Genomic DNA, 72,089 nt, shown 5'->3' with positions numbered 1-72,089 from the left:
AATTACATAAAGTCATAATCTATTAAGAATAAGGACCTTAGCATCGAGTCTAAGCCTATCACGTCAAAGGCTAACAAACCTCAAGCGACCCACCTCCAATAGCATTAATTAAGGTCTCATTGAACATAGCAAGATCGAGTCACTAGCCATTTACAGCAAAAGTCTCCAAATTTAACATAGCACTCAAATCATCACCAAAGAAGTAAGCTGTTAGAGGGTGGGATGAGCTAACGCCCAATAAGTAGCATAATTAATGGGGGTGGGGGAAAATACAAGTTTCATTTTCAATAATAATAATATAACAAGAATGATTAAATAATGAAACACAAAGTTTCTCAAAGTAAATACCTTAAAACTATATACTATAATTTGTGAGCACCGACAATATAATTTCTAAAGCCATAATATCTAACATAAGGTAAATTATCACAAATATACCACATTATCACATAGATCGGTTAGGGGATCAACCTACTTATAATTGCATGATATTTTCCTTTCTGGTATGCAGACTCTTGACCCTATGGGCAGCAACCTCACCCATACCCTCAAGGTTTTTCTCTCCCCCCATGGGTAACAGAGAGAGCACATCAAATAGGACTTCTTTTGCATGTGGTCTTTTGGCCCCATGGGCAGTAGCTTCACCCACACACAATCAAGGGACCTCTTCCCCTCATGAGCAGCAGGGAAGAACGCGTTATCCAAAGTGAAAGGGCCCTGACCTAGCTTTGATTTTGCTGTCACAAAGACTACGAAAACTAAATCGAGTGATCACCGAGAAATCATACATGGCATGGTGTTAAAACTACATAAACACAAGTTACATATACTTTGAAACACATAGTTTATATCTAGGTAATTTTAGAAAAACCTTAAATAATTTAACTTCCACAAAGTTTGTAAGGTTTTCAACTGCATTCTTGTGAAGAGATTTTCTATCAATTTCCCACATAACAAGACAATATAAGCATCTTTAAATTTTCTAATATACCATAAAATCCATGAATTCCTTATCAAAGATTAAATAGAAGATGCTCATATTTTTCATGTCAACAATTCATGCATTTCCCCAAATGTAATATTAAATATGATGCACTTTTTGTACATAATAATATATAATAGGGTCACAAAACAACATTTTTTAAGAAAACATATATCCATATATAATTTTTCAAAATGTGTTTGACCCAAAAACAACATTTATGAAACATGGTTATTTTCCAAAAATCCCATTAAAAAGTTACTTACCTCGCAACTTGCCAAAAGCTTGATTCTCCAACCTCCCAAGGAGATTAGCTAGAACCTAAATTATATCAAGGAACTCTATCACAATAAGCATAGAGCTTGAAATTGTATTTAGCTACAATTTAGGAATTACCAAATAAGCACTTGATTAGGCAAGCCTAGTATTTAACCTCATCAATAATATATTCTACTTCTAAAGTTTCTCAACAAATTAATTACTAGGCATAGACTCCAACTTATTCTCATAAATCATCCAAGGTATTATTTCTAACATCAACACCTCAACAATTTGTAAGAAATTTCCACAAGATTTATGCAATATCAACAAGAGACCCATGACACCAGAATTATAATATTCCCAAGACAAACAATTTGAATCTTTATCTAACTCCAAATAATTAATAAAAATTATATCCACCATTTATTCCACATTAACAAGCCAAAACCCCCAAATCTCCACCACTTAAATAGCCACCATTGTAAAAACTATAAACACACTCATCAAATAATTCCAACAATTCAAAACTCATACATATAAACACATAAATATCACTTCTAATGCCCATAAACCACATAGGTATCATTATTAAAGCTTAAAAAAAAAAACCTCAAGCAAAATATAAAACTTACCAAAAGGATTAGAAATTTTAACCTCAAATAAAAGATGTAAAGGTGCTTAGAGGTTCTTAAGGATTTTTCGGTGATCTTGCTGGAAAAATGATGGTGGGGAAGGAGGTACACTGGTGCCTGGTGGTAGAGGATGAGAGAGTGTGAGATGAGTGTTTGTATTTGTGAGAAGATGAAAAAGAAAACAAGAGTAGAGGACCCGGCCAAAAGAGAGCGAAGAGATAGTGTGAAAATGAGTGGTGGAGAATGGTGGGTAGGTGGGAGCACGTGGGACACTTAAAATATCTGACCCCCCGCCCCCCTTTTTTTGTTTTTAGAGCCTTGGCGTTACATAAATAGTAGGTCTCACCATGAATTTAATTAATGGGACTCATCATTTTTGTAAGAGGAAGGAGTACGCATTTATAATACTCCGGAAGTACACAATAATTTTTCTAACAAATGACAGGTATAGTACATGTACTATTAAATGGGTTAATTTTGTCACATTCATTAGTAATTACAATTTTTCAGTAGTTTTTTTTTTCATATTAAACTGTGACAGGATTTTTTTCTTCCCCCCCCCCCCCCCCCCCCCCCAAAAAAAAAAAAAACTTGTGATAGGATTGCCGCATCACATGATAAGGGTTTTTTTTTTTTGGGGTCATCTACTCATCTTAGACCGTACAATTTAATCACATCACCTTGAACACTACAGTACCCTGAAAACGTAGGTATCGTCAAAGGACTCATAGTAACACAAAATTCTGAGACTTGACAATTCTCATCCCCCTCGCACCATTCGGATAGTGTTTCACAATTCTCATGCAACATCAAGACTCATATAATTGCTTGCAAGCTGAGTTTTCTTCAGTGGCATATTCTTATCAAGAGGAAGGGCATATTCTTCAGCTCATGTCTTTGTTAGAAGAGCAGTTTTATACATAGATTTTAACATTTGGTTGGAAGAATTGCCAACGGACTTAGAGGCTGTATTCCAAAAAGATTTCAATAATTAATAGTAGAGTCTGCCTGCTTTTTTCTTAATAATATATATTAGAAGTGGTAGTAAATAAATCTAATTGATAATTATTATTAATTATTACAGTACGATCTAGTGTGTTGAGTTTCCTAAAGTAGCCAATGTATAATTCCTCTCACAGGAGAGAGAGAGAGGCAAATATAAGGTTACATCATGACTCATTATTAAACTACTATAAAAAAAAATGCCTTAAATAAGAATTTGGAGGAGGCGTGTTGGTAGATTCAGGCACTGTCAAATGATGCATTAATCTTGGCAAATTGTTGTGCGGGTTGTTGTTTTTGTTGGATTCTTGGATAAAAAAAGAGATGTTAATTCTGTAAGTCATGAAATAAGCAGGTATGTTTTGTACTCATCTTAATATCTTATATTTTTGTAATTGTGTATCCCTTCCTCATGTTGTCATGGAGGCTTGGGAAAGAGATGTATGATGTATCTCTCTCTTTCAATAATATATTCACATTAAAAAATAATAATAATAAAAGACAGTTATAAGAAAATTTCCTTCAAATAAAAAAGAGAGATGCTACGTTTACAACATTTTCACAATAAATCATAAGTGATTAGTTGTTATGGGTTCAAATTTGAACTTAACACTAAAATTACTTTTTTGTTTTAACAATAACAACTAGTAACAAACTACCATTTAGGATTTGTTGTAAAAATATTTTAAAAATGTTTGGACATATCATTTCTTAATAATAAAAAATGCCTTATTTGACTGGATTTTATAATTGGATCAATCTAAATATTTTATTGAATTTGTATTTTTAAAGATAAGATAGAATTTTATAACTGTTAATTTGATAAAATCACTATCATATTAGATAAATTATTTCTGATAATCAAATAAGACTTTTGAGAATGATAATCAAATAAGACTTGAAAATATCATATCAAACAAATGGGCCAATAGACATGGTAGTGGTTAACGAAGAAAAGTCCAATCAAAAGAAACTAACAGCCAACTTTCAAGGCTATTTAATCTGCACAACTTGCTTGTTTTTTTGGTCAAGATGATCATTTCTTCGAAATATAAACGCCAACCATATTTTCAAAGATACAACCTAGGAAGGCATAATATGATTCGAAGTTATTAGTGAAACCCTTAGAAGTGTTTCTAAGTACTCTACCTTTGTGTAAGTTTCCACTCCACAAAACAAAAACTCAAAGAAATTTCAAATCTTTGGGATCGAAAACCGTGTCATCATAGTTTGTTTTCACCAGAAAAATTAGCTGAAAATGTCGGTATCATCAACAGAGAATGATGAACACTTGCTCGCTAAGGGAAACACCAGCACCAGCAGCCCAACTGAGATGGATATGGAGGAAGAGACTCCAAGTGAACTGTTCGAGATAAACCAAGATGTACTCAGGGCGTCTATGGTGGAAGAGCGTGATCATGAGCATGAGGGTAGTTTGTTCTCTTTTGATTTTCAAAACTGGAATGATAGAGTGTTTGTAGCTGTGGGGGCGGCAGAAGAGTCAAGCTCAAGCATGGATGCACTGGAGTGGACTCTGAGACACGTTGTTACTCCCTCAACTATGGTCCTTCTCATACATGTTTTCCCTGTCTTACGCTTCATTCCAAGTCCATGTAAGTTCTCTCTCTATCTCTCTCAGATGTTTGTCTTGGTCAAAGCCGTGACATGGAAAACCTGTAATTAAAGTGTGAAACTTATGTTTTAACAACCCTGCTATCAGTATTATTCTGTTCATTCAGGGAAAAAAAATAGTATAATTCCGTTCATATTTCAGTGCTTTTGGGGAGAAAATACTAGGTATTTCTAATGCATGCATCTTCTCACTCACATGAAGGTGTGTTTCATACTTGTGGAGCCCATCCTAATGTGAATGTGAAGATGCATGCATCTGAAACACTTATGTGGCGTTTGGTACGGGAAATCTACATTACTCCTGGCATCTAGATTCCCAGGAATGTGATTCCTTTCTTAGGAATGTAGCTATTCCTATGTTTGGTTTCATTGGGAGATTCCTAGGAACGTGAGATGATAATGTTTGGTGTATTCCCAGGAATCTTAAATGAATTATTTGTTTTTCCCATTTTGTCCTTAGATTTGAATGTGAAGTACCAAGCCCATTAAAAAAAAAGCTTCCTTTAAATAAATAATGAAAAAAAATATATAAACTATTAATTAGTTCTTTAAAAAAATATCTTACTCTAAATAGATAGATAAAAAATATTATATAAACTATCAATTAGCAACACATTCATTAAAACTGTGATCTAACATTTCAAAATGACAAGAATAATACAAAAATAACTATTAGCAGAGTTATTTATCCTGTTTATGTTGTTTTGGCGGGAAAAGATAAAGATAAGAGAGAAGATATTGATAATTTGTTTTATAGTTTATCTAAATTGCTTAAATGATAAGGAAAAAGGGTTAAAATTGTCAATTTATAAAAAATACAATTTCTTTTAAGTTTGGGAATCTGGATTCCCACCTGTTTTAAAGAGAATCCACATTCCTACTGAGAGGGGTTTAAGGATTCCCCTGGCATGTAATTTGCAACCAAACATGAGAATCTTTAAACATTCCTGGGAATCCTAAAACATTACCCCATACCAAACGCCACCTTAATATTACCTCGCTTTTGGGAAATATCATATAAACCGTATTGGTTTGGTACATCCAATTTTTTTTATAGGTTTTTGTTAACAATCACCAGTGCTCCAAGGCACAAATTAAAGCGTATGTAATGTTCTATCAAGTAACATTTATGTATATATATATTTTAAAAATAAAGTCAATGCACAAATATATATATATATATATATATATAGAAAAGTATGTGGCGATGATTGCTTGAAAAATTGTATTAAAAAAATATGTACATTGTAAAAATGTGATTTGAAATGGCATTACCAAAGGGTACTAGGCTGCAATCACAATAGCTAGTAGCTACAATTACAAATTCAATAATAATTTACAACCAATGTTTCCGGGCTCCTTTGCTCGGTTGATGGATTAGATGGTGTTTATGTTTGGCCTGAAGAATTGTTGATGCGATGAGCCAGTTATTGGCTGTTTGATAAAGAGTTCATTAGCAATCTTACTCTTGTTTGGGGCAACAGAATGTGTGATAAAGTTAACATGTCATGTGATGATAGTAGGAATGATTCCAAGAAATCAAGTGAAACCGGAGATGGTGCAGGAATATGTGACCCAAGAAAGAGCCAAGAAGAAGAAGCTCCTTCAAGAGTTTCTTAACAAATGCTCTGCCTCCAAGGTACAAATCTTTGAACAATCAATTTAATGCAACTTAGGGTCTGTTTGGTAAGAGTATTTAAATATAGTTTTTTGTTTTGCAATTTATAAAATGATGGGTCTCGCACTTGAATTTATTATTTGGCTAATATATTTTCTAAGTATAATTTTCAAAAAACTATATCCTATTTTCCTGATTTAAAACAGGATTTTGAAAACAAATAAGTGGTGTTTTCGTAGGAAAATGTTTTTAATGATATAGTTGTAAATAAATTGAAAACAGTGAACTCCACATATTTCCCTAAACTCTTTTCTCTCTTAAATTAAGGAACTTATCTTTATTACAAAAAGAATTCTCATACTTCAATTGAAACTTATCATTAAAAAACAAACATGATGAGCTCTATTTCTTATCCTTATCCAAAAAAAGAAGAAGAAGTAATCTATACTTTTTGTAAATATATATATATATATATATATATTTTTTTTTAAATCTCAAAAATAGCAATAGTCTCCCAAATAATTATTTTTATTTGTTTTTAGTATTTTGAAAATTGTTTTTAAAAGTGAGAGCCAAACACGTAAAATAGAAAAAATTATTATAAAAAAACTAGTTTTAAGTTCAATTTTTTTGAATATTGATTTTACACTGTTTTGAAAACAAAAACAAAAATTCTCCTACAAATCGGACCCTTATATGGCTTACATGCAAAGATAAATAATTTTTTTATAAATAATGAAACAGGTGAAGGTAGATGTTGTGCTCATTGAAAGTAGTAGCATTGCTAAGGCTATTGTGGAGATTATTCCTATTCTCAAAATAAGAAAGCTAGTGATTGGAACCACACAATCAAGTTTAAGGTACTAGTATCTAAGGATACAACAATAACAACGTTTAAGAAATTTTGAATTTCCAAAGCACATTTCTTATTAGTAGCTATTCTGTTATTCAAATTTGAAAGGAAACTGCCGCCAAGGAGAGGAAGCGGAAGCGGGGTTGCTGAGAGGAGAGGGAGAGGAAGCGGGATTGCTTATTGGATCTTTCAGAATGCACTGGATACCTGCGATGTTAAGATCATCTGTGAAGGGAAGGAAGTTATTGACCAGATGATTGAATGGTCACATCGAAGTAGCAATGGAAATAGTTTCAGGTCCACTCAAGAAGAAGAAAAACCCAATGGAAAACCCAACGGTTCCTTCTGGCTCAAGTGCTTTATATTTTAGAAACAAGTATATATAAGCTACATGTAAAGACAGTACTTCACTAATTAATTGAGGTACATGGGCTCATTAATGGCAGAGATATCTCTCCTCCGAGCATTAGATTAGAGCTATCGGGGTTGCATTTTGATCTGAAAATATATCTGTATTTGTTCACGTTTGTATTTAGAGTGCAGAGTTATATGCTTAGTTTTATTTTGATACCCTTTTATTTCATTGTCTGTTTCTTTCAATCTTTGACACCATGATTAATTGAAGCTTGGGGACCACAAGAAGTAGGCAAATCCAAGCTACTGTTACCCTCAACTTTGGAACTCAGCACCTTGTAATGTGAAAAATCTTGTGCTTGCGACTAAGAAAAGAAAGAATCGCAGTTTAAATGCTAAAACTTAATATGCATATTATGTTTTTCAGTCTATATAAATAGTTTTCTGAGAGAAATTACATTTTAAATGCTGAAGTGTCCACTGTCCAGACTGATGTATGTTCTCTACAAGCTTAATGAAGATGGCTCAAAGAACCATGTTTTTTGGTATTTTTATACTCAATGAACCAAACCTGATGTATTTAGATTGATGTATGCTGATTTATATGACAGAGAGCATTGATGCAGTTATGCAAATCATTTGAAACTGTTAATGGCAAGACCAAACATACATTTCCTCATTAACTTTCAATAAAATAACTTCATAATCACCACTATCAATCCCTGAAATGTTGTTCAAAACAGTTCTCTGCCAACAGAAACCGTTTAATACTGATCATCACTAAAAGAAATCAAACTCAAGATAATTATCAGAACCTTTCTGATTGGGAGCAGGCATAGTGGGAGCAGCCTTTTCACTCGTTGACGCTGTTGGGGCAGGTATTCTCTCCACCTCAATGGGCTTTGGGATCTCAGGTGGAGTAGCACAGCGTATCAATGCCCAATTCACACCTTCAAAGAAGGGATGTTGCTTGATCTCAGTTGCCCCTCGTTTATAAGCCAATCTATGCTGTGGTTCCTTTATAAGCAAACCCTTTATAAGATCCCTTGCTGCAAAACTGACAACTGGTGATTCTGGAAAACGAAGAGGCTGACCTACAACATTGAACAACGTAGCCCGATTTCCTGATCCCTTAAAAGGAGTTTTACCAAACAATAGCTCATACAGAAAAATTCCAAAAGTCCACCAATCTACTGCACTTCCATGACCTTCACCCTTAATAATCTCAGGTGCCAAGTACTCATGGGTCCCAACAAATGACATAGACCGTGCATCAGTTGGTTCTGCCATGAGCTCAGGTAATGGGCTGACTTGGTTTCCTATCTCATTTTTAGGTTTCCGGTCCTTCTTTGACTTGCTTGAAAAGAGGCGTGGTGAGAAGCATGTTGTAGGGACTACACAGGATGGCTGAATGCATGAAGGCTCAATGCAAGCTGGCTGGACACAATACACAGTGTTCTTTCGTAATGGATCAGACTCCATAAATGAGGTTTTCACAAGAGTTGGACTAACAGCACAACGGAGGGAGAGGTCAAAGTCAGAGAGCATTATATGTCCATCTTCCCTCACAAGGACGTTTTCTGGCTTAAGGTCACGGTAGACAATCCCAAGCATGTGGAGGTATTCCAGAGATAGCAGGACCTCTGCTACATAAAATCTGCAAGTTTAATGAAATAAAAAATTGTCACTTTCAAGTGCCATATGGAGCCTCTTTCTTCCTCCATAGTTAGTAAGATTATTTAAGATCAGGGTAATAAAGAAATTTTGTATCAGGTACAAAGGAGGGAAATTGTTCCAGAAAACAAGACAAACATAACTCCAGTTTTGGATGCTGAATTATTTGAATACAGTATCAACCTTCAGAATAATTACAACCTTCTAGATGGATCACAAGACAGTAAAATAGACACTGATTCATGATTCAACTGTTCTTTTTTGTTTTATGATAGATACAATGGGGTAGGGAGACTCGAACCCTGGAAGTCTCTGTTGGAAGTGCCAGGAGGTGCCAGTTGAGCTACAAAGCTCTTGGCAATTCATGATTCAACCATTCACCACCTTAACTCTTCATTTTCGAAAATAGTTTATCATTTGGCAGTGGTTATGGTTTACCATGAGGCAGTTCTTGAGGTTTAATAAGTTTTGGAACTGAAACCCATAAAAGCATCTGGCAAACAGATAATTGTTGAAGACATGCAATTAAACTTCATTCAAGGCTATGGAGGACGCGCCTTGGCACCATGTCAAGAACATTCTGATAAAGATATGAATTCCAGGTTTCATTGGTAATAGGGAGTTTTGAGGATACAGCCTAAGAAATTTGTCTATAAAAGTCAAGTTTCAGACCCGAGTCCAACTCAACATGGATGGGAACTATTTAGCCAGATGGTCCCCATTGGGGGACTGACAAGAAAACTAACTCAACGTACTGAAGTAAAGCTTCTTAGGAGGAGAACAAAAGGCAAAGGCCAAAGCATAGAAATAATACAACATACACAGGATACAGTTAATGCTTATAAAAAAGCAGCATGTATAACATATTCCTGAAAGCAATAAAATAAATTTGTCCCTTCAAGGATAGGATAGGTTTAACCATCTAAGGCTTAAGGTATAAACAGATAATATTAGATAAGCTGAAAGTGAACAAGCATGTCAACTAAAAAAAAGGGAAGAAAATAGAATGGTTAAGCTTGCTTAACATACTTGACTGCCTGCTCAGGAAAATGCTTGCCTGGTTGCCTCTGCCTAAGAGTGTGCAAGTCTCCTCCAGGACAGAACTCCATTACCAAGCATGAGAACTTATCTGTCTCAAAGTGGGTGTACAATGTGGGAAGGAAGGGGTGATCCAGAGATTGCAGTATCTCTCTTTCTGTCTGAGCACGAAGCAGCTTCTTACGAGTTGCAAGAGAACCTTTGTCCATAACCTTCATTGCAAAATAACATTTAGTTCCACTTAACTCTGACAGATAGACACTGCCAATATCACCACAACCCAGCCTTTTCAGAAGTCTGAAATGGCCCAAACCCAAGACCCCATCTCTTGTTCGAACAGCTTGGATGGCTTCCCATCTCAAGTCATTTGCTTTGTGAGGCTTGCTAATACTACTACTAAAGCTGCTACAGGTGCTCTCATCGCTTACATCACTGCTTGTACTTCCTCTACACATACTGCTCTTGCCACTCTCAACAAAATCAACACGATCACTAATCTTGGCACTTCCACTGGTCTTGGCAAGACTACTGTTCCCATCACTAACTTTAGCACTCCCATACTCCGATGTCTTCTTTTCTTGATCAACAGAACTTCCCAGTGAGCCTCTTCTCTCATTTACAGTAGAATCTATCCCTGTTGATGCTTGCTCAAGACCCTGTGCAGAAGAACTTGAATAAAATTTATTATTCAAAGAATCAGACAACCCCTTTTGACTAGAATTTGGTGACTCCTTATTTTCAGCAGCTTCACCCTTAACCTGCTTTGATTTGTTCTCAACAGGTTTTGGTGATTGTTCAGGAGGAACCAGCTCAGGTTTGCTTGCTTTAGAAACCTGCAGAGGTGAAGGCCTGCGATCATTTGCCTCAACCGTTTGAACAACAGCTGTTTTCTGTCTCTGTTTCGTGGAAGCTCTTACATCAGTTTTTGAGGCCATCATAGGTAATAAAGAGTATTAGAATATATCAGATTGAAGAAATCCATAGCTCAGCATCCATTATCAAAAGACCATATCTTGCACTAGCAGCCAACATATTTCTCCTAATCTGCCAAACCAACATTTCATCAATTATAGGCATCACAGCTAAATTATTGGAGAACCATTACAAAGTGAACTAAGCATTTATTTTAGACGACTTTTTACATCCTAATCTACACAGAGAGAGAGAGTAGCCGGGGACGTATATGATAAAGTCCATTAATAAGAAAAAATAAGACTGCATAAATCTATTGGAAACATTTAAGCAAAATCCGATTCATACCAAACCAGTTCACTTTTCAATTTTCACATGAGCCGAAAAGATCACAAAATTAGCTGATAGAGCATAAAGAGAACTTATAGTTAAGCTTCAAATTAGTAAAATTGTAAACTCACTTTGTGCAAACAGTAAAACCTAGAACCCAACTACAAAATTAAATCAAATTCTTCCCAGAATGAAAATAATTCAAGCACAAAGCTGCATGCAGACCTTGATCATATCTAACTCAATATGCAATCTTTCCTCCACCAAAATAAAGGTATATAAACTAAAACCAATAACAAAAAAAAAAAAAAGGACAAAAGTAAAAAAAAGCAGAACAACTAAAAAAGATTCAAGGACCACAAAAAAAGCAAAGAATCAGTCTTGCTTGTTAGCCAATTAGAAAAAAAAAATGCAAATTCTAAACAGACTTTAACCAATCTCACATATATGAAAATAAAATCAGTAAATTAACTATAAACCCAAGTACATAATTATGAAGAGGGGTTCCAATTACAGTAAAAACCAGATCTTTATCTCACAAAACCATAGCTTTGGGTAGAAACCTAACACAGATCCAACAGCAGAAAACGACCCAGGTGAAAAATACAAGAGTAGAAGGTAAAGTAATGCAAAACCCATGAAGAAAAACTAAGGAGGCTAAAAGGGTAAGAGAGAGTTGGCCCAGAAAAAGTACCTAAATCCAAGGATCACAACAACAACAACACTTGACTTGAGACAGGTTTTGCTTTGCTTTGCTTTGTGCAGTTTCAAAAGAAAAGCACTGTAGAAAGGTAGTTCCCTCCTGAGACCTGAAAATACCTGTTAAGACTTGAGACTAGAAAGAGAGAGAGAGAGTACGAAATCAAAATGGAACTAGGCCTCCGGTTCTGGTGGGTGGATATTAGGCACACAGAGAGAGAGAGAGAGTCAAACACAAATGTAAAGTAAGTAAAGCTCTTTTTTTATGGTTGAGTAAAATTCTATTGGTTGGATTATCTCGTCCCGGAACTAAAGGGGTCCGAATCACCAACAGGTCTATGTTTTGTGGTCTTGCACCTGTCTGTCATGCCTTTACCCACATCCTTCAATCTCTCCTCTTCTCTTTCTCACATGCCTAATTATCATTTTGCCCTTCTTTTTTTTTTTTTTTCCTCTCTTCCTATTTCCAATTCCTATCTTTTTATTGAAGTAATATCCCATTCTTGTCTAATCTATTTGTTTCTTGGTAAAATATTTTTACTATATGTTTCATTGTCAAATTTAGGTCAAACTTAAAAAAAAAAAATTTGTTATTCAAGAAATGTGTGTATAAAAATTGTAGGAAACTGCAGCTTATTGTTTTTTTTTTTGCAGCTTTATGTTATATTTTTTTTTGCAGCTTTTAGGCTATGGGGCTAGCTTTATAAAAAAAATATATTAAAATAAAGTTTAAGGCCAGTTTTATTTCTTTTTCTTCTATTTATTTAATTTTTTATTAAATGAGATCCACATTAATACAACCTTAACAAGCACGGGTGCTTGTTAACATTTGCCAAAATGGTAAAACATTTTAAAACTTTTTATAAAACGTTTTCTAGAATGAAAACCAGGTAATTTCTCTCTCCTTACACGATACCATATAAAATTATTGATTGTCCCAAAAAATTTTATATGTTGGGCCTCACCTATTAAAAATGTACTTTTGGCACATTCGTGAGAGAGAGTATTAGAAGTATGTGGTTAAATGATTAAATTTATCATATTTCAATAGTTTAAACTTTTAAGACAATCGATAATTTAACATGTTGAGAGGTAGCGCATAGGCTTGCAAGTTTGCATCAGCGCAAAGGCTATGCAAATTGCTAGCATTTTATGACTAGGGTTATGGTGATATGGTGGTAATGTACATTAATTCGGTGGTTAGGTGCACTGATCGGGTCAAGGTTGCACCAATTGAGTGGTTGTAAGCGGATTCATTCAAATTTGTGCATATTTGATTGTTTTGTGGGTGGATTTGATTGGAGGTTTTCATTAATCTGATAGGTTATGTGTGGTAGAGAATCATTTGTAAAATAGAATTTAAAGTAATTTCAATTGGGTTTAAACAAATAAAATAGTCAAATTAAACTATTAATTTTGTTAATGTTACATAACTTAATAATTTTGTATTTTTTAAGAATATGTTGGCCCCATATACCCCCTGCACCACTCTTGCAACATATAATTAATACTATCTCAATTATAAAATATTTAAAGTTCAACTCTTGTATTTAAAATTATATTCAAAATACAAGTTTATATATGGATTGGATATTCCTTTTTTTTTTTTTTTTTTTTTTGAGAAACATGGATTGGATATTCAATATGTTAATAAAAATATTATAAGTGAATTAACACTACCAAGTATGACATCAAGATTAAGGTAACTTGATTCTAATCCTAGATAAATTATATATAAAATAAGATTAATTCAACAATTACTTTATTTTATTTCTTATTTTGTTCAGTTACAAATGAATCAAATTTTGTAATCATTCACACACACACATAATCTTTATGTTGATGACCCCTTAAAAAAAATCTTTAAAAAAAAAGTTCTAAAGAGTGAAGACCCTTGGAAACATTGGTTAGTTCATGTGCAAGAGAGATAAATACTGTTTAAAAATAATTTGCACTGATTTTATGTATACGGTCCTCACTAAAAATAAAATAAAAAAATTTATAAAACGTTCTTATGGTTGGACTGTTATATATATATATATATATATATATATATATATATATATATATATATATATATATATATATATATATATATATATCAATATATTTGGAGAGTTTGTAAAACCTTGATGAAATTGAATTTAGTGAACCATAGATTTCCTAATTCCTATTATGTGAAATTGTGAATAATGATGTCTGATATATATACAAGTTTGAAATAGTTGAGTTAATGATGAAAGAAACACTAAGAACTTGCCTTTTATATCTATCTTTACCATGAAAAAATCGGTGAGAACTAGAATTTAAAAAGGGGCATGATGAAGGGTTCAACTTCATGATTTTTATTGGAACATAAGTAAAATTTTAATAGAAAAATAGCACGGATATTCAAAATTGCAGCTACAAAATTTACATAATATGAATTACGACTTAATTGGATTTATCATATGACCATAATTAGCCGTTCTAAAACTACTTTCCCATAAAAAAGACTAATAGAATACATTGTTGTTTAATTGCTCCATTGCTTTCTCCTGGTGATTCGAAAATACTTGGTAGCTTTTAAAATGATTAGAAGAATGAAATATAAAGAGAGTGCTAGTTTTTTATTTTTTAGCCTAATTTAAGTGTATATACGTGTGAAGCTTCTTTTTAAAACCTTAACCTTCAGCCTTTGCCCCCCACCCAACAAGAAATTATAGTTGTAGAACGACGAACTAGAACTGGGCAATTGAGCTACTCTTATAGACAATTACTGTCAATATTAATGCATATAGCCATTAGCCTCATGATACGAATACAGTAACTTCATTGTTTGTACCGACATGGTTACACACATTTGGCACCTACTTTTCTATTACAGTTGATACTACTAAAGGCAATGGCTGATGAGAATGTTGTTGGGTGATTGAGTGGATAATAGAACTGCATGACCAAATTAACTGAAGGTGTGGTGGTCCATTTAACGAATTGGAATGGTATTGAAGTCCTTTGAAGTTATAGTTATCCATTTAAGACTGTCAATGGAGAACCAGCTTTTTCTTATAATGCCCAATTTGCTTGGGAAATTGCTTTCATTACTAAATGTGTTGTTGCAACACAAGCCAATTGCAGGGCCCAAGCTCTAAAATGCTATGGCTTCTGATGGGACATGGCATCACATTTGGATCACTCAGTCTCCAAAACCATGTGTGTGTGTGAAAGAGAGATTTTGTGTTGTATAAACAAATGAATCTGTATGAGATTGTCACTCCATCTTAGGTTAAAAATCCCTGAAAATCTCATGAAGTGGGTGGAAGGGTAGTGTGTGTATAGGTTTTTTTATGGAACATAAAGGGTTCTACACAACTGTACGAGGTCCCAAGTAATCATACATCACATTGATTAATAAATGACCAAAGTAGCTAGTTGGAACTCAGCCATTTCAATATTAGCAATATTGTACTAATATGTGTGATACTTTTAGATAATTTAAAAGCATCGCCATCTTTCCAGAAGAGATCACAAGTCTCTCCATCTGGCAAACAGAGAGATGTGCAATAAAGCAAATCTTCATTTGCTAGGTGACATAAAATTCATATATTATATGACCTAAAAAACAAAGTTTACAACAAAAAATCATACTCACTTTGTTTCAACAACCAGCGTGAAAGATCTCTTTTAAGGTTTAACCACCATATTTTTGTATTGTTATTGACTTAGCCACAAGTATGAAACTTGTTCCTTCGAAAAGTTGGAGAACACAAAATTCCTCTAATTAAAATCAATCAAACATATTATCAATAGAAAAAAAAAAAAAAAAACAGCATTCTAACATAATATCTCTTCGACATTACTAATTAACGCTTCAAAGACTTTTTTTTACTATCTTTTTTATTTTTATTTTTAAAAAAAAATATATAATAGGTATGCAAATGGGAAACATAAATACCAAATTCGTCATCAAGTGACATAAAACGACAACTAATCAACTTTGGGCTGTGACTTTCATGTGGCATTTTTTTTGTTAGGTTTATCTTGTTGTCTCAAGGACAGCTTTGTATTAGTTTAAGTCATAATCCATGTCGCCCACCCACAGCCACATGATACTTGTGCAGTGCCGGCTCAAGGCCAAGGCAACTTAGGCCTAGGCCTAAGGCCCCACAACCAAAAAAAATATTCCCTACTAAAAAAAGGCCTCATCTCCATTTGTAAAGGCCCAAAATTTTATAAAAATATAATATTTTTTAAATAATTGGTACTTTTTTTTTAAAGTGATGTTAAAGATACCACAAATTTTACTATAGGTTTAAGTTTAGATTTAACTAACATGTCACCAATCACATAAAAAATCAATTCAAACACAAATAAATTAAGTTGTTGAATTTTATCAATTACAGTTATTATCACATTATATTGTAAACATTTTGCAGTATCTGTAGTATTTTTCTTTTTCATTTCTAACAAGGCTTCCAAAATAGGAGACCAATAGAAATTAAAACCAATTGAAACCCTAAAATTTTTAAAAAAAAAATGCTGCAAATTTGATAAATGATCAATGATGACTAATCTCCTCTAATAGTTTGAGATCTTAATTTTTGTAAATTAATATCCTACAAAGCCACGCACCAAATAATATTTATTTATCTTTTTCTCTTAAAAAGAATATATAAATTAAAATTTAGGTTACAACTGTACTTAACTATGCATAGTTATATATCCAAGTTAAAGTAAATTTCTTTTTTTTTAAAATAATATTTTTTCTATTTCTTTTTGTTTAAATGTATGGTTCAACTATGATACTCAATTCTCTGTATGAAATTAACCTTAGTTTAATTATTATCATTCATCAATTTCTGTATTTACATCAAATTAATCTTAATTTGATTATTATTATGTAAATTTATTTAATTAATGTTTATATATAAAAAGGCCTCATATAAAATTTCCGTCTTAGGCCTCAAATTTTGTTGGGTTGGCCCTGTACTTGTGTGTTAATTAATTAGTGTTAGTGGTTTTCGAATTGACTTGATTATGTTAGGAGTTTGATTTAGAATGAAAATCAGTGCTCCCTACACTTTGGTTTTGGTTTTGCCAATCTACAACCTAGTTTATATATAACTCAAGGTGATAGATACTTCAGGACCTCTTTTTTTTTTTTTTGATAATTTGATAGACAACAATGGAGATAAAGGGATTTAAACTTTAAATATCTTTGTTAGAAATACCAAGAGGTGCCAATTGACCTACAAACTCTTGTCAGTTCAAAACTTTTAGGGCACGTTTGGTACACTGAATAGAAATTACAACAGAAATTGTGATGTTTATTATTAGAAATAAGAAGCGTTGTAATAAAATAACTAAACATATTCATAATTAAGTTTGGTTGTGAGCTGTAATATTAAAATAAAACTTAAAATCTATTTTATGAAATATCTTACTCATTCAATTATATTTCATAGAAAATAATATTTTTAAAAAAAAAATTGAGAGAGAAATGAGTTATTCTTTTATTATTTTTTATTTCCATAATTGATACATGAATATGGAAAGTTTGTTTATTTAAAAATATATTAATGTTAGAAATTATTTCAATTACTAAGGAATAGCTATTACAATCATTTTAGAAATGAATAGTTATTCCCTATTTTAAAGAATAATTATTCATAAGGAATAACTATTACTTGTAATAAAAACAAAACCAAATTACTAAATAAATAAAACATAGGAATAACTAGCTATTACATTATACTGTCTGTTGCATTCTATCAAATGTGGTCATGTGTCAAATACTTACCATATGTCCACATCATATTAGATCTAGTGCACAAGACACATTAAACCCAAACCTGTATGCGTAAATCACATGCTTAGAAATCACAATGATAACTTCACTACAATATAAATAAAATAAACTGATGAGTCATGAATTAGAAACAACATAAATATTTGGTATCAACTTTTTAAATCAAAAGTTTAACAAATCAAAGTGGAATGAAGAAAACATGAGGGTAAAATGTGTATAATTTCCCTATTTAATTGAAAATTTTCCCTAGTAATTTAGTGCATATATATGCAGATGGAAAAACTATAGTCTATAAATATTTGTAGATTATTCTGTTTAAAGCATCTTAAACATGATACACCTTCTCAACCAAAAAAAAAAAAGAATCTACTTCTCAAAAAAAGGAAAAAAAAAACATTATCCAGAAAATTTTCACTTTATAATTACTAATAATAGAGCACATGCTTTGCTCATGAAGAATTTTCAAATATAATTGATCGTTTTTATCATGTTTTATAAATAAAAAGTATAATCCAGTCAACTAATAATTTGTTACAATATGCATAAATTAAAAAAAAAAAATTTGTTTCGTGGAATATTATATATTAATTGAGTATAATATATTTAAATCTACTATTTTGATAGGCTCAACTGTGATTAGATCCAGTTAGATTTTATTTATTAGATTAAAACAATTCTCCCAACAAGGATCATTCACAACATAACCCAAAAAAAAAAAATCGCAACCACTTACCCATAACCCATGACCCTCAAAGCTGATCCAATTTCAAATTTTTTTTTTTCTTTTATTTGATGAGTATGCGCTCTCCCTCTAATCTGTTTGTGATTGGAAACTTTTATAGATTCTTTTATTTTGGAAAAAAAAATTATTGTTAGTTTTTTTTTTTCACTCCTAAATTCATTCTCTTTGTGCACGCACATTTTATTTTTTTCTCTTCTTCAGAGGAATTAAAATTTTTATTGTGTAAGGACAAATAAATTGGGAAATTATATATTATTAGTGATTTTTTTATTTTTTTTCCTGTAATCGGAAGTCGTCAAATCCATTGAATTTTTTTTTGGTTTAATATTTCCATTTTTTTTAATAGTTATAGTCATACCCTATTTAAAAATTTAACTCTTTTAAAAACGTAATCTTTGTTATTTTGCAATTTGGACCTGCTTGTATAGTGGCCTATGGATGTGTATGGATGGGTAGCTTCTCCCTCAATACTGTCTGAATTTTATTATATATTAGTATCATCAATAAAGTTCTACCTTCTAGTCAAAAAAGAAAAAAAGAATAGTCTATATTTCAGATTGTCAAAAAAATAAAAAGAGTTTACATTTAGACATTAAGAAGTTTGTATTTTTAGATAATCCAAAGCAAGAAGAATTGAGCAACTTCGTGGAAGCACGAATTTACAAAGTATATATCACATAGCTTTTTCTTCGAAACCACACAACCCAGATGCATGGAAGGACGCTAAGGATAGAATCATATAGATGAGTATCTAATAAGAATATATATGATTTATTTTGATAAATGTGTTTCATTAATATAAAAAAACCGACGAATTATAGAGGAACATGATCTAAGAGACTGACACAAAATTTTAGTAATACTACTACTTTTAAAGATTTTAATATTTGTGATTGATACCTTTACCTTGGAGTTGTTTTTCAAACCCTTCTCTTCTACTCTTTCCCAGACAATATTACTTTAATACTTTGGCTATGCACCAATCAAAACCTAAACTCTGCAGATGATTCCGTTATACATATTCCTTTTCTAAAAAAGTTTCACTTCGCAGTTAAATCATATATGGTTCTTATGGTAAATTAAAAAGCAAATTACATATTAAAAAAGGAGATTAAAAAAAAGGGCCTGTCCACAAAGCTCCATGCATAGAGGTACGAGCTAATCACACACCATACCACATGCATCCTATTTCTTTAGGAAATTGAACTTGCAGTTTCGTGCAGTGGTCCTCTAAATTATTATTACTATTATTATTATTATTATTATTATTATTATTAACATTGAGAGCCACATATACAAGATAATGGGATGTGGCATGCATGTGAGGTTTTTGTTCACGTGATGATGGAATGTTCTGTGGATATTAGGACGAAAATGCTACCTCCATCAAAGGTGAATTCAAGTTTGAAATCCTCCCTTCATCCCCCCAGAAAAGTGTTAAATATTAGTTATAACATATTCCATGTTCAACATGCTTGAATAGATGCAGAAGAGTGAAATATAAAATAAGAACACAAGAACATGAAAATTATGTGATTTAGCCTTACAGAAAAAACCTTTATGTGGTGTTTGGAACGGAGTAATGTTTTAGAATTTTCAAGAATGTTTAAAGATTCTCATGTTTGATTGCAAATCACGGTAGAAAATTAAATGCCAGGGGAATCTAGATTCCCCCTTTAAACCCCTCTCAGTAGGAATGTGGATTCGTTTTAAAACAGGTGGGTATCCAAATTCCCAAATTTAACAGAAATTGTATTTTTTATAAATTGACAATTTTAACCATTTTTTCTTATCATTTAAGTAATTAAAATAAAACGTAAAACAAATTATCAACATTTTTTCCCTTGTCTTTATCTTTTTTTGCCAAAATAACATAAATAGATAGACATAATTAATAGTTTATATTTTGTTTTTCATTATTTATTTAGAGGAAGATGTTTTTTAAGGAATTGGTAGTTCACATTCAAATATAAAGATAGAATGGAAAAAATAAATAATTCATTTAAGATTCCTGGAAATAAACCACATGTTGTCATCTTGCATACTTAGGAATCTTAATAGATTCTCAATGAAACCAAATATAAGAATAGTTACTGTAAGCGCACAATTGCACCTGGACCCAAAGACAACTACGGGCTCAGGCCCAATGAGCCTTAAATAATAAAATTTGTAGAGTGTGGGCTTGGAACCTAGGTTTGAAGTACTGAGAACTTGATAACAAGTGAAGAAGTTACAACACGTAAATAACAAAAGATAATTGTAAATAGGCCTCCTCGGACGTAAGCCAGGGACCACTTCCGTGTTATTTCTATTTCTTACTTAAAAGTTACAATTCTTAGTTTCTTTCTTTCGTTGCGGCACATCCACTTTTCTCTTTGGCCTTCACCCTTAAATACTTCCTTCCACGATATTTTTGGACGGTGACTAGAAGTTTCGGCCTTCGTTCGTGGGTCACTTCCCCATTAATGCGGCCAGGAAGGTAGGTGCAGAGCCTTTAATGCGGAGGTGGCAGCCTTTGCTCTTGATATTTTCTCTAACACTGGTGCATCTAGAAGGTTCAGGGTGTCCCCCTTTAACCATTAGTCTTTCCAGAGTTGTGCCTTGACTTTCATAATGAAGTTTTGAATTCTCTTGGATCTGTCCGAGAAGAAGCTCGCCCTCGGCTGTATCCTCGGAATCTCGGCGTATGGGCCAATTCGTAGAGTTTAATTCTGGAGCAGGTCGGCCCTCCATGCTACAGTCCAAAGGCCCATATGCCCATTTGGGTCCTTTTACCCCCCACAATAGCCCCTAAAAACTCTATTTTTCATCGTCCGAGGAGAAAAAATAGGGTTTTGATTCAACGAGGACTTACCCCACACGTTTTGTAATTAACTGCATGTGTGGAAACCGTTTCGCGTTCCAGAGAATGCCACTTGGCGGTTTTATTTTCAAAAACGCGCGCATTTATTACCGTAAGTTACACCTTGTCCCCCACGTTCAACGGTGAGATGAGCATCCAACGGCCCTTGTTACTCCGTGAAAATTTGGGCGGGACAAATGCAATTTCGAGGCCGTTTCCCGCACGTCGTGACGCTTCGGGAACCTGCGCCCCCATTTATTTCCCCAGAGGCTAATCCCATCAAAACATCAGTAATCACCTTTTGTCTGCAGAAATCCGTGGAAATTCGCACAACTTGAAATTTGTAAGTTCTTATTCCTTTTCCTTAACCCTTTCTCCTCGGATCCTGTCCTCGGCCCCCCTTTTAACTGTTCCCTCTCTTAGAACTTAGTCTTTCGTTTCTTTCTAATGGGAAAGTTTAAGTGTCTAGTAGATACCGCTGCTGGGATGGAGGGATTTAGAGCTAAATACCTTATTCCCAGCGATGTAGGTTTAAGATACTGCCCGGCGGAAGCCGTGGCCGGTTCTAGGAAAGCCGGAGAGGTCATCATCCCAATGGTTGCCTTCGTAGAAGGTGGGATGACCCTCCCAATGAAACCCGTTACCAGGGAGTATCTTCGCAACCACCGATTGTACCCCGATCAGTGCGCTCCCAACATTTTTAGGGTCTTAGGAAGCGTTGATGCTCTAAACGAGCAAATGGGTCTGAACCTCACGTGGCATGATGTCGTCTTTATGTACGAATGCCACAAACTCACTGGAGTAGGTTATTACATCAAATCCCGCTCCAACGTAGTTAGGTTGATCTCCTGTTTGCCCAAGTCTAATAAAGGCATGAAGGATGACTACCTCATCGTCTCTGGCAACTGGCACGACGGCCCCCACTGCCCAGTTGAGTGGGGAGATCCAAGTGCGACACCTTAGGATTTAACTTCCCCCTCCATAACTCCCTAAATCATCTAGGCATATGTATTCGCATTTACTTGAGCGTCTAACTTTAATTTATTATATGTTCTACAAATCTGACCATGTTTGTTTATTTGGATGTTTTTCTTTGCAGATAAGCAAAACGTGCGCCCACGCTTAAGCCACTGCAACATTGCAGATTTGAATAGAGTGCTACGCTCTGAGGTGTTCGTCAGCGGAGACTTACAACTTAGGGCGGCCCACTTGATTCTGGGGTACGATCCCATCTCCTCGGACTTCCAGGAGATCGAGAACGCAATAATCGCGGGTGACCGAAGGCGTAGGAAAATTAACGTAGCCAGACCCCACTTTTTGGCCGACCACGACATCCCTAACGCCCCAAACACAGTGTTGCACACACAACCCATAGCGGCAGTTCCCTTCGCTGTGCACTCTCAGGCAATTGCTGTCCCAGAGGAGCGAGTGTCTTCTTCGAACAAGTTGGACGAGGAGATAGAACAATTTCAGTTCGAGGACTCCCCACGACCTCGCGAAAACCCGTTCGTTGTTCTTTCCAACGAGGAAGAAGAAGCAGCCGAAGCCTCTGGGATAGAAGGTCTAGTGATAGCGCGTCCAGACGACAGCTCCATTGAAAAAGAGATGGACGAGCTAAAGGGCCTTATGACCGCAAGAGGCGCACGAGTGGCGAAGAAGGGGACAAGGGGGTCCCAGGTTCCCCCGGCTTTACCACCACCTCCTCCTCCTCCAGCCGACCCCAAGCCTCCAGCCGAAGATCCCAAGAAGAAAAGGAAAGCGGAGGCCGAGGGGGCTGGAGGTGAAAAACAAAAGAAAATGAAACAGCCCGCGCCGGCCCAGCAGTAGAAATTGGACAAGGGCAAAGGGCGCGCCCGCTTAGTTGAAAGTGGGGAGATTAGAGACGTGGCCGAGGTGCGCCGAGCACCAGCTACCTGGTCTCCTGACTTGAGACTGGATGGCGCACCCATTCCCTGTCACTCCAGCATTAAGGCAGTCCAACAAGGCCACGCCCATCATTTGGCCGAAGTGTTGGAGCGTCATCTTCTGCTGCCCAAGGACATGGAAACCTTGGAGAAGATGGGCCAGCCGCAGTTGTTCCTCTCATTAAAAAGGGGTTTAGCTCTGGTAAGTTCTACCTCGCACTCGTACTTTATATTTATTTGTAAACACTTTACCGTATTTAACCTCCTGGCATTTTTGCAGTCCATCCAAGAAGTTTTCGCGGCCGAGAAGTTCGTGGAGGATTCTCGGAAGCGCGCTGGGATGGAGCAAGAGCTAAGGCAAGAGGCGAAGGTCCCTAGGCCGAGGCCCCTAGCAGAGAACGGGAAGATCACGCCACGGTGGCCGACTTGAAAAGAGAGAGAGATGGTGACAAGGCCAGCTTGAAGACGATGGAGGGCCAAGTGGAGGGGCAGCGTAAGCTTCTCCGCCAAAAGGATGACGAGCTTGCCCAAGTCCAACAGGCACGCTCTGACTTGGAAAAGGAGCTTACACGGGCGAAGGAGGAGGCTCGCGCCCACAAGCACGCACTGGAGGCCGCGAAGAAGGCCAGCTATCAGGAGGGGGTGACCAGAACGCAAGAACAGCTGACAGAGGCTTTTGCGGCCTTGTGCCGAGAGTAAGGGTGGCAAAATTTGACACGACCCGCGAACCCGACACGACACGACACGAAATTAGCAGGTTATGGGTTGAGGCTTAACGGGTTCGTGTCATATTCGAGTTGACACGGCTAACCCGTTTAATAAACGGGTTGGGTTAGTGTTGAACACATAGAACCCGTTTGACCCGTTTAATTAAATGACATTTTACCAATATACCCTTCAAACTCTAGGTATATAAACTTATTAGTTATTGTGATTTATTTTCTTTGACATATTGTGATTGATTATTTGTGATCTTGGGATATGCTTTAGTTTTGAATGATTATTTTTTATGCAGTTACTCGTTAGCTTTAAATTTTATATTAAAAATATTTATTTGTTTGTTTTTTCATTAATTTTTATTTTTCATTTTAATAAAATCTGATAAACAGGTCGACACGACTGACCCGTTTAATAAATGGGTCGTGTTAGGGTTGAGAAATCTTGACCCGTTTAATAAACATGTCGGGTTAGTGTTGACCTATGCAGTCGAATACTCATGACTTGACACGACACGAACTCGACACGCGAACACGAATTGCCACCCCTAGCCGAGAGTACTGTCAACAGGTCTAGGGAGAGGCCATGAATGCAGCAGGGGTTCCTCAAGCTTCCGAGCTTAGGAAGCCCGAGAACATTTGGCTTCCCCTAAACATACAGGAAATTGAAGATCCTCCTGTTGCTGCCTCTCCTGCCCTTCCTCCTGTGGTGCAAGAACTTGTTCCTGATCCTACAGAACCTGAAGGTTCCCATAAAGAGAAGGACAAGTGTGATGGCGCCGAGAAGGAGCAAGTTCAAGACATGGAGCCCCTTGTCCCTTCAACAGACAAAGGGAAAAAAGTTTTGTCCACCTTTGAACTGGAGTTGAAGAGTACCGAGGCTGGCAGCAGCTCCTTCCAAGACCCCCCTGCACAAGCTTAAGGACTAGGATAGAACCTTTTGTACTCCTCCCCCTTTTTTGTATATAATTAATGAAGAACATTTTTATTCAACTTTCGTTCATGTTGTCTTTGTTTTACCTTATTCTTTTTGTGCTTGCCATGAAAGTTTTCAATAACAAATAGTTAAAGGGAATACAGAATAAATAAGTCTAACTCCACCATGCAAACAACTATGACTTCAAAACAGCCACATAACTTAATTTAAATATTAAATAATGTCACAGTTAGACAACTCACATGATGGTTAAACCTTTGTAATCTGACGTATTGCTTTCAGTAGGATGTAAGGTCCGAAGACCATTCCTTACAAAAATTTGTTTAACAATTAAAAAATGTGGAACTTGAGATCCAAATTAATGAATGGTGAGATACTGATTTCCATAAAACGTGTGATAAGAATAAGCACAATGACAAGATATTAAGAACAGTGACAAGGTTTGTGGTCCGAGGACTATACTTAACCAAGTTTCTGTTTAACTCTTAAGAATAGTAACCCCAAATGTTAATTTCCCCAAAGTAGGAGGTCCGAGGACCCGGCATAACTAAGGTTCTGTTTAACAGATGACAAGATATCAATTTCCACGAGGTTTGTGGTCCGAGGAATACACTTAACCAGGTTTCTGTTTGATTCTTAAGAATAATAACTCCAAATGTTAATTTCCCCAAAGTAGGAGGCCTGAGGACCCGACATAACTAAGGTTCTGTTTAACAAATGACAAGATATCAATTTCCACGAGGTTTGTGGTCCGAGGACTACACTTAACCAAGTTTCAATTTGATTCTTAAGAATAATAACTCCAAATGTTAATTTTTCCAAAGTAGGAGGTCCGAGGACCCGGCATAACTAAGGTTCTGTTTAACAAATGACAAGATATCAATTTCCACAAGGTTTGTGGTCCGAGGACTACACTTAACCAAGTTTCTGTTTGATTCTTAAGAATAGTAACCCCAAATGTTAATTTCCCCAAAGTAGGAGGTCCGAGGACCCAGCATAACTAAGGTTCTGTTTAACAGATGACAAGATATCAATTTCCACAACGTTTGTGGTCCGAGGACTACACTTAACCAAGTTTCTGTTTGATTCTTAAGAATAGTAACCCCAAATGTTAATTTTCCCAAAGTAGGAGGTCCGAGGACCCGGCATAACTAAGGTTCTGTTTAACAGATGACAAGATATCAATTTCCACGAGGTTTGTGGTCCGAGGACTACACTTAACCAAGTTTCTGTTTGACTCTTAAGAATAGTAACCCCAAATGTTAATTTCTCCAAAGTAGGAGGTCCGAGGACCCGGCATAACTAAGGTTCTGTTTAACAGATGACAAGATATCAATTTTCACGAGGTTTGTGATCCGAGGACTACACTTAACCAAGTTTCTGTTTGATTCTTAAGAATAGTAACCCCAAATGTTAATTTCCCCAAAGTAGGAGGTCCGAGGACTCGGCATAACTAAGGTTCTGTTTAACAAATGACAAGATATTAATTTCTACAAGGTTTGTGGTCCAAGGACTACACTTAACCAAGTTTCTGTTTGATTCTTAAGAATAGTAGCTTCAAATGCCAGAGGTACTTATAACTTTGAAATGTTAACTAACAAAAGCACATTTTATTAATAATAATACCTTCTAAGGTTATTTACATTCCATGGGCGTGGTACAATTCTTTCATTTAGGTCAGCTAGCCGATATGACTCTATGCCTGCTACTGAGACAATGCGATAGGGGCCTTCCCAGTTGAGTCCTAGCTTACCCCAAGCTGGGTTCTTAGAAGTGCCCACAACTTTTCTTAATACAAGATCACCAGGTGCGAGCGGCCTTAGCTTCACGTAGGCATCATATCCCCGTTTTAGCTTCTGTTGATAATAAGTCATTTGGACCATAGCTGCCTCGCGTTGTTCCGCAAGTAAATTGAGGCCTTTCTCCAGGAGTCCATTGTTATTCTCCGGGCTAAAAGAACTTGTCTTCAGGGTGGGAAAACCAGATTCCAGGGGTATAACCGCCTCGGCTCCATAAGTCATAGAGAATGGTGTTTCTCCCGTGGACCTACGCGGCATAGTCCGATACGTCCACAGAACATGTGGGAGTTCCTCTACCCATCTGCCTTTCGCATCGTCCAACCTTTTCTTGAGCCCACTAACTATGACCTTGTTAACAGCCTCGGCTTGCCCATTTCCCTGAAGATAAGCTGGGGTTGAGTATCTATTTATGATGCCCATATCACCACAGTATTTCCTAAAAGCCTTGCTGTCGAATTGAACGCCATTGTCTGAGATAAGTGTATGTGGAATACCGAATCTAGTGACGATGTTTTTCCAGACAAATTTCTTGGAGTCAACGTCTCTGATATTTGCTAAGGGCTCTGCCTCAACCCATTTAGTGAAATAGTCTGTCCCCACGAGAAGCCATCTTTTGTTTCCTGCAGCTCTCGGAAATTGCCCCACTATGTCCAATCCCCATTGTGCAAAAGGCCAAGGACTGGAAAGAGGGTTGAGAGCCCCTCCAGGTTGATGAATATTATGGGCGAACCTCTGGCATTGATCACACTTTCAAGCATAATCCTGAGCCTCCCTCTGCATATTGGGCCACCAATAACCCTGAGTCAGAGCTCTATGGGCTAAGGACCTTCCCCCAGTGTGGCTTTCACAAATCCCCTCATGCAATTCCTTCAGTAGTGCTTCTGTTGATTCAGGGTGCACACACAACAAGTACGGTCCTGAGAATGATCGTTTGTACAGTTTCTGGTCTTCGGATAACCAGAAACGTGGCACCTTTCGACGTATCTTATCTGCTTCAGATTTGTCCTCAGGAAGGTTATCATTCTTAAGAAAAGACATAACCGGATCGATCCAGCTAGGTCCAGGCCTTATCAGATGAATATGAACTGTGCTGACAACGGTAAGAGTTGGCTCTAACAAATCCTCCACGAGGATAATCCTAGGCAAACCTTGAGCCGAAGACGTTGCCAACGTAGCCAAAGAATCTGCATGGGCATTTCCATTCCTAGAAATGTGAGCTAAGACGAAGGAATCAACTTCGGCTTGCTGTCGCTTGACCTGGGCCAAATATTCTTGCATTCTGGGGTCTCCAGCCTCCATGGTACCGGTGACTTGGTCGACTACTAACTGAGAATCCGAGAACACCTGGACTACCTTTCCACCCATCCTATGCACCATCTTCATGGCCACCAAGACTGCTTCATACTCGGCCTCATTATTGGTAGCCGAGAACGCCAATCTCAAAGATTTTTCGAAGACAATCCCTTCAGGGGACATTAGGACAAGTCTAACACCAGACTCTCTCTGATTAGCTGCCTTATCCACATACACTTTCCAAGTCAGGGGTACTGCAGCTGTGATCACACCAACTGGTTTTTCATCCATGTGTGCCTCTTTCAGGGTTTCTTCTAGCAATGGTTCGGTAAACTCTGCCACCAAGTCAGCGAGGACCTAGCCCTTCACCGAGGTGCGAGGCTTGTATTTAACATCAAAGGCTCCCAAAATGGTTCCCCATTTTGCCACCCTGCCAGAGTAATCGGCACTGCGTAACACCGCCTTAAGAGGCAACTGGGTCAGGACCACCACAGTGTGAGACTGGAAATAATGAGGAAGCTTGCGCATGGCGTGAACTATGGCCAGAAGCGCTTTCTCCAGGAGCAGATAGCATCTCGGCCTCATTCAAAGACTTACTAACGTAGTAGACCGGTCTTTGCACCCCACTTTCATTCCTTATAAGGACCAGGCTAATCGCGTGGATGGCCACTGCCAGATAAGCGAACAAGACCTCGTCCGCCTCGGGGCGAGATAAAATGGGTGGCCGAGAAATATATTGCTTAAGCTGTTGGAAAGCTAACACGCAGTCCTCGGTCCACTGAAACCCTTTCCACTTATTCAACAATTGGAAGAAAGGACGGCATCGGTCAGCTGACCGAGAGATAAACCTATTCAATGCAGCGATCATTCCGGTCAATTTCTGGATCTCTTTTGGGTTCCGAGGCGGCTGCAAATCCTGAATAGCCTTGACCTGCGCTGGGTTCACCTCTATGCCTCTGTGAGTAATCATGTATCCCAAGAACTTTCCGGACCCCACGCCAAAAGAGCACTTTGAGGCGTTAAGGCGCAGCTTGTACTTTCTTAGCACCTGAAAGGTGTCGGCCAGATCTTTCACATGTGAAGGTATTATTTTACTCTTCACCACCATGTCATCCACATATACCTCAATGGTCTTCCCTAGTTGCTGTTCAAACATTCTGGTCATCATTCTTTGGTAGGTAGCCCCAGCATTCTTCAACCCAAATGGCATGACCTTATAGTGGTAGTTCCCTGTTGAAGTAATAAAAGCAGTCTTCTCTTGATCCTCCAATGCTAATGGAATCTGATGGTAACCCTAGAAGGCATCCAAAAAACTCATTCGAGGATGTCCGACAGTGGCATCCACCAGTTGATCAATACGCGGCATTGGGAACGAATCCTTGGGGCAGGCCTTGTTCAAATTTGTGAAGTCCACACATACTCTCCACGTTCCATTCTTCTTTTTAACCACAACCGTATGCGCCAACCATTCGGGGTAGAAAACTTCTTTAATAGCCCCAGCCCTTTTGAGTTTGAGCACCTCTTCCTTTACAGCCTCGGCATGCTCTTTGGAAGAGCGTCGAGGTGGCTGCCTTCTCGGCATAATGGCAGGGTTGACGTTTAAACGATGACAAATGAAGCTCGGATCAACGCCTGGGGCCTCATAAGGGTCCCACACAAAAACATCAATATTGTCCTTTAGAAATTCCAACAACTCCATCTTCTCTTGGTGTGGCAAACGTATGCCAACTTGGAAGAACCTCTCCGGGTCATCTGCTATTAAAAACTTCTCTAACTCCTCACAAACAGCCTCATCTCCTGTCACCGCCCCAGGTACATCCGGAGCTGTTAATTGCTATGACTCTTGGATGGGCAAAGCTGATGACTCGGCTTCTGACTGATGAAGCACTGCGGCCGATATGCATTGCCTGGCCACTGATTGGCTGCCGAGGATTTCCTCAACATACTCCCCTGAGGGAAACTTAACCTTAACATGCAAGGTAGAAGAGATAGCTCCCAGAGCGTGCAACCATGGCCTGACGAGGATGGCTGTATATGGGGAGTACGCGTCGATCACAATGAAATCCACCTCAACCGTTTCTGAGCCAGATTGGACGGGCAAACGAATCTGTCCCTTCGGCACAACGGCCCTTCCTTCGAAGCTTATAAGTGGCGAGTCATAAGAAGTAAGATCTTCCAACTTCAGCCTTAACCCCTTAAATAAATCAGGGTACATGATATCTGCACCGCTGCCCTGATCAATCATAACTCTCTTGACATCATAACTCCCTATCCTGAGAGTGACCACAAGAGCATCGTCATGGGGTTGAATGGTACCAACCTTATCTTCCTCCGAAAATCCCAAGACGGGTAAGGTCACCTTCAACCTCTTCGGCTTGCAGCCTGGTTCCTCGGCCTGAGAATGGGAAACCGCCATCACCCTAGTGGGACCTGAGCCAGTCCTGCCAGGTGCAGCGAAGATAACATTAATCGTTCCCAATGCGGGCCGAGATGGATTATTCTTCTGATTGTTCGAGCCAGATTGACTGCCCTGTCCACCAGGTTGACACAAGTGCTGCTTTAGTTTCCCTTTACTAACCAGCTGCTCCAAGTGGTTCCAAAGGGTCCGATAGTTATCGGTAGTGTGGCCCACATCCTGGTGGTACTGATAAAAGAGGTTCTGATTCCTCTTCGCAGGATCTCCTGCCATCTTACCAGGCCATCTGAAGAAGGGCTCCTTACGAACTTTCTCCAGCAACTGATGTACTGGTTCTCGGAACATAATGTTCACGACCTGAGGTGCTGCCGAGCCGGACTGCCCAGCATAATCTCTCCTCGGCTTGTTGTTATGGTACCTGTCCGACCTGAAATCCCTTCTCTCCTGCGGGATAACCTTCTCCTTACCTTTTCCTTGCTGCTGGTCTTCCTCCACTCTCTTGTACTCGTCAATATGGTCCATGAGGCGACGTACGCTGCGGACGGGTTTTTTGGTCAAAGACTTTCTCAAGTCGTGATCAGTAGGAAGACCTACTTTAAAAGTATTGAGCGCCACCTCATCAAAGTCTCCATCTATTTCATTAAACATTTCCCAGTACCGGTCAGAATATGCTTTCAACGTCTCCCCTTCCCTCGTGGTCATGGATAGCAGCGAGTCCAATGGCCGAGGTACTCTGCTACACGTAATGAACCGCGAAGCGAATGCTCTAGTGAGCTCCCCAAACGAACCTATAGACCCCGATTTAAGGCCGTTGAACCACCTCATAGCAATAGGTCCCAAGCTAGAGGGGAAAACTTTACACATCAGGGTCTCGTTGTGAGAGTGCACCGCCATCCTTTGGTTAAAGTGACTCACGTACTCCACCGGATCAGTCCGGCCATTGTAGATGGTAAAGGTGGGCTAAGTAAACCTCCTGGGAAGCCTTCCCTTCTCAATCCTCCGTGAAAACGGAGATTTGGAGAGTTGGTGCAACGCCCGACTCATAGCATCGTTCCCCAAGCCCCTTGAAGGAAGCTTCTTGCGTCTGCGAGTTGGCTGGTCATCCTCCTCACCAGAGGACATTGCACTGGGGGGTGAGCATGACCTTGAGCTGTAGCTACCTCCCCGTACCTCCTCTGAGGAAGGACTAGATGAGGACGGTGAAGACTTGCGTCTGGCACGGCGTAACTTCCTCTTCAAATGATTAATCTCCTTCTGCATGGCTTTAGCACCATCCTCATGGGTGGTACTACCCCCACCATGAGTATGGCTAGCCCCGGGGTATTCTGTATGGACACTTCCCTCACGATCCCTTCGACGCTCAAGACGCTCGAAAAGATCCTCCGGTTGTGATCCCTGTGACTCTGCATGGTGAGAACCCAGGCCTGCCATAGTATCCCAACTCCTTCTAGACTAGACTTCCCACAGACGGTGCCAATTGTAAGCACACAATTGCACCTGGACCCAAAGACAACTACGGGCTCAGGCCCAATGAGCCTTAAATAATAAAATTTGTAGAGTGTGGGCTTGGAACCTAGGTTTGAAGTACTGAGAACTTGATAACAGGCTAAGAGTTACAAACACATGTAAATAACAAAAGATAATTGTAAATAGGCCTCCTCGGACGTAAGCCGAGGACCACTTCTGTGTTATTTCTATTTCTTACTTAAAAGTTACAATTCTTAGTTTCTTTCTTTGTTGCAGATCCCTTTTCTCTTTGGCCTTCACCCCCCTTAAATACTTCCTTCCCTGATATTTTTTGGACAGTGACTAGAAGTTTCAGCCTTACTGTTCAGGGGTCACTTCCCCATTAATGCGGCCAGGAAGGTAGGTGCAGAGCCTTTAATGCGGAGGTGGCAGCCTTTGCTCTTGATATTTTCTCTAACACTGGTGCATCTAGAAGGTTCAGGGTGTCCCCCTTTAACCATTAGTCTTTCCAGAGTTGTGCCTTGACTTTCATAATGAAGTTTTGAGTTCTCTTGGATTTGTCCGAGAAGAAGCTCGCCCTCGGCTGTATCCTCGGAACCTCGGCGTATGGGCCAATTCGTAGAGTTTAATTCTAGAGTAGGTCGGCCCTCCATGCTACAGTCCAAAGGCCCATATGCCCATTTGGGTCCTTTTACCCCCCACAGTTACATTTCTAGGCATCCAAATTATAAGGAATCACATTCCTAGAAATTTGGATGCCAGGAGTAATGTGGATTCTCTCGTACCAAATGTCATATTAAGGGTTACATTTTTATTATATAAGAGTAGGGACGGACCTAAGCTTGGGGCCAAGGGAGCCCGGACCCTTGAGTCCAAATTTTTCTTTTTAAAATTTATTATTATTATTATTATTATTATATATATATATATATTTCATTTTTATTGTTGGGCCCCTTTGCCTCCAAAATCTTAGGCTCCTTCTCCTCAATAAATTTAGCTAGCCTCACTCAAATAGCAACTATTCAACTCAAAAGCTTAACAAAAATAATAAAAATATTTACAATGGTGGTTGTAATTTAGCACAAAAAAAAAAAAAAAACTATCTTACCACCAAATAACCAAAAAATTATGTATATTGGAGAAACTAAAGCTAAATTTTTTGCACTACAATAAACTAGTAAGTTGATTGTAGCAAGTTGTTAAAAATAAAATGCAATATTTTATTAAGATTATATCTCTTTCTTCAATTCAAAACTCAGATTCTCTCTCTTCTTTTACTATTTTAAAGAGTTTTTTTATATTATTTTAAATTAAGTAATAAAAAAATACAATATTAGATATTGGTTGTATTATAAAGTGAGGTGGTAAAATAGATAAAGTAGTTTTTTGTGGTGTTAAAAGCTAAAATTTTTAGCATCATCACTGTAAATGTTCTAACTTCAAAAAAAAAAAAAAATCCTAGCCAACCTTAGTATTTAAAAAAAAACATTATTTTGTTTTTGTTTTTGTCTTTGTTGGTAAATGAGTGCATCTTAATATATTTAGAAATATCGATTTTGTGTATTTATAAACTTTTAATACTATATGGATGCCCATTTGAAGTTTAAAAAAAAAAAAAATTTATTCTCTAGCCCCCGCTAGCTTAAAATCTTGAGTCCGTCCTTATATAAGAGTGTAGTACAAAACTTGTGTTATAATGAACCATAACATAGCTATATATAGTAAATTAAACCCTAAACTAATAGAATTTTAGTACAAGTAGGAGACTTGGCTTGCACACAAAGTAGAATTAGATTTGGGTCTATGCTAATTGGCTAATATCAAAAATAAAAAAATTCATAAAAAATGTTCAAGGCATCCGCTCTAAGATGATTGTTCTTTGTTATTAAGCCAAAACATCAATCACTTATTAGTATAAGAGCTCAAATCTTTTATTCGACAACAAAAAACTTTACTACTTGAGCTAATTGAAACTTGTTGATTCTATATTTTGTGTTTTTTGTTTTTTTGAAGGTTGAAGAAGAAGAAAAAAAGAAAAAGAAAAAGGAAAAAAGAGCTGAGTTAAAAATTAGATGAAATTAGGCTCTTTTAAGGCATTATGATTGAATATATTGTTTATCTAATAAGTTATATTACAAACGAATTAAAGATCATATGGATATGGACTTCTCAAATGAGTTCAATAATTTATACACGTTCATATCACAAAATAATGGGCATCTTTTACTTTTAGAAAGGAGGGGTTGCATTAGGAGTGGCATTGATAGTGTGAGGATGTGTGAGAGGATAATCAAATTAAAAATAAAACAAATAGAAGGAGTTTCTAAATGTGTTTGAGATGGAAGAAAAAGGTTACAAATCATTATCCAAAAACAAAATAGAAGATAAGAGTGAGGCCAAGCCCTCTAGAGAACTCTATATGTCTAAATCTGGGTAGGGTCTCTTTTGAGTTGGGACCCCGACAACCCAATTACTCCTTTGAAGTCTGAATACCTTTGATTCATCATTTGTCCTAGATAGGGGGTAGTCTTGGAAAGGCATTGTCTAACCTTATGCAATAATAATTAATTCCATTTTCACAGTAAATGAGATCTTCCTTTTACAATTTTCAAATGGAATATGCAATAGCATCTTTTTGCAGGAGAAGAAATGGTTCTTGGGCTTGGAAATTGGAGCTTCCTTATGGGCCAATAAAATTGGGCTGGAACATTAGGGCTCATTCATTCTAGCCCATGTCCACTGTTGCAATATGCTATGGATCTAGGAAGTTAGGTTTACCACCACTATGGGATGTTTGGTAGAGTAGTTTGAGATAAAAATTTTGTAATTTTTTGAAATACGTGTGGATGAAAAAGTGTATGAAATATTGTTTAAAATGTGAAAATGTGAGTTTGTGATTACTCACAAAACAGACCCATATCATTTATATTTTGATTGCTCTTTCAAACTATCTCATTTTGAAATTCAATTATTTAAATTGTTTTTCTACATCCATCTAACATCCGAAAAAAAATCTTCTTTTTCAACCTCAATGTTCTACTTTATGCTAGTGGTTGAGCCAAGAATTTATCTTTGGAAGAGTCATATATTTTGTTTGTATGAAATGTAAAATAGTAATGTGCAATTTTTTTTGGAGGCTTTTTCTTTTTGCTTGAAAGACCCTAATATATTTTTGAGTAGACTAAATTTATTGAGTATAAAAAAAAAAACTTAGGATGGTCACAAATCTTTTTTTAAGGATAGACAATGTTTATTATCAGGTATGAGGAGCAAAATGATAAGGTTATTTAAAATTTTTCAAATTATTCGAGATATTTTCAAAAAAAAATTTTTTTAAATTTTGGGAGTGCCCTAGCTCCCCTCGGGTCTTTAATAGCTACACCACTACCTTATTACTAATCACAACTTGTCATACATTTAGTTTTTGTCAAAAAAAAGTTTTTGTGAAACATAAACATAAACTTTAAAAAGAGAGAAGAGTTTTATTTTCATCCATGCGCTAGTACACAGTATACATAATACATCACTTATTACTCTTTACTCTTTACTAAAGCAATAAATAATTAAATATCCGGCCTTAGGCCATAGCAAACCTAGGCCAGGCCTATGATAGGATGTGTAGGTCATGTGTGCTGTGATTGCATCGCGCATGGACCTATAGGCTTTTACTCAATTGTATAATAAGTTCGGACTTTTGGGGAGCATAGACTCTCATTATGAAAAACATAAAAACTATTCCTGGCCCATGAAGAAATGCCTAAATCTATTGCCAAAAATGTTTAATAGCATAACAATCTTTCTTGAATTACATATACCAAAAAAACTAGAAAATTTCTAATTGAGATGTTTGAGTGTGTTGTGCAATAAATGTAAACCTGCTATTAAAAAAAAATTACATAAGATAGTCATGAAATTAGGGTGCAAATGATAATGGGGCAATGAGCAAGTCACCCAGGAATTGAACTTATAGAATATTGGTTTTTTTGGAGGGAAATATAATATTGGCATTGGTGTGTAATTCCTAGCAAGTGGAGCAGAGATTCATTTAAGAGCAATATTAGAGGAAGACTATAAAAGAGGAAATTATTCCCTGCACCCAACTCACTATACCTCCCTCTCACAAGGGACCATGCCATGACTCATGCGCAACTTGCAATAAAGATAAGGACTAGACTAGTAAACCTACTGGGGACAGTTTGAAGCTGTGAATTAAATTTGTTAAAAGGACGCAGTGATGGCAAACTACAGAAGATAATGAACCATGTTTGAGTGAGTTCTCATTCCAATTCATAGTAGTGTAATGTGACAATAATATTGACTCCTTAGTCCTTGAAATAAACAGCAACAGCTAGATCTATGTGCCCCTTCTGAGTTTTTTAAGGCTCATAAATGTTCCTTGTCAGCCTGTTGGATATTTTGTGAAGCTAATAAAGGCCCATAATTCCAAAAATGTGTCTTACTATTTTAATGCACTGTTTTCTGGCTGATGTGGAAGATTCCAATATGTTATTTTGCTCCCATGATCCTTCGAAACCAAGTCAAATTTCAAACTTTTGTCCCTTGGAACCAAAAATAGTAGCAGCCTGTGTTGCTTTCTTGAGAGCATTCATGTGTGAAGCAATAAATTTAGCAATTTCACATTATAAAAAGTTGATTTATCTATTTTATCATTTTATTTTATAAAATATCTAATATTAGTAATTTTATTTTAGCTTTCAACACAATAAAATAATATATTTATTACAATAGTTAACAAATATCACCACTAATATAATAAAATAATATTAATTTTAATAAAATATAATTATTTTTTATTTTTATCTTTAAGCTACAGTGGACAGCCAAAGTGCCATCTTTAGCCGTGCACAATAGCTCAAAAGCCAATTTTTTTGGCTTTTCCTCCACTATTGCAACATACTTTTTAATATTAGTGGTGTTAAAAATAGCAATATGACTAAATATTGCAATATTGTGTTGCTTTTTGCTAATGCTTAGCATTATTATGATTGCATTATTAGCATATTGTGGATGCTCAATAGCATTCAAATCCACTTTTTTTTTTTTTTTAATTGCATTTTGCTTCACCAAAACATCCTGTATTCCATTATTTATTTTACAATACATCACATCAAAATAATAAACTTCTTATAATCCATTATTTATTTTACAATCCATCACATCAAAAAAATCTTACATGAGGCAGAGACGAGAGAGAATCAAACATGGGAGGCAAGATAGAAAGAAAAAAAAAAAAAAAAGCAATAAAAAGCTTTTACACAATGCTACAGTGCCAATATTGTTATGTATACATATTTAAGATAACAAATTGTAAAAATTTAAGCAAAATGCCTCACCGGATTTGGGTGTTTTGTGCATATTTTTTTTTTGTGAACAGTAGTATTTTGCATTTTGATGCATTTTACATTATCAAATTAGAATGCTTTTCTTGTTAACATCTAATTATATATATAAAATGTATTCATTTTTTTTTTAAAACCAAGTGTATTCATTTTCAAAACATACTGTGGTGACATGTGGCAATTATTTACATTTAAGTGGCATTATATGGACAAACAAAGCTCCATGTCGAAAATTTATTTATTAAAGTCAATATGTTTGCTATAATGTTAGATACGTATGTATAATTTAAATTTTTGACTAAAGCAAATGCATTTCTTTAGTATGATATTTATGTTCATTTTTTTTACAATTAATTTTTAATTTGTCATTTGTTTATAAATTTTCCTAATCATTCCCCTTCCAACAATTCAAAATTTTTTTTTGAAATTGCATCTGTGGGTACATGAATTCCAATAAGGCAATTGCGACACATATCATACTCATAGCCGAGAAGGGATATTATCATGCTGAGGAGGTCACACTCTCAAACAGTAAGGTTACGACCAAAACACGTCACCAAAGGAGGTCGTACTATAGAGAAATAGTTTCGGGGAGGGGGTTAGCATTGACATGACTAAAGGAATGGTGGCTGTTACTACATTTAATACATCCCACCAAACTTCCTGGCTGCATTTATGTGGAGAAAATCCCTAAACAATGCTGTCTTGGCTGTCGCAACTCATGAGGGATTTGGGGAAGGTGTCTGATGGGACAGACACTCAAGTAGTGGCCTAGATAATCAATAAATGGAGCGCCAAGATCATTTAGAGGGAGCTATATAATGTAAGGGACCCTCTAGGGACAAGGCGGAGCAATCGGAGAAGAAAACACTATAGTAGCAAGGACTGTAATAATATCTGAGTTTACAAGAAATATGGGCTAGGATCATTCTCTTTGGATGTTGCCGAGGAGGATTTCTTTTGTTTAAAAACTTGTTCTCCTTACTCTCTTGCTATCTTTTATTCACTATGTATATTCTTGGATCCATTGAAGTTTAGCTTTTAAGCCCACTCTCTACAAATTTAGTGTATTGGGCTCTTTGAATCTTAATCCATTCATCTCTTAGGCTTGAGAACCAAAACCTGCCCTTACAGCATCAATTGACTAATAATTAGAAAAGAAAAGAAAAACTTTCCAAAAGAAGATTAAACTAATAATTAAAAAAACAACCAAAATATTTAGTGGTACCAAGATTAATTTCCTTCAATAATGTCACTTAGTAATTATCATTAAATGAATAATAACTAATAATTACAAAAATAAAACTACCAAACTAATATACTAGTGTATTAAAAGTTAGATACAACAAGAACATTTTTTTTAAAGCATACTATAATGACATATGGTAACTTCTTACATTTAGTTGGTATTCTATGGATAAACAACATCATATGTCAAAAATTTACTTGTACATGTTAATATGTTTGCCATAATATTAGATACGTTGTAATTTAAATTTTTGAACGAAGCAAATGCACTTCTTTAGTATGGTATTTATTCTCATTTTTTTAAGTCATTAATTTTTAATTTGTTAGGCCATTATATGTATATATATATATATATATATATATATATATATATATATATATAATTAGACACCTCATACGAGAGAGCATAATGTTCTGCCATGTGGCACACTCTTTGGAAATAGAATTGAAATGGTATTAAGCCACATCAGAGACAAGAATAAATTTAAAAATATTGACTATTTCTTTTCTTTAGTTCAATGTTTCAGGACTACTTTTTGTTTCCTTTGATTCAATGTATCAAGACTATTATTTGTTTCATTTGATTCAATGTTTTAAAACTTTTTCATTTCTCTCTCTTTTATATATACATGCCCACAGCCCTTCATGTCATATCATAAAATACATCCATACCAAAAATAACGTCATTTACCTTTAACCTTTTAATGACACTTAAATAACTCCAGTATTGTTGTACCATTTGATCCTAACTCGTACAAGTAGGATGTGATCAAGGAAGTTGGGCGTTGTGCATGAATTTTGTGAAGGTTGTGATTAGCTTTGAGTCTTTGGGTATTTGAGATTTTGGTGTGGTAAAGTCTTTTTTTCCCTTTAGAAAGAAAGAGAGAAAAATAAACCTTTTAATTGATTATTTATGAATTTAGCTATTTTAAAATTCTTTGTTTTAGGTATTTTACTACTACTTCGTGTAGTATGAGCTATAATGATAAAAATATAAATTGATAATGATTTCAAAGTATTTTCTACCTTTTTTTAAGGATATGAAACCGAATTAAAGAGAATTAAATTTTGATAATTGATGTGCTTTTAGCCAATTTCTCTTTGTTTAATCATATTATCTTTATGTTAATACTTACAGATGATTTCCTTAATTTTATTGAGATAATGAATTAGGCATTTTAGATTGGAGTCTTCATATTTGGTTATGAGAATGAAATAATTGAAGAAATGTTTGGAAAGTTGCTTAAATTTATGTAATTTTTTGATATAAAAGTATTTTATACTTTAAATTCTTATTTAAAGATTTCAAAATCATTTAATCAATTTAAAAAATAAAGTCTACTTTAAACGGTAAATTCTTATTTAAATATTTAAATTCTTATTTTTTTTTTAGAAGTGTAGGTAGTGAAGCATGGAGAAATCAGATACTAACGTGCTTCCTTTATCTTTTCAACACAACAATCTTGATCCAGCTGCCCATACTTCTGAAAGCTCTGGTAAACATTTTCCTTCTGAGTTTCTTTGTTTCATAAAAAGAATAATATGCGGGGAAAAAAAAGATAGTATCTATTATAGCTCAAAATTATCACATCTTTATGCACGTCTGTTATTTTTAATCAATATGAGCGGAATTACAATTGTGAGAATTTTAATGGACAAGATAGTTAAAAAGCTCAAGAAAAAATTATTTAGTACTCCAAGAACTAATATTATGCATCATTTGGGGTCGGGTCGAATTTATAGCCACCAGCAACTTGACCCAATAATGATCGGGTTTACTAGGCAGAAACCTGACCCAACTCAAATATTCGGGTCCATAATCAGGTTGATTCTTGGGTCTTGGGTTGGACTTGCCTTTTTTTTTTTTTTTTTTTTTCATGTTGTTTTGGGCCTCTTTGTTTTCCCAAGGTTTTTGGGGATTTTCTCTGACATAATTGCGAGGACCGTATTTTCTTAAAAAAATTTCAAGTCAAGCAAAACTTTATAAGCATCCAACACCAACCCGAAGCTAACAATAACCCGAACTTAAAACTTGAAACCTAACCCTAACAAATTCATACCTGCTAAAAACATGTCAAGTCGGGTCGGGCGGGTTGGGTCCCTGCTCATCCCGAGTTGACATGGTACTCAAACCAATTACTTCTAGAGTAATTAATTTTTTCATATGACCTTTTGAGGTTATGTCATATGTCATAATTATGTATTAGCTGACTTATTTTTATTAGTGAAGAATACCACTGTATTTTAGGAGTACCAAATGATTGAACAAAGTTTAGAAGATACTCTTCAATGGCAAGCTTTCTCAATCTTGAAAATATCCATTATCTTATTAATGATCCACGTTCGAGAAGTGGAGCATACATTTCAGAAATACTTGCCTGCAAGTTCTATTGAATATAGACAGAACAAAAGAAAGAAAATACAATTTTTTTTTTAAGCCAGAAAGAAAATAGTTCGACAATTGATGTTGAGCAAAATCATCTATAGTCCAAAAGTTAGTGTGAGTAGTTTAGACTTGACTTCATAGTAGATATATTTCAAATATGTTCAGAGTAAAAGATGTTTAGGATATTTATGTAACTAACTTATCCTATAATCTTTCCAAAGATGTTGTATCTATCTCTTTTGTTTTGGTGGTTTTGCAGAGGAAGTAAATGATTCTCCAATTGAACAAGTTCGACTCACAGTCCCAATTACCGATGATCCAACATTACCCTGCTTGACATTTCGAACATGGTTTTTAGGGATCACATCTTGTGCTATTCTGTCCTTCATTAATCAATTCTTTGGTTACCGCCAAAATGCATTACATATATCATCAACTATAGCCCAAATTGCAGTACTTCCAATAGGAAGGCTTATGGCAGCATATCTACCAAAAAAATTCATTCGCATTCCGGGAACAAAGAGGTTCTTTTCGTTGAATCCAGGTCCCTTCAACTTGAAGGAGCATGTCCTGATAACCATATTTGCCAATTCGGGTTCAAACTCAGTTTATGCAATTAATATTATCACCATTGTCAAGGTGTTCTATCATCGAGGAATTCATCCACTTGCAGCTATTTTGTTAAGTCATACTACCCAGGTGATTTGCGTTTATGCTTTACTGATTACACCTATTGGAATTGCTTCATTTTCTTCTTAAATGATTTAATTTTATGGATTATTCAGTTGCTAGGATATGGATGGGCCGGACTTTTTAGAAAGTATCTTATTGATTCATCATACATGTGGTGGCCTTCCAACTTGGTTCAAGTCTCCCTATTTAGGTGCCACTAGTCCCTCGCTTTGCTGCTTCTTCTCTCTCTCTCTCTCTCTCTCTCTCTCTCTCTCTCTCTCTCTCTATAATAAGTACATATATACACATATGCATAATGGATATATATTTATCATCTCTCTCAAGTCAAAGTTTTGAACTTGTAGGGCATTGCATGATGTTGAGACTAGGCCTAAGGGAGGCCTAACCAGGCTGCAGTTCTTCCTTATGGTCCTTGTGGCAAGCTTCGCATACTATATTGTTCCTAACTATCTGTTTCCATCCATAACTGCTCTGTCTTTTGTTTGTTGGATATGGAAGGACTCAGTCACAGCCCAACAAATTGGTTCTGGTCTTGGTGGACTTGGTATTGGCTCGTTTGCCCTTGATTGGTCCACTGTAGCTGGTTTCCTAGGATCACCCTTAGCCACCCCTGGATTTGCTATCATTAACATAATGGCTGGTTTTTTCGTTGTTCTCTACGTATTCATTCCTATTGGTTACTGGACAAACTCGTATGAAGCCAAGCGATTTCCTATTTTCTCATCAAGTGTGTTCAATGCTGATGGTGGAAAATACAATGTTTCAGAAGTTTTGAATGATACAACCTTCCAATTCGATCAACATGGATATGATGGGTATAGCAAAATTCATCTCAGCATCTTCTTTGTATATACTTATGGTCTAACCTTTGCAATATTGGCTGCAACAATCTCTCATGTTGCACTCTTCCATGGAAGGTATTTTTAAATTATCCATGAAAAGAACATTTGTGCATAATTATTTGCCTATTTTACTTACATTTTTCCAAGAACTTAATTATTCCTTATGTTACTTTGTGCTCTCAAAGGTTTTAATTCCTAGTATCTTTGCTTTTCTTTATGTAGACAAATCTGGCAACAAACAAAGGCAACATACAACAATAAGTTTGGGGATGTGCACACTAGACTTATGAAGAAAAACTATGACCCTGTCCCTCAATGGTGGTTTTACGTACTATTGATCGTTGTTGTCGGACTTGCCATTCTTACTTGTGAAGGCTTTGGCGGACAATTGCAACTCCCTTACTGGGGAGTTCTGCTAGCAATCGTCATGGCTCTACTCTTCACTCTCCCAATTGGTGTAATTACTGCTACCACAAACCAGGTATGGTATTCAGGATATAATTTTTTGTCCTCTTGATCTCTGTGTTTGATCATTATTGTAAAATCTATGTGCAGCAACCAGGACTTAATGTCATCGCTGAGTTGGTTATTGGTTTCATGTATCCCGGGAAACCTCTTGCAAATATGGCTTTCAAGACCTATGGCTACGTTAGCGTGACGCAAGCAATATTGTTTTTGTCAGACTTCAAGTTAGGCCATTACATGAAAATTCCTCCAAAATCCATGTTTATTGTTCAGGTGATTTCTTTCATTTACAAAATCTTGTTCTTAATTCACCACCCACTACTAACATATTGCTAGAACCACTGGATATTGAGCTAAAAAGTAAAAATACTGATATTTATCTATGTTTTCAAATGAAGTTGGTGGGAACTTTAATTGCATCCTCACTCTACTTCGGCACATCTTGGTGGCTTCTAACCTCAGTAGAGCATATATGTGAACCATCTAAACTTCCAGAAGGAAGCCCGTGGACTTGCCCTGGATATGATGTTTTCTATAGTGCTTCCATCATATGGGGTGTAGTCAGCCCAATTCGAATGTTTGGCCGTCTTGGACTGTACTCTAAGATGAACTATTTCTTTCTCATTGGCTTCCTAGCACCACTGCCTGTATGGGTACTCTCACGCCTGTTTCCTGAACAAAAGTGGATAAGCCTCATTAACATGCCAATCTTCATAGGAGGATCAGGAGGAATGCCACCAGCCAGGGCTGTGAACTACCTATGTTGGGGTTCTGTTGGCATTTTCTTCAACTTTTATGTGTATAGGAGATATAAAGGATGGTGGGCTAGACACAATTACATTCTATCAGCTGGGCTAGATGCTGGAGTTGCTTTCATGGCCATGCTTTGCTATTTCACATTACAAATTAGAGACATCAATGGAATGAGGTGGTGGGGATTGGAATTAGATGATCACTGCCCACTGGCAAGTTGCCCCACTGCCCCTGGAATAGAGGTTGAAGGGTGTCCTGTATTCCATTGACAGTATTATATTATGTAGATTTGTGTAGCTATATGCCTATATGCCCTGGGCTAGAAAGTTTATGTATATATATTTCAGCCTAGCTATATGTACCAAAGTTATATCTTTTTTTGTCATGTGATTATCTTTACACTTCATTCAGACCACAAATCTTTGTATAGGTTTGATAATGGAAGACTGTTAGCTTCAAGGTTAACTAGTTAAATCCGTAAAATCTATATATTACTAAAAGCAGCGTAGCATTCATTGCTGTTAAGCTCCTGTTGCATCACCTCATTGTCACATCATTTGCCACATAATTATTATTATTATTTTAATTTTTTTACAAAAAAAAAATATAAATAAATTATTAATTTTGCATATTCATCTTTGTTGGTTTTAAGTTTTTAACATATATATATATATTTGTTTTTTATTTCCAATTTTCCTATAATTGTTTTCGACATTCACTTTTTTTATATTTATAAATATTTACACTTTCTTCAATCTTTCTTCTTCCTTTACCTTTTCATCTTCCCACTACCCTCTACTTTAATATCATTATTTATCTTTCTCTTCATCTTCCTTTATTTGCCTCTTCTTATTCACTCTCTTTCACCATAAATTTGTCATTCTCTCTTCCATTCTTTGCATAGTTACCTCTCACAAAAAAAGTTATCTCTCTCTCTCTCTCTCTCTCAATGTTTTGGTGGATTTTTATTTTTATTGCATCTTCGCTTTAGGTTGATAAATTTTTGATTTTTTTAGAATTCTAATTTAGGTTGATATGATTTAGTTTTGTGTTTTGATTTATTATTATTATTATTATTTTTTTCTCTTTGATCGTTAAATTTAATCCAATTATATTATAAAAAATTAAAGATAGTAGATAAAAATATAATAGTATTCCATTACATAGCATCTATATCTATATATATTATTAAAAGCTGAAGCATAGAATTTATTACTGCTGAGCTCCTGTTGCACCACCTTATTGCCACATCATTTGTCACATAATTATTATTATTATTATTTTATTTTTTTACAAAATATTTTTTTACAAAAAAATATATAAATAAATTATTAACTTTACATATTCATCTTTGTTGGTTTTAACACACACACACACACACACACACACACACACACACACACACATATATATATATATATATATCCTTTTTATTTCCAATTTTCCTATAATTTTTTTTGACATTCACTTTATATAAAAAAAAAAATTTACACTTTTTTCAATCTTTCATCTTCCCTTACCCTTTCATCTTCCCACTACCCTTTACTTTAATATTACTATTCACCTTTCCCTTCATTTTCCTTTATTTGTCTCTTTTTATTCACTCCCTCTTACTATAAATTTGTCATTTACTCTTCTATTCTTTGCATAGTTATCTCTCACAAAAGAGGTTATCTCTCTCTCTCTCTCTCTCTCTCTCTCTCTCTCTCTCTCTCTCTCTCAATGTTTTGGTGGATTTTTATTTTTATTGTATCTTCGCTTTAGGTTGATAAATTTTTGTGTTTTTTAGAACTCTAATTTAGGTTGATACGATTTAGTTTTGTGTTTTAAGTTGTTGTTGTTATTATTATTATTATTGTTATTATTATTATTATTTCTCTTTGATCTAACTAGTAGATAAAAATATAATAGTATTCCATTATATTGCATAATTTGGATAATTTAGTGTGTATTGTTATATCTTTTAATTTTTCTTTTTTTTTCTTCTCATCTTATTTTATTCAATATTAAAATTCAACCAAATCCTCCTTATCATTAAATTATTGATATTTTCTCTCTCTTTTTGTTTTAAAAAATAAAAAATGTAATATTTTACTTAAATTCAAATAAAAGAAAATTGTGCTCATCAAATTGTACTCATTTTTTTAACATTTACACTTTCTCTAATCTTTCTCATTCCCTTTACCTTTTCATCTCCCTAAACATTCTACCTTGATATCACTCTTCCTCTTTCCTTTTATCTTTCTTTATTTTGTTTCTTTTTATTATCATTCTCTTAGTATAAATTTGTCATTCACTCTTCTATTCTTTACATAATTTTCTCTCACAAAAAATGGGTTATTTCCCACTCTTTCTCCCTCAATTTTTTGGTGGATTTTTATTTTTATTTTTCTTGCATCTCTATTTTAGCTTGATAAAGTATTGTATTCTTTAGAATTCTATTTTGGTTGATGAAATTTAGTTTTGTGTTTTAAGTTTTTATTTTTTATAAATTTGTATCACTTTGATTGTTAAATGTTATCATATTGCATTATAAAGAATTAAAGATAGTATATAAGAATATACTATTATTATATTACATAGAATGATTTGGATAAGTTAGTGTTTATTGTTATATATTTTATTTTTACTTTTTTTTTTCTCATATAATTTTATTCAACATTTAAATTCAGCCACATCCCCCATATATATCATTAAATTATTTATATTTCCTCTCCTTTTTAATTTTAAAAAATTTAAAATATAATATTTTGCCTAAATTAAATAAATAAATAAATTTGTCCTTATTAAGTGAAGTAATGCTAGGGAAACACTCATTCTCACACCCAATGCATCAAAGAAAAAATAAAATACAAAACAAATCAAGTTAGAAACACTAAATTAAAAAAAAAAACTAATAAAGCATATTTAATGTCATAGAATCATCATCAAATTTTGGATAACGATAGGTTGTCAATGGAGAGAGAGAGAGAGAGAGAGAGAGAGAGAGAGAGAGAGAGAGAGAGAGAGAGAGAGAGAGAGAGAGAGATGGTAAAGGAAAAAAAAACAATACAAAGTAATAAAGAGTAGATAAAGAAAAAAAATCAAGCGTCAATTAGTAACCGTTGATTGGAAAACAAAGAGGTTGTAAGGATAAGTAAAAAATAAAATAGAGATTATCGTGTGGAGAACATTAAAAACTTTACAGTATAGTAAAATAAATCGTTAGATTCACTTAAAAAATTAAATCAATAATTAAATACAATCATAGTACTAATTTTTTTTTTGGACAAAATCATAGTACTAAATTTAAATTTAAAAGAAATCAAATTCTAACTATGGAAACCATATTAATCATAAAAAAAAAAGATGTTCTCTAGTAGTAGTAGAAATTACATAAGAAATAAAGTTAGAAAATTTTAAAATTTCTTTTTTGACCTTTCATTTAACTTTATTTATAATATGTGTGTGTGTGTATATATATATATATATATATATATATATATATATATATATAAAATTTTCATACACTATTACTTTTGAAAATCTAATAAACAGTGCTACCTCTCATTTAATGTCTTTGTTATGCAAATCATCAGTTAGTAAATATATGATAATGGTAAGAAGTGTTGCAAATGAGACCACTAAAAAAAATATATATAAAATTAATTAGCCACTACCATTATGGAGTAGTGGTCTATTATTTTACGCATCCAAAGAAATGGAATATATAGAATTTTCTTAAAGGTATGTGTAAAGATTCACATTATATATATGTGTGTGTGAGTGTGTGTGTGAAGGTAAAAAAAAAAGGAATATTTAAGGTTTATATTAACTTAAAAACTAATGAAAAACCAATGGTTAATAACTAAAATTGTAGTATTAATAAAATATTAAACGAGATCATCCTAAAAAAATTATCACGCATAACGTACAGGTATGTGACTAGTATCTAAATAAAAGTTGAAGCATATAATTTTTTATTGTTACACTCTTGTTAAGTCATATTAGCTTAACATTTTAGTCTACTTCAGTCCATTTAGTCTATTTCGGTCCACTTCAGTTCATTTGGCCTATTTTGGTCCAATGTGGTCCATGTTGGTCTATTGCGGTCTATGTTGGTCCACTTTACTGCTTTAATCTATTTCGGTCCAATTCGGTCCCTTTTGTTTTATTTAGTCACCTCGGTCCTCCCGGTCTACTTTGGTCCATTTGGTCCTGTTCGGGTCATTTTGGACTAATTGGGCTTTAAATTAATTCTTTTTGTAGGTTGTCATTTTAGTTTTGGGCTCAAAAACTCATTTTTTTTAATCTTAATATTTGGTTTGAAAAGTACGAAATTTATTGTATTTGGACCAAACTCTTTAGTTTTGGGCTAAAAAATACAAAAAAAAGTAAGCATTAGAAATTAGAGATATAGGTCCTAAAAAAGCAATAAAAATGATAAATATTCACAAAATTACTTCAAATTAAAGTTGCAATAATATAGGCATTAGTTTCTCAAAATAATAATAATAATAATAATAATAATAATAATAATAATAATAATAATAATAATAATATAGACATTATACTTTATTTTGGAAAGAAAAAAAATGATACAATTCTAAAATTTGTAATAATTTAAACTTAATATAAATATAACATGTTACATGTGTTTCATAGAATAAAAGTGTACATTTTTTTAAATATTTTTTGATATATTTAAATTAGTCAACCGATTATGGAAGAGTGGTGTACATCATATGTTCAATTACATAAAGCTAATATAAAAATATAAATTTTTTAAATAGCACATGCACTATTTAACTTATAAATTTACATTATATTCTTATAAAATAATTATATTATATTTTCTCACACATCGCGTGAGTTTGTGACTAGTTAAAATAATACCCAAAAAAGTTTTTTAGAGCCACATTAACATACTAAGATAATGTAACAAACTACGGCATCAAAATGATCATTAGACATGCAATTTAAAAAAGTTGCGGTTACAAACAAGAAAGGGTTTAAAAATCAACAGAATTCAGGAACTTTTCCCTAAACACTGAGTATCCTCAAGAACAGAATATGCCTTACCTGACTCATAATTTAGCTTGAAATGTTACCATACTAAACCGTGGCTTGATCTTAATCCATTGAAATAGATAGTTGTTCAGAGTAACTAACAGTGTTTAAGATAGAAATATATTGGTTGAAAATGGCAGATCCACCATTTTTTTTTTTTTTGTGGTAAGGTGAATTTATCATGCTAATTTATTGAATACTTATACAAGCCCAAGTCAATCAACCAACACAGGAAACAATAACAGTTCAAAACGAGGGAAAAATAAAAAGACAAGGAAAGCTAACCAAAACAATCAATATTGTAGAGTATGCATCAGAACATTGTGAAAGACAAGGAAAGCTAATTAACCAAAACAATCAATATTGTAGAGTCTGCATCTTTCCAAAACAATCAATATTGTAGAGTCTCCATCAGAACATTGTTAAAGACAAGGAAAGCTAACCAAAACAGTCAATATTGTGGAGATTGCATCAGAACATTGTGGGACAATGTTGCAGCCTCTTGAGAATGTCATAGATTCATAGAAAACCAGGGGGCATGACACTCTCTATTCCCTAAGAACGCATTTCCAACATGGCATAGAGCAAGAAAATAATTTTAACTCAGAAAAACAGGATCACTGACGACACCACCCCTGGCTCCGCCTCCACCACTACCACCACCCCTGCCTTCACCACCACTACCTCCTGGTGCAACAGCCGGTCGCATTAAAGATAGGATAGTAATTAATGTGGATGTGTGTCTAGCAGCCTAGCAGGACGGGAATTAACAAATAGAATATGGCTATGCATGCTAGGCTAAACACATTTAACAATATGGTTAGTGCACAAGAAAAGGTTACATATATTTAACAATGTGGTTGCTCTACCAACCACAACTTTCCATACACCTCTTTATATATTGTTGTGTAAATTGGTGAAACAATATGTTTACACAAGGTTAAAGAAGAGAGAGAGGAGAAAATATGACACAAGGAATTTACATGGTTTTCAGCAATATACCTACGTCAACGAGAGGCGATAGAATAAAGTTTCACTATAAATTTGGAGATTACAATAATAGTTTGAAGACACTCTCACACTAACCCAAACCCCAAATACACCCTTAGTTCTCTCACAAATAAATAGAGAACATCCTATTGTATTTAGACAAAAGTTGTAGGATGTTGAAAAAATAATAATGAATAAACAAGTTTGATACAACAAACAATATCCCAAATAATTAGCAAGAATGTAAATAAGCAATAATAATATAAATTTAAGTAAATTTAGGAACAATCTCACAGTGTTATAGAATCACGCAAAGAGAGTTGTCCTTAAAGGTTGATTCGTGCCACCCAAAGTAAAACTTGGTGCGATTGGTTCTCTTGGCCAAACAACCTCTGAGGATTAGACTATAACGTTGACCTTTGTGATGTACGGACTTCCACTCACAAAAGGTTTAAGAACAATCTTCTATTGCCTTTCCTTAAAAAACAAATATTCTTGTAGAAAAATATGTAGGAGAGAAAGATAGAAGAATTGTGTATATCTAAAATATAAAGTAGTAACCACCGCACACTCTTGGTGCGATGGTCACTCCACAAGTATAAGTGCTTGTGGGGTGTGGGGGGCAAGGGCTAGGGTTCAAGTTTCCAAGAGGGAGTTTCACACACATATACACTTAGATTAGGCTAGAGTAAAATTCTATCTTATATATATATATATATATATATATATATATATATAAAGTAGTAAAAAAAAACCCATTTAGAAAAGGTGTTGTGGGGAGTAAAAGGATCCAAATGGGCATATGGGCCTTTGGACTGTAGCATGGAGGGCCGACCTGCTCCAGAATTAAACTCTACGAATTGGCCCATACGCCGAGGATCCGAGGGTACAGCCAAGGGCGAGCTTCTCCTCGGACAGATCCAAGAGAACTCAAAACTTCATTATGAAGGTCAAGGCACAACTCTGGAAAGACTAATGGTTAAAGGGGGGCACCCTGAACCTTCTAGATGCACCAGTGTTAAAGAAAATATCAAGAGCAAAGGCTGCCACCTCCGCATTAAAGGCTCTGCACCTACCTCCCTAGCCGTATTAATGGGGAAGTGACCCCTGAACAGTAGGGCTGAAACTTCTAGTCACTGTCCAAAAAGTATCAGGGAAGGAAGTATTTAAGGAGGGTGAAGGCCAGAGAAAAGGGGATCGGCAACAAAGAAATAAACTATGAATTGTAACTTTTAAGTAAGAAATAGAAATAATACAGAAGTAGTCCTCGGCTTACGTCCGAGGAGGCCTATTTACAATTATCTTTTGTTATTTACATGTGTTTGTAACTCTTAGCCCGTTATCAAGTTCTCAGCACTTCTAACCTAGGTTTCAAGCCCACGCTCTACAAATTTTATTGTCTAAGGCTCATTGGGCCTGAGCCCGTAGTTGTCTTTGGGTCCAAGTGCAATTGTGCACTTACAGGTGTTATGATGAGTATTATATAGGCTACTTACGAAGATAATAGACTATAGTTATTGGTTACTAATAACCCTTAAAAGCCAATGGCTATATTATTAATTATTGCCTAACGGCTATTTTCCCATAATTGCCTAACAACTATTTTTCTCATAATTACCTAACGGCTATTTTACTCATAAATTTCCAATGGCTAGAAAGTAAATAAGAATAAAAGTGTTTGGAACAAACACCCATACCAACAATCCCCCACATGTTACAAGCATAAAACAGGAAAGGCAAGTAACAAAAGAAAGCATGCATTAATATGGTACCAGAAGATTTTAACCATACATAGGATAAATAAATAGGAACCAAAAGACAATGGTGGAGTTCGAATTTTTTTAACCAAGCTATTAGTAAACCAAACTTACCACCCACATAACTTTTTTTTATCAAGGTTGTTCTCAAGCGAGTTGGCACCTTATCCAGGCCATGCGCCACTAGGTTATATAAGAACTCTAGAGACCTATCCAAAAAGTCTCATAGGAAACGGCACAACTTCCACTCACACATAGGTGGCATCCATCAGGAGTGCGTGTAGAACACCCCATCCCAACAAGTAGGAAGTATGGATCCATTAAGAGCCTAAATCTCAACCTCCAACAATTTGCAACTTAGTCGGTGACATCCATCAGGAGTGTGTGCAGATACACCCCATCCTAATTGGAAGGGATATGGATCCATTAAGAGCCCAAGCTCATCCTCACCAAATTCTGCAACTTAGCATTGTCTCACACCATAGGGATAGACTCACCACTAATCTCCTTAACAAGATAGCGGAAAACACATAATAAATGACGGTGCCCACATGGACCACTAATGACCTCTACCCATTTAATCCCTTACATGGAATCACCCATTATAGAGGTTGGGCATTAGTCACAGTGACACAACTTGGGTATCAGTCCAATCCTCCTAGATGTCTCACTCACCAGCCTTCTTGATAGTGGTTTGGTCAAAGGATCGGCCAAGTTCCTTTCTGACCTCACAGAGTCCAAAGACATAACACCATTATCAATAAGTTGCCTCACAATGTTGTGCCTCAATCGGATATGTTGACTTTTCCCATTATAAATTTTGCTCTTAGCACGTGTTATGGCAGCCTGGTAATCACCATGAATGCAAACAGAAGCAATAGAGTTAGTAAAAAGAGGTATATCAATTAATAAACTCCTAAGCCACTCGGCTTCGGACCCAACCTTCTCTAAGGCCACTAACTTTGCATCCATGGTGGATTTTGCTATATAAGTCTGCTTGGATGACTTCCAAGAGATAGCCCCTCCAGCTAGTGTGAACACATATCCACTAGTGGGCTTCACCTCATTTGTATCAAAGATCTAGTTAGCATCACAATATCCTTCCAAAATAGTAGGATAGCCACAATATGACAAACCAAAATCAAAAGTCCCCTTTAAATATCTTAATAATTTAGATTTTGCATCCCAATGCTCAATACTAGGATTATGAGTGTATCTAGTCAATCTACCAACAACATATGCAATATCAGGACCAGTACAATTGGTCAAAAACATTAAACTACCAATAATTTGTGCATATTTATCTTGTGAAACACTATCACCATGATTTTTAACCGAGTGCACCTTTGAGTCATATGGACTAGACATGGGTGACATACCAAAATGTTCAAATTTTTAAAGAATTTTCTCCACATAACGAGATTGTGATAGTATAATGCAATCATTGTTCCTAAAGATCTTAATGCCCAAATAACATTTGCCTCGCCTAAATCTTTCATATCAAATTTAGAGGCAAGAAAACTTTTAGTATCATGCACAACATTATGGCTAGTTCCAAATATAAGCAAGTCATCAACATATAAACAAAAAATGACACCTTCATTATTATTAAACTTACTATATATGCATTTATCCGCACCATTAATCACATATCCATGTGTAAGCGTCATATTGTCAAATTTCGCATGCCATTGTTTAGGTGCTTGTTTTAATCCATACAAGGATTTAACCAATTTACAAACTTTGTGTTCTTGTCCATGGACAACATAACCCTCAGGTTGCTCCATATACATTTCTTCTTCTAAAACACCATTTAAAAAAGTAGTTTTAAATCGCAAAAAAAATTCTTATAGATGCAATTCTAGTAACCGGAGAATAAGTATCAAAATAATCAACATTACGTTTTTGCTTGTAGCCCTTAGCTACTAAGCGTGCTTTATATTTATCAATTGTACCATCTGGTTTTAATTTCCTTTTAAATATCCATTTGCAACCAATAGGCTTAACCTTAGGAGAAAGCTCAACTAATTCCTAAGTGTGATTAGACATAATAGAATCTAATTCACTATTAATAGCTTCCAACCAAAATGGTGCATCAATAGATTTAATTGCATCATAATAACTTACATATTCATTTTCAACAATATAGGCAAGGAAATCGTTATCGTAACTCTTTTTCTTCCTAGCTCGCTTGTTCCTTCTTAATTCTTGCACGTCATCAACAAGATCATTAGAAGTATCAACAGATTCATGCAATACTTTTCTATATTTTTTAAAGGAAACAAATGTTCAAAGAATATAGCATTTTCAGATTCAATAATAGTGTAAGATTCTAAAATATCACTCTTGATAACTAGAATTCTATAACATGAACAATTGCAAGCATATTCAATAAACACACAATCAAATGTTCGAGAACCAAATTTTCTCTTTTTAGGCTTAGGCAGCATAACCTTAGCCAAACATCCCCATACTTTAAAGTATTTCAAGTTAGGCTTACATCTTTCCCAAAGTTTATAAGGAGTTTTACCAGTTTTCTTATGAGGTACCTTATTCTGTATATGGCAAGCCGAACGAATGGCTTCCCCCCACATATTGGAAGATAACCCAGAACTAACAAACATAGCATTCATCATGTCTTTAAGAGCTCTATTTTTCCGTTCGGCTATTCCACTAGATACAAGTGAATAAAGAGGAGTTACCTCATGAATTATGCCATTTTGTTCACAAAAATCTTTAAAAGAGTTAGACTCATATTCACCTCTTCTATCAATTCTAAGTCTTTTAATCCTTTTTTTCTTTTGGTTCTCAACTTCATTTTTATACTTTATAAATATTTCCAAAGCTTCATCTTTGGCTCTTAGTAAATAAAGTTTAGTGAATCTAGAATGGTCATCAACAAAAGTTACATAAAATTTTTTACCACCTCTACTCATTGTGTGTTTTAAATCACCAAAGTCACTATGTACCAAATTAAGGAGTTTGGATTCTCTTGTTACAGATTTAGAAGGTTTATTGGTGATTTTAGTTTCGGCACAAATTTCACATTTTTCCATGTTTGCTTCACTTAGTGAGTTTATGATTCCATATTCTTTCATTTTCTTTATGTAACCAAGATTTATGTGTCCAAGTCTACCATGCCACACATCAATAGAATCAACCAAGTAAGCATAAGAAGATGAACCATTTTCATTAATGACTTGATCAACATTAAGTACAAAAAGACCATCATTATCATAACCCTTACCAACAAAGATTTCATTTTTAGATAAAGTAACTATGCCGTCATCAAATAGAACTTTAATACCAGTTTTACCAAGCAAATGTACAAAGGTGAGATTGTGTCGACAATGAGGTATATGGAGGACATTGGTGAGTGAAAGTTACCGGAAGTTAGCTTCAAGAGCACCTTCCCTTTGCCACTCACTGGTACAGGCCTATTGTCCCCAACATAAACAAACTCGATGCCTTCCACTATTGGAGTGTAGGAAGTAAACTCCTCTTTGAATGCACCAATATGTCTTGTGCAAGCTGAATCTACCACCCATCCTTTCACACTTGAGACCAAATGTGCCTCGGACACCACTGCCGCAATGACATTTTCGGTTTCCACCACATTTGCTTTGTTTGATGTTGTGCCTTTGTTGTTGTTATTGTTTTTGAAGTTGCCTCTCACTCTACAAGTTGCCACATAATGACCTGTCTTACCACAATTGAAACAATTACACTTTTTATTTTGGATTTGAGGATTTGGGTTATTTTTGTTATAAAACTTTCCTTTGCCTCCAGGATCATATTCCTTACTGTTTTGTGGAGGTCTAAAGGGTCCTCCCTCTACAATATTAGCCTTAGAAGTAAATTCCTTAGCTTTAGAAGAAATTTCGGACATTCTATTAGTCTCTTCTATTTGAATATTGACAATAGTTTGTTGATGATTTAAATAGGTTCTATGATGGTTATACCGATGCTTATACTCTTTCCAAGAGTTTGGAAACTTATAAACAAGGCCATGAGCCACAAACCTTTCGGGTAAATTATCACCCTCTTTGGCTAAGTCAAAAACTAATATTTGAAAATCTTCAATTTGGCTAGAAACAGTTTTTTCTTCACACATTTGAAAAGACATATATTTAGCCGTAGCAAATTTTTTAGCACCCTTATCCTCAAACCCATACCGACCATCCCATAAATCTTTAGCACAAGTAAAATGACAATAATTATCAAATAACTTCTTAGCTAAATCACACTTAATAGTATGTGTACATGAATTATTTATTTTTAACCACTTTGCTAATTTTTCAGGATCATTGGGTTTGTGTTCATGAAGAACACTATCAATTTCAGTAAATTCCAAGATGGGCAAAACCCTTTCTTTCCATTGTTTAAAATTATTTCCATCAAAAGGTTCAAGCTTGGTAATTCCTGAAATGACTTTAAGAGAATCAACAATTTGTTTATCCATTTTGAGAAACTAATTCAACCTTTAAGGTTGTTGGAAAAATAATAATGAATAAACAAGCTTGATACAACAAACAATATCCCAAATAACGAGCAAGAATGTAAATACGCAATAATAATATAGATTTAAGTAAATTTAGGAACAATCTTACTGATAATAACTTAATTTTATATATTTATATCATTATTAGAAAAGCATTATCATATTTATTTTGAGTTAATTCATGTATTTTATAGTTGATTTTGGAATAATGCTAAATAATCAATTTTGTGCTTAATTGAATTTTAATGTGTGAATTTGTCTTTTGTAAGATATTGAAATTAAATAAGTGGATTTGTACAAAGAAGAAAGCTAATGGACTTTAATTTTACAAGGGTCCTGATGAAGTCAAAGAAGGTCAACCCAATCAAATTCAAGTCCAATTGGAGCAAGGAATCAAAGGAAATCTGCACCTAATCCAAGCCCAATTCGTATTAGGATTCCAGCTTGCGCACAAGTTAGTATTTGGAGCATAACTTTCAGTTCAGATGTCCAATCGAGATAATTCAAGTTGAGCTAGAAAGCTAACTTAAAGGGCTACAACTTTGTAGTTTACCAAAAGTCACAATTCTGAAGTTAAATGGGCCAAAAAGGTTGGTTAAGTGAAGCCTAAAAACCTGAGATTTTTTCCAAACGGGAATTCAACTTGTAATAGGATTCCTTGACCTATTTAAAGGCTCTTTAGGGAAAAATTCAGAGGGGAGCTGCTGTAGAACATAATTTAGGTTTTCTTAAAGTTTCTTTATAGTTTTTAAAATTTTATTTGTGTTATGGCTTGCTAGAAGCCTTGTTAAGGCAATGGGTGAAACCCAACCGTTTATTGGTATGTTCTTAACAATTATTTATTGATTTTAATGCTTCTGCGAACTAATTTACTAGTTTTGTTTTGCCTAAAATCAATCAATTGCATGAAACTACCTTAGACAATTAATTTTTTGAGTTTTTATTGTTAAATCATCCCACTAAGATCATCCTTCGTATGAATTTTAGTTGAGTTATAAAATAAATGTTGTTAAGGCTACCAATAGATGTGTTATGCGTGAATCCCTAAACCTTAGCGCTTTAATATATTGTTATTTTTTCTCAATTTAAATTACCTTTACTAAACTATCAAAAATCTCTTCAGTTAAACTTTATTATTTTAGTTTTATTCTATTGTGGTTTGCTAATCAATTCCCTTTTCCCTGTGGATTCGACCTCGGACTTTCCGAGTTATTACTTCGCGACAATCTTGCACTTGGGAGCATTATTTCAGTCGCAGCAAGTTTTTGGCGCTGTTGCTAGGGATTAGGTGATTAGAGAAGTGTTCCACTTTGTTTGGAGAGGTTTTCAGCATTAAATTTCTTCACATATTTGGTAATATCTCTCCAACTCTTTTCTTTTTAAAGTAGTTTAGCTTTTTTTTAGAGTTTTTCTTTTATTTTTACTTCTCTTTATTGTTAAAGGTTTTTGTTTTATTTTATTTTCTTTTTCTTTTTTCTTTCTTGGTTTAATATTGGATGCGTGTTTGGTGTCGTGATAGTGATAATTGCTTGGTTAGATTTGATTCTAATAATTTGTTTGGCAATTTATCTGATTCTTTCACACATTCTCACACACTTGATATCATGGTAGACTTAGAGAGTAATCATGGTGATGAGAATAATTTAAATAATGAAAACTTCCATGCTCACCAACCCATTAGAACTCTCAAGGATTATTTGCAACTTACTAGGAGTAGTGCACCATTATGCATCATTTTTTCAACTAATGCAAATAATTTTAATTTTAAGCCCGGTATGATTTCATTACTTCCTAAATTTCATGGCTTAGATTATGAAAATCCTTACCTACACTTTAAGGAATTTGAGGAGGTATGTTCTACCTTCCATGACCAATCATACAACAAACAATATCCCAAATAATTAGCAAGAATGTAAATAAGCAATAATAATATAAATTTAAGTAAATTTAGGAACAATCTTACAGTGCCATAGAATCACACAAAGAGCATTGTCCTTAAAGGTTGATTCGTGCCACCTAAAGTAAAACTTGGTACGATTGGTTCTCTTGACCAAACAACCTCCCATGATTAGACTATAGCGTCGACCTTTGTGATGTATGCACTTCCACTCACAAAAGGTTTAAGAACAACCTTCTATTGCCTTTCCTTAAACAAATATTCTTGTAGAAAAATATGTGGGAGAGAAAGATAGTAGAATTGTGTATATCTAAAATATAGAGTAGTAAAAAAAAAAAAAACCCTTTAAAAAAGGTGTTATGATGAGTATTATATAGACTACTTATGAAGATAATAGTATATAGTTATTGGTTACTAATAACCCTTTAAAGCCCAACGGCTATATTATCAATTATTGCCTAACGATGGCTATTTGTCTCATAATTGCCTAATGGCTATTTTACTCATAAATTTCCAATGGCTAGAAAATAAATAAGAATAAAAGTGTTTGGAACACACACCCACACTAACACAGGACACTCTAGCTACCTATCTCTGGTGCACACACACAAAAGAAGCTCTTTTTACTATCTCTTGTAGGAACTCTCTCTTACATCTTCTTTCAAACTCACCATCTATTTATAGCTAGATGTTCAGCTGAAATACAAATAGTTTCAGCACATGCAAGACTGTTATTGTTAAGGAAGTCAACAATAGTGGCCCAGAATCCATGCAATTGCAATATTTAATGCAAGATTGTAGAGTTTCTTCATGTGTATGCTTATTTGCTGGGTTTGGCTTATCTCGGTACTTTTTTAAAAGGAATTTTATTTTGTTTTAATGAGAGACTGCTACATCATCCACTAATTAAATAAAATGTGGGAATTAAAACCCACTACCACTTGCCGTTGTATATTTAAAACAAAAGAATATATCTCGTTAAAAAAGTACTAGGGGTAAGCCAAATCTTATTTACTAAATTGCAAATCTTTGGCTTTGTTGATCAAGCCACACTTTCTAACATAGGCATGCAAGCATTCATTGCCAAGATTGTATGTCAGATTTTGTTCCTTGCCTTTGGAAAATTCATTCAAGAAAGCATGTAATGCTTGCTTGTAATGTTAATCCACCGATATTACAATTCAAGGCATTTCAACATGTATATAAACAATTGGTGCGATGGTCACTCCACAGGCATAAGTGCTAATGGGGTGTGGAGGGCAAGGGCTGGGGTTCAAGTCTCTAGGAGGGAGCTTCACACACATATACACTTAGATTAGGCTAGAGTAGAATTCTAACTTGTATAAAAAAAGAAAAACATATATTTAAACAATTATTATTTTTAAATGATAATAAAATCACATATGACATATGCAGCTTGTGAAACATAACTGAAACCTTAAAGAGAGAGAGTTTCCATCATCCATGACCCTGACCCTGTGCTGGTATGCATAATATATCACTAATTACTCTTACTAAAGCAATAAATCTCCATCCTTTGGCCTTAGTAAACCTTGGCCAGGCCTATTATAGGATGTGTAGGCCGTGCGTGTTGTGATTGCACCGCGCATGGATCTCTATTCTCTAGGTTTTAACTCAATTATATACTGTATAAGTTTGGACTTTTGGGAGCATTTACTCTCATTATGGCAAACATAGAATTATTCCTGGCCCATCATGAAGAAATGCCTATATGTATTGCCAAAAATGTTTAGAAGTATAACAATGTTTACAAATTTTCTAATTGAGATGTTTGTGTATGTTGTGCAGTAAATGTAAACCTACGATGAAAAAAAGAAAAGGAAAATGCAATAAGATAGTCATGAAATTAGGGTGAAAATGCTTATGGGGCCAATCAATGAGCAAGTCACCCAGAATTTTTTTTTTTTTTTTGGGGTGAAAAGGAAAGTGCATTAACAGAAAAACTACAGAGGGGCAGAGAGTTAAGGGATGACCCTGTTACAATACAATCCCAATTTGTTCGAGCTTATTAGCTCTAAGCGGATCTTGATACAAAATAAAGCTACTAGCCTGAAGGGCTCCTTTTCTAGCTTAGAAATCAGCACAAGCATTAGCTTCACGATAGCATTGCCTTATCCGGACTTGGGCTAGCTATGACATCAGCTGCCTGCAGTCATCAACAATGGGCAAAATAAATTGATTAGTACATGAAGAATTATTAACAACATCAACAATAGCTATAGCATCAATTTGAACATCAACATTATGCAAGTTAAGGTTATGGCAGAGTGTAAGGCCATCATGAAGAGCCCAAATCTCCGCTATGAAACTGTTGGGGATGCCAATATTCCTTGAGAAGCCACCTAACCAATCTCCATACTCGTTCTGAACAATACCACCACAGCCCGCCTGTCTTGGACTTCCCAAGGCTGAACTGTCTATATTAAGTCGAACCCAACCCTGTTGGGGCTTCTCCCACCTGACCCGCATTATCCTTTTGCTACCCGAGAGCTTGGGGTTGATTACACAGTGCAGAAACTCTAGAGCATCGAAGAGAGCTTCCATGTGAACAACATTTCCAACCGCAACAGCATTTCTAAAAACAACAGCATTTCTATGTTTCCACAAAGCCCAAATGACAAAAGGAAAAACTATTCTCCATGGGGGTTGATTGTACAACCTGCTACCATTTTCTTTGCAATTCTTTTCGAGCCAACCATGAAGATTTCCCTCATAAAAGCTGCTATTTAAGGGAATTCCTAATCTGCTCCAGGTGCTTTTGGCTGACTCACAATCTCTAAGTCTATGTAAAATTGTCTCGGCTTCCCTTTGACAGAGAGGGCATCGGTCTGAGTCATGAAGGTGTCTTTTAATAAGACATTCACCCACTCCAATGCTATTATGCAAGCATTGCCATATGAAAGTTTTGATCCGGGGGAGAGTATCTGCCTTCCACACCCAAGTACCCATGAAGTCTTCTTCCTCCTCACTACCTCTTGTAGCTATTATATAAGCTGATTTAAGCTCGAAGTCACCTCGGTTTGCTCCATTCCAAATCAGCCTATCTTTCTCGTGTGTTGCTCTTATAGAGTTAGGCATGGCCTTTATTTCCATGAGGACACAATTAGGAAGTTGGATCGAGAGCTTAGTCCAATCCCCCACCCATTTGGACCAAAAACATCCTTTACTTTGAGTCACTCTTCTTCTTCGGAAAGGGGACCTTGTATGAGAGCTCTCAATGGACCATTCGCTGCCCAATTGTCATGCCAAAGTCTTAGATTGCTATTCCTCCCTGGTATCCATCTGATGCCTTTGTTAAACACCTCGCTTCCCTTTTTCATAGCTTGACAAACTCTAGAACATGGGAGCCTTTCCTTGTTTCTAGCATTTAACCTTTGGCTAGTACAATACTTACTCCTTAGCACCTTAGCCCATAATGCATCCTTTTCCATACAGAATCGCCAATTAAGCTTTGCAAGAATCGCTTGATTTCTAACCCTTGCCGATTGGATTGCAAGTACCCCTTTTTCTTTAGGTTTGGTTACTTTGTGCCAACCCACCCAATGAGTTCTTTTTGAAGTTTCCGAATAGCCCCACAAAAAATTACGATTAACTCTATCAATATTCTTCAGCACTGCATAACATAACATAAGATAAGCCGGAATAGTGGAAGTGGAGGCTTGAATAAGTACAGTTCTTCCAGCAAGAGATAATAAATTGGCTTTCCGCCTTGCCAACTTTTGCTTGACCCTATCTAGAATGAAGTTAAGATCTTGATTATTAGCTCCACGGCGTTTTATAGGAAAACCAAGATACTTCCCAAGGTTTGGAGTCGAGTGAAACCCCAATATGTCACATAAAGACTCTCTTGTGTCCACATCAACATTAGGGGAAAAATAAACTCTAGATTTGCTCTCACTGATGGATTGCCCCGATCGAGCACAAAAACTATCAAGCACATCCCTTATTGCCAAGAAATTCACATGATCTGCCTTTGTAAAAAGGACCAAATCATCCGCAAAGAAAAGATGAGAGAAGGCCACCCCACTTTGAGAGCTTTTTACAGGAACCCAACTCTTCTCACTACACTTCTCTTCAATAATATAACCAAGGGCTTCCATGCAAAGGATGAAAAGATAGGGAGATAGATGGTCACCTTGCCTAATTCCACGAGAAGGGAAAATAGGCTCCACACTTCCACCATTAAAAAGAATAGATGTGGAGACTGACGACGCACAACTCATAATGAGACTCACCAGATTGAGTGAAAAATTGGCATTAATGAGAACTTCTTTGATGAAACTCCATTCAAGTTTATCATAAGCCTTTTCAAGGTCCACTTTGATTGCCATGTAACCCCCCCCCCCCCCCCCCCTTTTGTTGCTAATAGTGTGAATCAACTCTTGGACCACAATTGCATTGTCAACACTCCTCCTTCTTGGGACAAAAGCAGATTGTAGTGAGCTAACCAACTTATCAAGATGCGGTCTAAGCCTAGCTACGATGATCTTGGTGACTATCTTGTACACCGTATTACAAAGGCTAATGGGCCGATAATTTCCCAAACTTTCTGGACCCGCAATTTTAGGAATTAAAACAATATTGGTTCTATTGAGGTACTCAGGAATTTTATTCTCATAAAAAATCTTCTTTACTTCATTCCTTATCGAATCCCCCACAATGAGCCAAAGCCTTTGGAAGAAATCGGCATGGAGCCCATTCGGACCTAGAGCTTTGTAAGGCTTTAGGGCTCACAATCCCTCTTTGATTTCAACCTCTGTAATCGGCATACTAAGGTTGAGCTTATCCTCCACCGATAAAACAGATTGCCACCAAGAAGGTTAGGGAGGGTGAAAGGGGGTATTCTCAAGTGTGGTTGTGAACAATTTGCTGAAGCCCTCTCTAATAAAATTCATGGTCCCCAAATCACTATGGATCCACTCTCCCCATATCGTTTTTAATGCAAGAAATACGATTATGTCATCTCCTCACAATAGTGGACATATGATGAAAGGTCGTGTTCCTATCACCCTTAATCAGCCGGTTAATGTGGGATTTTTGCACCCATAACTCCTCTTCCTGATTTAAGAGCACATTTAACTCTTTGTGCAGTGTTTTCTCCATTGCAATCAAGGAATGCGAGGGATGTGCAGCCAAGGCTTTTTGAATTCCATTCAACCGGGCCATGACCCTCTTCATTTTACCAAAAATGTTCCCAAAATGATGCTTATTCTACTCCGAGGCTTTTTTGGAGAAGCAATCAATAGCATCTTGAAGAGACCGAGCCTGACCCCAAGCTTCCAAAACAATCCCAGGAAAAGATAAATTCACAAGCGAGAAACTTTGGAATTTAAATGGTCGGGGGAGGTGAATACCATTGTTCAGGTTGGATTCTAGAAGCATCGGACAATGGTCAGACACACATCTTGTGAGATGGGTCACCCTCACATCCGAGTCAGCAGTACACCAACTAGGATTGACAAAATAGCGATCAATTCTCTCTTGAACTAGAGCATTGATATTTTGCCTATTTGTCCAAGTGAATCGAGGCCTAGTGAAAGCCAAATCAACCATGTTACAATAATCAAGACACTCTTTTAAAATAAGTGATTTGCTAAATTTTTCCCCATTTGCAAGAACCTCATTAAAATCTCTAGCAATAATCCAAGGTTTATCATGCAGATCAGCAACATTTTTAAGATTATTCCATAGTATGCTTCTTTCATGAAATCTAGGACTAGCATATACAGTAGTAAAAATAAATTCCAAGGTAGTAGAGATTACCTTCACTAGGAGATGAACTTCTTGTTCTGACATGGCTAGTTGGGTGATTTGAACTTTATCTGAATTCCATAAAAGCCAGAGACCACCAGCAAACCCAATCGTGTCTGTGTGGATGGCCCCATCAAAAGGAAGCCTATCAGTGATGTCCCTAGCTCTGTCACCGCCAATATGGGTCTCCATAACAATCATAATTGCAGGGTTATGGTTATGAACTAGCTCTTTCACATGATTTTGAAACGAGGGCTTTAAAGCTCCTCTACAATTCCAGGCAATAATATTCATGACTAAACAATGGTTGGGGGTCAGACACTCATCAAACGGAGGGAGTAGTTTCACTTCCTCCATCAAATTCCATCCTGTCATCCTCATCATCTTTGTCGTCTGACCTCTGCTTGGCATCAATGTCACACAATGCTCCAGCACTCCCATCATTCTCTCTTTGGCTATCGAGTGAATGCTGAACTCTGTGATGGGTTGAAAGACATGTAGGAGCTTTATGGCATGACGATTTCCCATAAATGCCATCGCAATGGCTTGGTTCTCCAGCATTCTTCTTGCAGACAAACTCTCCTCTGGTATCGTTTTGCATAACACTAGTGTCGCCGAGATTTGAGGAATGTGATTCCAAACCAAACTTCTTGCCTCTTCCAGACTCGGTGTGTCTGACAAGAACTGCCACCATGGTTCGGTCATCCTTTCCCAAGTCAGGTCTGTTAGGTGAAGATAGCCCAACATTGAGCTTGTTGGAGTTAGTGGAAACAACAACTTCCATGCCTTTCGAAGCTTGGGGCTGAACCATCCCATGGTGTGGGTGTGGCGAGCTCTGATATCCTTTATGATCACTCTTAGTATCTCTACTATCTTGCCTTCCACATTGATCGCCCATTTTGAGCCCTGAGTTGCTGCCGAATTTGAACTCCATCAAAGCCGGATTGTGCCTTAGAAACGTTGAAAGACCACTCAGTGTAAGTGTTTAGCTTGTCTTTGGAAAGGACGTCATGGGACGAATTAGTGGAGGCAGCCCTAGATCATGCAAAGTCCTTCTTGCCCTTGATAGAATTGGAGTTGGGCTTAGCTTTAGACACACCATAGCTAAATCGGCTCACATTCTCACAATTGTCCTGTCCGAAGCCCATTTGCACTACACCAGTGGATTTCATATTAAGCTCCCTTTCTTTAATTGGGGATTTAGAGCCCGACTCATCCTGGGCCTTCCTTTTGCCTTCATTTTTCCTTATGCCCCCCGGCCCATTAATCTTTTTTTTTTTTTGAAAATCTTATTTCCCAACGGCTCTTTATCATCTATGTGCAAGGCTGTATGTTTAATTTCTGCTAACGGGTTGTTGTCGTTTTTCTTATGCAGTTTGGCCTCTTTCCTTTTTTGTGAAATGACCACCCAAGGGCCAAACATAACGTAGCTAGACTCCACCTCCGAGGCATCTCGATTCTCGGTTGAAACCTTAGGTTGTGCCTCAGGAGAGGTTGATGCCTGGTCTCCTTTGTCAGCGGTGTTGGGTTCAAGGGAATCTTTGGGAATCGGGGTCGGGGGCTTGATGGTAAATTGGCAGACTTCATGCTGATGGCCTAACTAACCGCAGGAAAAACAAAGCTTGTTCACCCCTTCATAAACAATAGGTTGGCTACACTGGCCAATCCTTACTATGGTACTTAATGGCCTACTCATATCCACTTGGATGCAGAGACAGGCGTATCTTCCCTTGGCTTCCATGGCCATGTGCATATCCACCCTTAAGATTTTCCTTAGCACCTGACCGATCTGTCGGAGTAGAGTCGCATCATAGTACTCAATGGGCAATTTGTTGAGCCTGACCCACACTATCGCCGAAGAAACTAAAGCTTCAGATGGTTTGAAGTTCGCTTCCCATCGTCGGATGGACATGAAGTGTTCCCTGATAAACCAAGGGCCTTTCTTTAGCACCATTTCTAAATCTTCTAATATTGAAAATCTTAACAAGAAAAAGTCCCTCCCTAGATCAACCATGTCAACTCTCCCAGATGGCTTCCAAAGTCCCAGAAACTTCGAGTAGAGATAATTGTATCCCACTGTTTTACCAAAGACTTTGATGATGAGCGCTTTAGCCCATGGAGCTCTGATATGTTGCTTGGTTTCCTTTGACAAACTGATTGAAGCAAATCCTTCCCTAATATCCTCAACCTCTTCATTCGATTCTGAGTCCGCTTCCATGTAATCCGAGAAATAAAAAGCCTAGGAGTAAGCTCCCGGTATTTCTCCCACTAGTTTATCTCTAAAGGACAGCTTAGTTGGATCCTTAGGTTCTCCATCCCAAACAGGCTTGCTTGTGTCGATTGCATGATGGTGTGAATCTTTCACTTTCTTGGTACTTCGGACTAACTCATTTTCTTCTTCAAGTGGGAGAGAGCGTGAGTGTTCCATGCCAAAAACGTGTACACACAATTAGTCACCCAGAAATAGAACTTATAGAATATTAGTTTTGATGAATAATTTCTAGAAAGTTGAGCAGAGATTCTTTTAAGAACGATATTAGAGAAGGACTATCAAAAGAAGACACTATTCCATGCACCCAACTCTCGTTTGATAACGGTGTTTAAACTACAAAAACTGTTGTTTAAACATCACAACACGTATTTTCACACTTTTTTACTCACATGTATTTCTACAAAACTTAAATAACGTTACTAGAAATCTCTTATCAAACGGGCCCATACTTCCCTCTCACAAGGGATGTCATGACTCATGCACAACTTGCAATAAAGATAAGGACTAGACTAGTAAATCTACTGGGGACATTTTGAAACTGCGAATTAAATTTGTTAAAAGGACAAAGTGAACCATGTTGAGTGATTTTTCTCATTCCAATTCATATTAGTATGCAAGATGATGCTCTGTGAATGTGACGACTCATAACAGGATCTGTGTCCCTTCAGAATTAGTTTAGGCTCATAAATGTTCCTTTTCACCCTATGGAATAATTTGTCGAGCTAAAGGCCCATATTTCCACAAATTTGTCTTATTATTTTAATGCCCTGTTTTCTAGCCGATGTGGAAGATTCCAATATGTTATTCCTTCTTTGATCCTTTAAACCAAACCAATTTCAAACTTTTTTCTTGAATCCAAAGATAGTAGTAGCTTGTTTTACTCTAGAGCATTCCCATCCCCTTATGTTTTAAAAAATGCATTTTCTTACAAAAAATTAATTAATTTATTTTATATAACTACTTTTACATTATTTTTTACATTTCATTTTTTATTTTACAATACATCACATTAAAATAATAATATTATATTAATGCTAATATGGTATAGTGGGAGAGAGAAAAGAGCCAGGCAATAGAGGCGAGAAAGAATAAAAAATGAATAAATTTTTTTTTTCACTATGCTAGTGGTTATGCATATTTATGTGGGAAAAGTTAATGGATGTCCTAATGGCAATGATTTAGAATATATTTTTAAAGAATTTTTTATGGAAAAAAGGACATTTTTGATATTTTTTATATTTCACATGGAAGTGGTAATATGTTTCTTAAAATGATTCATTAACAAATGCTGTAAAGGTACTTGTTAACAAAACCCTATTTACATAACCATTGTAGCAAGTTGTAAAGATTTATGTAGAATGCGGCGTTGGTGTTTTTATATATTTTTTGTTAACAATATCATGTATTTTGATGGGTTTTACATTACCTAATGAGAATGCTCTTTTTATTAATATGTTTATTTAAAGAAAAGTGCTACGTTCATAACATTTTCACAATAAATCGTAGGTGGTAAGTTGTTGTTGGTTCTAATTTTTTCCTAATATTGAAATTACTTTTTGTCCACCAATAACTGCTAGAAACAACTTACAACTTAGGATATGTTGTGTAAATGTTGTAAATATATTGTGGAAATATCAATTCTCTTATTTAAAAGTGGGAAAATAATTGTCATTGAATGCTTTATTAATGGATCTCGCCATTAACAGGACTCATAAAACTATATGTAATGTTTAGACATAATTATATTTTTGAAAAAGAAATAATGTATTTGTTAATAATTTATGAGTCCAATTAATGAGCAAAAGCCATAATTTGTTGGTCGCCCCCATTTATCGGTCTCTTTTTACCCTTCGGGTTTGGATTGCTCATTAGTCCCCTTTTACCTTTCGGGTTTGAATTGCCCTTCGGTCTCCTTTTACCCTTCAGGTTGATTATGATACAAAATCAACCATGCTCTCTACTCACATTCACCGTTAGGTAGGAAAGTACTCGTTGGGTTACCAAATACCGACGATGGATTACACTTAGTCCCATACCATTTGCGTGTTCTCCACATATGCATCCCAAATAGAAAGAACTTACACACCAAGTCCAAGATCCTTCTACGTATTTGTATCCTTCCGGTATGGGAAGTAAAGCCTTAAGATCTCAGAACATTAACTCCATATCTTCCTTATAAGGAAAGATCCTATGTTCATGGGATCTTGGTCAACCTTGCACCACTATATAAGCACCAAGTCTCCTTTTGTTCAAGGTATGTGAAATTTCCTAGCTTTTACACTTTCGAGTTATTGGAGATTTTTCTATCACTGACTTAACTTTCGGAGAGTTTTTAGCCGGCACCCCACTGGTGCTCTCTGTAGGTTCTTTGTTCTTTTTGTTCTTCAAGTACTTCAATTGTTGCGCATGGACGACCAACTTACTGACGATTTTATGCATTATCAGAAAACATATTAGAACTTGTAGTGAAGAGGATTCTAGTTTTCTTGAGGAGGATTCCTTTTCCGTGTAATGCAGTGATTGAATGCAAAATTGTTAAAAAATTATTCTTATTAAAAAATATGATCAAATAAGATTTGGCTTTTCTGGGTTCAGGGCGATTATTATTATTATTATTATTATTATTATTATTATTATTATTATTATTATTATTATCTTGTCATTGTTATTATCTTTGTCCTCACTTCAGTGGGTGGGAGAGCAAGGCGGCTTATAAATTCTCTGAAACAAAAATCGGATCCTATGAATGATGAATCATAGATTTATTAGTTAGTCTAATCTCTTTTATTTTGGCTTTAAATGTTGATGTCTTATTCAATTAGAAAAGGGAATATAGTTTTGGCATCATGCCAACCACTAGAGATTCCAAGAATCATTTATCATTATTCCTTTAGACTATATTTAATTAGGTGTGAGGGAAAATTTGTAGGTACTCTCGGAGTATAAAGAAATTGTCCTCCCTTCTCTCATGTTCATGATAGACCTCGCTATGAATTTAATGAGTGAACTCTACTATGAATGTAGGAGGAAGGAGAACTATTCTTCGCACTCTAAGAGTACCTAAGAATTACTCAGGTGTGAGTATGGATGACCAACCTTTTATGGTAGGAATTTAGTAACATAAATGAGTGATTAAAACTAGCATAAATCAGTCCAAACATATAAAAAATTTAAGCCTTTTAAGTTAAGGTAACGTGTCAACATGCATGTATTTTCACGACCGTTAATTTGTTGCTATTGTCTTAACAGGTGGTATCAGATTTGATGGTGGTGTACAACAAGTGGATGAAAATCTTACTAACAATTGGTATCAAAATCGATGCGGTGTGTGGAAAGCTTATGATCTTGGTCTATTTGCAATTGGAGTGGGATGAGATTTCATAATTGATGGTCATGCACCCTGTATTATGCACTTACTATACACACAGGGACACATTGCTATATGGGCTAAAATCGTGTTTTCAAAACATAATTTCTGTTAAAATTATAAAATCATGTTTCAAAAGGGAGTTTGTATAGAGTGTACTATAATAAGTGTGTAAAAAGAATTTCTGTCCATAGTAAGGAGTCCTTTTTAAGGAGAGAACGATTTGATCTAAAGTGTTAAATGTGCAATAGATTAGTACACTCTCATGGCTGCAAGGAGTTCTAGCTCATGGTAGAGACTATGAAGCATGAAAATGTTGAAAGAGAATGAAAATGAAAGCAAGAGAGAATGACAGTGAAAGCAAGAAAAACAAAATGCAACGCACACGTATGAAAGGAATAAGCCCTACATAAATTAATGCTACCACCAGCTCATATATTTATAATATGTTAGGTTCTAAAAGTTCAGAACAATGGGCAAATCGTGAACACAAACTTGTCTAGAAGCTCATATATTTATATGATGGATAATCAATGTGCAAATATTTTCTCTACTCACACAACTGTTTATGGGTCACATAGTGTCAAGTTTGCATTTATTGAAAGAGAGAATATTTTTTTCGTGTGTATCCTCAATTTAGTTTTTAAGTTTGGTTTGTGTCTTTTTATTTATCACCACCTCCTAAAGTTTTCCCAAAATTGTTTTTCCTATTTTTATAAGGGGAGAAATCTGTTTTTTAAAACCTAACAAGTGTTCATAAGGGGAGCTGTTGCTCTTTATTTGTTTCCTTGATTCTCTATTTTCTCTTGACTTTTGTTGCGTATATTTTCTGCTTACTCTTTGTTTGAGTTGTCTTTGTCAATACGTGATAAAAAGGGGGAGATTTAGATGAAATGTGGGAATATGTGGGAATCCTGTTTGTTTTGTTTAGGGGGAGATGAACTTGTTTTTGAAAGGGGGAGAAAATAAAAGTTTTTGATGTATCTAACTTAGGAATAAAAGTTTTTGATGTTTGTAACTTAAGGGGAGAGTTAGTTTACTTTTGTTTTTATATTGTTTTATTTTGGTTTACTTGTATTTTCCACACATGTGTTTATGGTTTGTTTAGTGTTTCAGGAATTTACAGATTAATTCATTTGAAGTTGCTGTTTACTTTTGCAACTGATAGATAGGAGTTAGGTTGAATTGTAATTTGGGCAATAACGTGTAATTGGGAATTTTATTGTACTTGGTTGTTCTTGTATTTGAGCATTTCATATTGTTTGTAAGTTTTGTCTCGAATTGCTAAAGGGGGAGATTGTTAGGTTCTAAAAGTTTAGAACAATTGGCAAATCGTGAACACAAACTTGTCTAGATATAGATCCTAGAGTTTATAGGTATTATTAGAAAATGCTCAAGGTAATTCAAGTCGAGATTCAAGAACATACAAGCTGCAAAAAGAAGAATTCAGAAACTGCCTAGTTCGACCGATTGAAATATGGGTTTGCAAAATTTTAAGTTCGGCCAAACAACAGTTTAAACCCAAAAAGGATTAGGGTTTTAGATCTACTTCTTCTAGTATATAAAGGAAACCCTAAGCATGTTACAATAAGACTTTTCAGAGAGAGAGAGAGAGAGAAGAGTGTGCCTCTTTTGTAGATCTAGGGTTTTGTACCCAAAAGCTCTCTAGAATCTTTGTTGAGTTGTGTGATGAATCTTCTGTGAGATTTAGAGATGTTTACCTTCATAGACACACTTTGAACTATCAAGATCAAGATTTACATCAAGAACTTAATAGTTGTTTTAGTTACTGCATAAAGAATTTTAAAGAAGATCTTAAACCTTTGAGTGGAGTCCCAAAGTCACAAGTAGGAGCGCTTGTGGTTGTAGCAGATCAAGGAAAGAAGTAGTCTGTAGACTTGAAGTTGTCACGTGGTCGTGGTAGTAAGTTTTCTAGACGAGGTAACGATAGGATGTTAATGGTCTAAGTTTTATTGTAAAAACTTTAATTCTTTCATAGTGGATCTGTTTCTACCTTGAGGATAGCTAGGTTAAATCCTCCCCAAATTTTTTACCGGTTTGGTTTTCCTGGGTTATCATATCGTTGTGTTTTTTATATTTTCCGCTGCTTTACATGACATGATTGTTTTGTTTTAACCTAGATTTGAATAATAAACTTAAGTATTCACTTTGTTAATTAATTAGGTTAAACAATTTAGTTTTAGGGATTTAAAACTTTACATAATATATAGCTTCATCTTATTCATTTGTTTTTGAAAGAAGTGTCGGTAGTGAAGCATGGAGAAATCAAATACTAATGTGCTTCCTTCATCTATTCAACACAACAATCTTGATCCAGCTACCCATACTTATTCTCAAAGCTCTGGTAAACATTTTCCTTCTGAGTTTCTTTTTGTCAGAAAAAAGTAACACCATCATATCCCTGGAGAAAATAAAAACAAGATCGTATCTGTTATAGTTCAAAATTATCACATCTTTATGCATGTCGCTTATTTTTAATCAATATGGGCTGCACAATTGTGTGAATTTGAACAGACAAGATAATTAAAGAGTTCATGAAAATTTATTAAGTACTCCTAGAGCTGACATACTACTCTAAACCAATTACTTCTAGAGTAATTAAGTTTTCCATATGACTCTTTGAGGTTATGTTGTGTTTTTGTATTAGCTGGCTTATTTTTATTAGAGTGGAATACCATTGTAGTCAAGGAGTACCAAATTATTACACAAAGATTAGATATATGTTCTTCTATAGTGAGCTTTCTCAAGCTTGAAAATGTCTATTATCTTATTAATGATCCATAATCCAGAAGTGGAGCATATATTTTAGAAATGCTTGCCTGCAA

At 35.5% G+C, this 72,089-nt stretch overlaps 5 protein-coding genes and 1 pseudogene across 5 annotated transcripts; 3 read left to right on the top strand and 3 right to left on the bottom strand.

The window, feature by feature from the left end:
• The first annotated feature begins 3,935 nt into the window (after nucleotides 1–3,935).
• LOC142636079 (uncharacterized) lies at nucleotides 3,936–7,736 on the top strand. Its single transcript, XM_075810155.1, has 4 exons — nucleotides 3,936–4,490; nucleotides 6,030–6,148; nucleotides 6,872–6,987; nucleotides 7,089–7,736. The coding sequence occupies exons 1-4, from the start codon at nucleotides 4,136–4,138 to the stop codon at nucleotides 7,348–7,350; spliced, it is 852 nt and encodes a 283-aa protein (XP_075666270.1). The 5' UTR covers nucleotides 3,936–4,135; the 3' UTR covers nucleotides 7,351–7,736.
• Nucleotides 7,737–7,986: 250 nt separating this feature from the next.
• Nucleotides 7,987–12,295, bottom strand: LOC142636078 (serine/threonine-protein kinase D6PKL2-like). The gene is made up of 3 exons (XM_075810154.1): nucleotides 11,983–12,295; nucleotides 10,038–11,090; nucleotides 7,987–8,991 (listed from the first exon to the last, which is right to left on the bottom strand). Exons 2-3 carry the CDS (start codon nucleotides 10,982–10,984, stop codon nucleotides 8,115–8,117), a joined length of 1,824 nt encoding a protein of 607 aa, XP_075666269.1. The 5' UTR covers nucleotides 10,985–11,090; nucleotides 11,983–12,295; the 3' UTR covers nucleotides 7,987–8,114.
• Nucleotides 12,296–39,910: 27,615 nt separating this feature from the next.
• LOC142633365 (oligopeptide transporter 5-like) lies at nucleotides 39,911–43,907 on the top strand. The gene is made up of 7 exons (XM_075807589.1): nucleotides 39,911–39,995; nucleotides 41,145–41,584; nucleotides 41,671–41,768; nucleotides 41,923–42,495; nucleotides 42,643–42,901; nucleotides 42,976–43,158; nucleotides 43,284–43,907. The coding sequence occupies exons 1-7, from the start codon at nucleotides 39,911–39,913 to the stop codon at nucleotides 43,905–43,907; spliced, it is 2,262 nt and encodes a 753-aa protein (XP_075663704.1).
• Nucleotides 43,908–63,064: 19,157 nt separating this feature from the next.
• On the bottom strand, nucleotides 63,065–63,898 carry LOC142635595 (uncharacterized). Its single transcript, XM_075809734.1, has one exon. The coding sequence runs from the start codon at nucleotides 63,896–63,898 to the stop codon at nucleotides 63,065–63,067; it is 834 nt and encodes a 277-aa protein (XP_075665849.1).
• A 1,306-nt stretch (nucleotides 63,899–65,204) lies between these two features.
• LOC142635594 (uncharacterized) lies at nucleotides 65,205–65,822 on the bottom strand. Its single transcript, XM_075809732.1, has one exon. The coding sequence runs from the start codon at nucleotides 65,820–65,822 to the stop codon at nucleotides 65,205–65,207; it is 618 nt and encodes a 205-aa protein (XP_075665847.1).
• A 5,698-nt stretch (nucleotides 65,823–71,520) lies between these two features.
• LOC142633453 (oligopeptide transporter 1-like) overlaps nucleotides 71,521–72,089 on the top strand; it is a 3,422-nt pseudogene continuing 2,853 nt past the window's right edge.

The sequence above is a fragment of the Castanea sativa genome, chromosome 5 (assembly GCF_040712315.1).
Source record: "Castanea sativa cultivar Marrone di Chiusa Pesio chromosome 5, ASM4071231v1".
Classification (NCBI taxonomy): domain Eukaryota; kingdom Viridiplantae; phylum Streptophyta; class Magnoliopsida; order Fagales; family Fagaceae; genus Castanea; species Castanea sativa.
Note: the sequence above shows the minus strand (reverse complement) of the source record. Positions and strands in the feature narration are given on the sequence as shown.

Coding starts and splice junctions, on each gene's coding strand:
- LOC142635595 (XM_075809734.1), bottom strand. CDS start 63,898: ATGAATATTATTGCCTGGAATTGTAGAGGAGCTTTAAAGCCCTCGTTT.
- LOC142633365 (XM_075807589.1), top strand. CDS start 39,911: ATGGAGAAATCAGATACTAACGTGCTTCCTTTATCTTTTCAACACAAC. Junction 39,996..41,144: donor CCATACTTCTGAAAGCTCTG/GTAAACATTTTC, acceptor GTGGTTTTGCAG/AGGAAGTAAATGATTCTCCA. Junction 41,769..41,922: donor GTTCAAGTCTCCCTATTTAG/GTGCCACTAGTC, acceptor TTGAACTTGTAG/GGCATTGCATGATGTTGAGA.
- LOC142636078 (XM_075810154.1), bottom strand. CDS start 10,984: ATGATGGCCTCAAAAACTGATGTAAGAGCTTCCACGAAACAGAGACAG. Junction 8,992..10,037: donor TTTCCTGAGCAGGCAGTCAA/GTATGTTAAGCA, acceptor TTAAACTTGCAG/ATTTTATGTAGCAGAGGTCC.
- LOC142636079 (XM_075810155.1), top strand. CDS start 4,136: ATGTCGGTATCATCAACAGAGAATGATGAACACTTGCTCGCTAAGGGA. Junction 4,491..6,029: donor ACGCTTCATTCCAAGTCCAT/GTAAGTTCTCTC, acceptor ATGTGATGATAG/TAGGAATGATTCCAAGAAAT. Junction 6,988..7,088: donor ACCACACAATCAAGTTTAAG/GTACTAGTATCT, acceptor CAAATTTGAAAG/GAAACTGCCGCCAAGGAGAG.
- LOC142635594 (XM_075809732.1), bottom strand. CDS start 65,822: ATGGAAGCGGACTCAGAATCGAATGAAGAGGTTGAGGATATTAGGGAA.